General features: G+C 40.7%; 1 protein-coding gene across 1 annotated transcript; it reads right to left on the bottom strand.

The window, feature by feature from the left end:
• Positions 1–26,446: 26,446 nt before the first annotated feature.
• Positions 26,447–63,067, bottom strand: LOC124804995 (cytochrome P450 4C1-like). The gene is made up of 12 exons (XM_047265391.1): positions 62,857–63,067; positions 49,442–49,548; positions 48,442–48,532; positions 44,280–44,465; positions 42,221–42,290; positions 41,821–41,947; positions 40,495–40,567; positions 40,310–40,419; positions 38,782–38,850; positions 33,586–33,757; positions 30,743–30,922; positions 26,447–26,689 (listed from the first exon to the last, which is right to left on the bottom strand). Exons 1-12 carry the CDS (start codon positions 63,017–63,019, stop codon positions 26,532–26,534), a joined length of 1,506 nt encoding a protein of 501 aa, XP_047121347.1. The 5' UTR covers positions 63,020–63,067; the 3' UTR covers positions 26,447–26,531.
• Positions 63,068–72,089: the final 9,022 nt, after the last annotated feature.

The following is a 72,089-nucleotide window of genomic DNA, read 5'->3' as shown; positions in this document are numbered from 1 at the left end:
TTTAGTAACCGCGAAAGCGTTACCGAGATGATAGATAAACTCCAGTGGAAGACTCTGCAGGAGAGACGCTCAGTAGCTCGGTACGGGCTTTTGTTGAAGTTCCGAGAACATACCTTCACCGTGGAGTCAAGCTCCCTCTTACATATATCTCGCGAAGAGACTATGAGGATAAGATCAGAGAGATTGGAGCCCACACAGAGGCATACCGACAATCTTTCTTTCCACGATCAATACGAGACTGGAATAGAAGGCAGAATCGATAGAGGTACTCAAAGTACCCTCCGCTACACACCGTCAGATGGCTTGCGGAGTATGAATGTAGATGTAGATGTAGATGTTGAAAATTTATGAAATGGTCACGCTTAGCAACAATATATGAAATAGGTGTTAAGTAGAAGCCAACGTGCTTTTGTTTAAAACGAAAGTGGCTCTGGGGAGTGGAAAAATGTGGCAAGGGCGACTTGGCGCGCTACCTAGAGCAAGCGCTGGAAGTAAGACACACAGTCTGTAGGCAGCAGTGTTTGAGACAACACCATTGTGGAGCAGGAGAAGCTTTGCCTGCAAATTCGCAAAAATGCCTCGGATGGAGACTGCTAACGGCTTACGGCATAGCTGGGAGTTGTTTGGCTGCTGTATGTGGAACTGACCGACGGTAAGAAGAGAAATTGAGCCCTTACAGCAAGAGACTTGCAGGCCGTACTGTGGGTAGTGTAGCCGCCATAACTGTTCGCCACACCCAAGCCTACATCCACCAGATAAGACTTATATATAAATTTCCTTTTGTTCAGCGTAAACCATTAATTTCAACTGTGTTTTAATAATTATTCTTGAACTTTCTTTAAAGTGGTTCACCATGTTATTTCATCCTAATCATACACCTATATAGGGTTCCTTCCTGGTGTCTGTTGAATCCAAGTATCCTAGTTTACAGACTTATGAAGTGGCAGGTTAATATAAAGATGCGCCATTTAAATTTTTTTTGTGTTTTCTTAACAATTGCAAAGTATTATAGTAAAAGTTTGCTTACATAAAAGTCATTCAGAGTGTAACCAAGTAACTAGAATCTGGTAAATGACTGTACAGAGTTAGTTCAAAGAATAATAGCTTTTGAAAGTAAATTCCAGTAAAATAGATGTTTTCTTGAAGTGAAATGATCAGTATAAAAAGTGTGTGCTTTAGTATCTAAGTATTTTTGTATTTTAGTTTGTTTATTATAGAAAATGTTTTTCTGTATGTCCTCCCTGGCCAAACAGTTTTAGCTTCCCTGAAGTTATCTACTAGGCTTTCTCTTTTTAAAACTTAATGTATAAGGTATTGATTAGCTTTTCCTATTAACAGGACTATTTTTCCATAGTGTACTTTATTTGTAAACAAGATTAAATTTTAGTAAGAAGGTTATACGAGGCTTTTTCCGTAACAGGACTACTTGTTCTGTTGTGGTATAGTATACGTGACAACACAGAGAAGGGTTTTTCTGTTATTTAGGTAAAAGCACACAAAATTACAGTAGTAGATATAGGGTTATAAGTGTTGCGGGGAACTCGTTCCGCCTTGTGAGTAGACTAATGCGACCAGTATTGAAGAGCAATCTAAATGAGGACAAGTACTCGACTGTGCGATAATGTCTTTTTTTTTTCTTTCAAATTTCATGGTCTCACTGACCAGGGATCTGACAGCATCTTAGAGGTATGTTGAACAGTTCAGCCGACACGTCATAGCTCCCTTGTACATATATATTTAGCCAATTTCTGTGATTTCCCTTCTTGCGATGCCCATTTTCCTTCAACTGAACTGTCTACTGTCGTATTCATTTTTGGATTATCTACAGCCTTCTGAACGGTTTCTACTACACTAATATCTATTATTCATGTTTGTTAAATTGTGATCTCAGTCTGTACCTAATTCTAGGCACACAATGCAAACCAGTCTGTGATATTGTAATCTGTCTCCCATCAGGATGTAATCCACTTGGAATCTTCAGATGTCACCTGGTCTTTTCCAACTATACCTTCTCCTATTGCAGAACTCAGTTGGTCTTTTTTCTCCCTCATTCCTACCACCAAGCCCACTTTCTCCCCTAAATATTTCTTCCATTTCTTCCCCTATATTAGTTTTCTAGTTCCCCAAGTTTATTAAATTTTCAAATTCGTTTACATACTGAATTACCTGCTCAGTATCCTCACATTTTTAACTTACTCCTTCATCTGTTTGTAGTGTCGGCTTATGTACCTGAAACATTGTTGTTGTCGTTGAATTGTTGTCGATTCCGTCACTCACCTGTTGACACTCATTCACTCTCTGCCCTACCTTCCTATTCATAATGAATATTACACATTTTACTCTATTTTCTGCTGCTGTAGACACTACCCTATAGAAATCATTACCGTCTGTTCATTACACTTCACTGAACCCCAATGTATCTACACTCCTGGAAATTGAAATAAGAACACCGTGAATTCATTGTCCCAGGAAGGGGAAACTTTATTGACACATTCCTGGGGTCAGATACATCACATGATCACACTGACAGAACCACAGGCACATAGACACAGGCAACAGAGCATGCACAATGTCGGCACTAGTACAATGTATATCCACCTTTCGCAGCAATGCAGGCTGCTATTCTCCCATGGAGACGATCGTAGAGATGCTGGATGTAGTCCTGTGGAACGGCTTGCCATGCCATTTCCACCTGGCGCCTCAGTTGGACCAGCGTTCGTGCTGGACGTGCAGACCGAGTGAGACGACGCTTCATCCAGTCCCAAACATGCTCAATGGGGGACAGATCCGGAGATCTTGCTGGCCAGGGTAGTTGACTTACACCTTCTAGAGAACGTTGGGTGGCACGGGATACATGCGGACGTGCATTGTCCTGTTGGAACAGCAAGTTCCCTTGCCGGTCTAGGAATGGTAGAACGATGGGTTCGATGACGGTTTGGATGTACCGTGCACTATTCAGTGTCCCCTCGACGATCACCAGTGGTGTACGGCCAGTGTAGGAGATCGCTCCCCACACCATGATGCCGGGTGTTGGCCCTGTGTGCCTCGGTCGTATGCAGTCCTGATTGTGGCGCTCACCTGCACGGCGCCAAACACGCATACGACCATCATTGGCACCAAGGCAGAAGCGACTCTCATCGCTGAAGACGACACGTCTCCATTCGTCCCTCCATTCACGCCTGTCGCGACACCACTGGAGGCAGGCTGCACGATGTTGGGGCGTGAGCGGAAGACGGCCTAACGGTGTGCGGGACCGTAGCCCAGCTTCATGGAGACGGTTGCGAATGGTCCTCGCCGATACCCCAGGAGCAACAGTGTCCCTAATTTGCTGGGAAGTGGCGGTGCGGTCCCCTACGGCACTGCGTAGGATCCTACGGTCTTGGCGTGCATCCGTGCGTCGCTGCGGTCCGGTCCCAGGTCGACGGGCACGTGCACCTTCCGCCGACCACTGGCGACAACATCGATGTACTGTGGAGACCTCACGCCCCACGTGTTGAGCAATTCGGCGGTACGTCCACCCGGCCTACCACATGCCCACTATACGCCCTCGCTCAAAGTCCGTCAACTGCACATACGGTTCACGTCCACGCTGTCGCGGCATGCTACCAGTGTTAAAGACTGCGATGGAGCTCCGTATGCCACGGCAAACTGGCTGACACTGACGGCGGCGGTGCACAAATGCTGTGCAGCTAGCGCCATTCGACGGCCAACACCGCGGTTCCTGGTGTGTCCGCTGTGCCGTGCGTGTGATCATTGCTTGTACAGCCCTCTCGCAGTGTCCGGAGCAAGTATGGTGGGTCTGACACACCGGTGTCAATGTGTTCTTTTTTCCATTTCCAGGAGTGTATATTAAATTGCTTCCTTACCACGTTCAAACTTCTGACATTCCACGCTCGGACTCACAGAATGTTACTTTTTCGTTAGCTATTCCACCCTTTTCCCAACGTTACCACTCCCTTGACAACCACTTCCCTGAGATACAAGTGGGGGAATAACGCGGAATATTTTTGTCAATGTACTGATTACAATGAGAATTTGTCAATCACCGGCTACATGTTCTGTTGTTACCCGTTATGTGTCTTTAAGGCGGATCGGACGCGCAAGCGACGAAAATTGGGAAAAAATTATTGGATCTTCATTTACTACTTAGTATTGATTGTCTATTTCAATTCCTGAATACTACTTTCAATTTCCACTGCTAAGTCTGATAAAAATAATAATTTACAATAGCCAGCACGGGACCACGTCTCTTGATTGTTCTATGTTTCCTCATATTATTTATTCGTGTGGACCTTTCTTCCAGTTTAAAGCAGTCATAGTGTGGGGAATATTTCGGTATTTAGCAGATCCAGAACTTCTATAGATGTGTGTGCACGGAAAAACTCAAAATTGTAATGAAAGTTTTTGTTGTTGTTATGGTCTTCAGTCCTGAGACTGGTTTGATGCAGCTCTCCATGCTACTCTATCCTGTGCAAGCTTCTTCATCTCCCAGTACCTACTGCAACCTACATCCTTCTGAATCTGCTTAGTGTATTGATCTCTTGGTCTCCCTCTACGATTTTTAACCTCCACGCTGCCCTCCAATGCTAAATTTGTGATCCCTTGATGCCTCAAAACATGTCCTACCAACCGATCCCTTCTTCTAGTCAAGTTGTGCCACAAACTTCTCTTCTCCACAATCCTATTCAATACCTCTACCCACCTTATCTTCAGCATTCTTCTGTAGCACCACATTTCGAAAGCTTCTATTCTCTTCTTGTCCAAACTATTTATCGTCCATGTTTCACTTCCATACATGGCTACACCCCATACAAATACTTTCAGAAACGACTTCCTGACACTTAAATCTATACTCGATGTTAACAAATTTCTCTTCTTCAGAAACGATTTCCTTGCCATTGCCAGTCTACATTTTATATCCTCTCTACTTCGACCATCATCAGTTATTTTACTCCCTAAATAGCAAAACTCCTTTACTACTTTAAGTGTCTCATTTCCTAATCTAATCCCCTCAGCATCGCCCGATTTAATTTGACTACATTCCATTATCCTCGTTTTGCTTTTGTTGATGTTCATCTTCTATCCTCCTTTCAAGACACTGTCCATTCCGTTCAACTGCTCTTCCAAGTCCTTTGCTGTCTCTGACAGAATTACAATGTCATCGGCGAACCTCAAAGTTTTTACTTCTTCTCCATGAATTTTAAAACCACTCCGAATTTTTCTTTTGTTTCCTTTACTGCTTGCTCAATATACAGATTGAATAACATCGGGGAGAGGCTACAACCCTGTCTCACTCCTTTCCCAACCACTGCTTCCCTTTCATGGCCCTCGACTCTTATAACTGCCATCTGGTTTCTGTACAAATTGTAAATAGCCTTTCGCTCCTTGTATTTTACCCCTGCCACCTTCAGAATTTGAAAGAGAGTATTCCAGTTAACGTTGTCAAAAGCTTTCTCTAAGTCTACAAATGCTAGAAACGTAGGTTTGCCTTTTCTTAATCTTTCTTCTAAGATAAGTCGTAAGGTTAGTATTGCCTCACGTGTTCCAACATTTCTACAGAATCCAAACTGATCTTCCCCGAGGTCCGCTTCTACCAGTTTTTCCATTCGTCTGTAAAGAATTCGCGTTAGTATTTTGCAGCTGTGACTTATTATACTGATAGTTCGGTAATTTTCACATCTGTCAACACCTGCTTTCTTTGGGATTGGAATTATTATATTCTTCGTGAAGTCTGTGGGTATTTCGCCTGTCTCATACATCTTGCTCACCAGATGGTAGAGTTTTGTCATGACTGGCTCTCCCAAGGCCATCAGTAGTTCTAATGCAGGGCTTAACAACTGGCCTGTTTTGAGCGCGAGTACTCGCGTCTGCTCAGGGACGTGCTCGCGAGCAGGTGCATGGTCGCGGAGTAGGGAGGGAGGGGAAATGCGCGCGCACGTTTCAATGTGATCTCGCGTTCTTAGCAGATTTAACTAGCCATCTGAATGCTTTGAACATTTTACTACAAGGTAAAGATCTGCTAACTACTCATTTCATTGATCGAATACGAGCTTTTAAAATGAAATTGACACTTTGGGTGAGTCAGCTGGAAATAGGAAACCTAGCTCATTTTCCTAAATTATCATCCATGCAAGATGTTCACAAAGACTGTGAACGTTATTCACATAGTTTAGTTGATCAGCGCTTTCAAGATCTGACAGCACTAGACAGTGATTTTGATCTGTTCTCTCCATATTCAGCGAATATTTAAGAGATTCGTCCTGAGCTGCAGCAAGAAATTATTGACCTGCAGTGTGACAGAGAATACAGAGACAAATTTCAGAACAAGAAAAACTTTTCGGAATTCTACAGACACTTCCCTCAGGATAGATTTCCTCGTTTGCACAAACTGGCGGCTACAATAGTATCAGTGTTCGGTTCCACGTCTATTTGTGAACAACTGTTCTCTGCAATGAAATGTAACAAGATGCGCCTGAGATACGCATTGTCTGATCGAAATTTAAACTGCACGCTGCGCCTAAAACGCACAAGAACAATAACTCCGAACATAGACGCAATTTTAAAGGGCAAAAAGTACAAGATAACCGACAATCCCACACTTCAGTGACACCTTTTATTGTGTAACAGTTCATAAATTAATACGAATGTAGAGGCATACACTAAGCTAATAAAATTATATGGCATGTGTACATTCTCCTTTATTTGTTTCATTTGTCGCAGTAATAATTCGTGAGTGATATCCCTGCAGGTGGCCACGGATTTACATTGACTGGCGGCAGCTGTTGTGTGCCCCACGTGACTTTCCCCACTCTCCGCTCTGGTCTGGTAGTGGGGGTAGCGTGCTCGCGCTGCTCCGTGCTCGCGCCTTGCTGCTCACAGCTTGCTCCACGAGCACGTATGTTGTGAAGCCCTGTTCTAATGGAATGTTGTCTACTCCCAGGGCCTTGTTTGGATTCAGGTCTTTCAGTGCTCTGTCAAACTCTTCACGCAGCATCTTATCTCCCATTTCATCTTCATCTACATCCTCTTCCATTTCCATAATATTGTCCTCAAGTCCATCGCCCTTGTATAAACCCTCTATATACTCCTTCCACCTTTCTGCCTTCCCTTCTTTGCTTAGAACTGGGTTGCCATCTGAGCTCTTGATATTCATACAAGTGGTTCTCTTCTCTCCAAAGGTCTCTTTAATTTTCCTGTAGGCAGTATCTATCTTACCCCTAGTGAGACAAACCTCTACATCCTTACATTTGTCCTCTAGCCATCCCTGCTTAGCCATTTTGCACTTCCTGTCGATCTCATTTTTGAGACGTTTGTATTCCTTTTTGCCTGCTTCATTTACTGCATTTTTATATTTTCTCCTTTCATCAATTAAATTCAATATTTCTTCTGTTACCCAAGGATTTCTATTAGCCCTCGTCTTTTTACCTACTTGATCCTCTGCTGCCTTCACTACTTCATCCCTCAGAGCTACCCATTCTTCTTCTACTGTATTTCTTTCCACCATTCCTGTCAATTGTTCCATTATGCTCTCCCTGAAACTCTCTACAACCTCTGATTCTTTCAGTTTATCCAGGTCCCATCTCCTTAAATTCCCACCTTTTTGCAGTTTCTTCAGTTTCAATCCGCAGTTCATAACCAATAGATTGTGGTCAGAATCCACATCTGCCCCTGGAAATGTCTTACAATTTAAAACCTGGTTCCTAAATCTCTGTCTTACCATTATATAATCTATCTGATACCTTTTAGTATCTCCAGGATTCTTCCAGGTATACAACCTTCTTTTATGATTCTTGAACCAAGTGTTAGCTATGATTAAGTTATGCTCTGTGCAAAATTCTACAAGGCGGCTTCCTCTTTCATTTCTTCCCCCCAATCCATATTCACCTACTATGTTTCCTCCTCTCCCTTTTCCCATTGACGAATTTCAGTCACCCATGACTATTAAATTTTCGTCTCCCTTCACTACCTGAATAATTTCTTTTATCTCGTCATACATTTCATCAATTTCTTCATCATCTGCAGAGCTAGTTGGCATATAAACTTGTTAGTTAGAATGAAAGTTAGAACTCTCTAACTCTCTGATAGGAAAACCATGCCCCAAGTCAACATTTGTCTCCACAACTGCAGATGAAGTTGCAACGAATGATAGTTGTTTAGTTTTTAAGAGTGCTAATCCCCGCAGGCTACAGACTCTACAGAGGCTGGGTTTTGATACAGAAGCTTTCAGTTTGTCGATACAGAAGAAGATCAATAATGAAGGAGATCAATAACAGGAGAACTGATGCAGCTGACATTATTGTTACTCAGTCTGCCGCTCGTAATCAGCCGACCGGTCTTAGGCGCTGCAGTCATGGAGGTTCGAGTCCTCCCTCGGGCATGGGTGTGTGTGTTTGTCCTTAGGATAATTTAGGTTAAGTAGTGTGTAAGCTTAGGGACTGATGACTTTAGCAGTTAAGTCCCATAAGATATCACTCACATTTGAACATTTCTTTTTGTTACTGAGTCTGAAAATCAGGTTAACCTAAGAGGACAAGCTAAGACAGAGTGAGGATGAAGAGGAGAATGCATATGGTTTACGCTAATTCACCCAGATAAGGTAAGGCCTAATACAAACACTGTCATCTCTTTGGTTCAAGTTTCCCATAACTTACATATTGGCAACCTTATGTATCTTTTGCTCAGAAACCACTGACATTATAGTATTTCTATTCGGCATGCAATTAGTCAATACTATAGTGAAATATTCTATGGAAGGAATTTTCATTTACATTTTAAGGCAATTATGTAAGAGAAAAGACCTAAGATTTTTAAAGGAAATTTGGAGAGTTGTAAAAGTCTAGCAAATGAAAATACCAATATTGCGGTCTACAGATATCTGTAATAATCGTATATCAAACTTTGTACAAACGTACATTAATTTCGTTCTGAAAGAATTTTCAAAAAAGGAACACGTTGTGGAAAAAATTTCAATTATTCATAATTAAAAACCTAAAATTGCAACAAACATGAAAACGTATGTATGTATTCATGTAACATTCGTTAACAACTGGGCCACATTTAGTTACACTGTCTTGTAAACTTTGCACTCATAAGGTTTTTTTCAAGGTATTGCAGCTTCCCATAAGCTCCCCTCAATGCAGTGGTTTCCATTGCCCTCTGCATGCTCATGCTGTTGATCGTTCACCTAAGATATCTCTAAATTTCAGTATATTTGAGGTTGACGACCCTTAGCGTCGCCTGCTATTCTACTGTAATTCAGATGCCACACAAACCAAGAGGCAGCCGGTGTATCGCGGTGGGGCCTTTCCTCAGGTAAACGGACAGGAGCAGGCGCTGCCTGGTTGCCGTGTGACGGACACCGCCCTCTCACGGAACGGCTCGCTGGCCTGACCAGCCACCAGCCGCTGAGTGTTCCTCTGGCCCGCAGAGTTGTGGCGGGCGGTCACGCAGCGACCTATGTTGTCTGCTCGCGAGCTTTATTTGCCTGCCAACGAGAGAATCTCCACGCACTCGGGACACCGTTTCTGATGTGAGAGCTCGAATGCCGCCTAAGGCACGACTGTTGCAATATGTGTGCAGTGAAGTCTCAGGACGTAAAAACTTAGGTTTAATGAATGCTTGTGTAATGATGGAAAATTGGAACAATTGCATAAATATGTGGACATACACACAAGACTGATAAAAAGAGGACAGATATTCGACTGAATATACAGTATGTTTCAGGAGTGATGATCAACAATTCCCGTATGGAAATTACAGGCCAAAACTACCTAAGAAGATCCAAAATACATGGGTCCACAAATCAACCGTTGGCAAGGTATCGCATTAATTCGATTTGGGAACCCACTGTAAACACCCCTGGATACCGCGGTATTTACTTTGGTATCTGGAGGTTTTGGATCGACTACCTGTTCGTTTACGCACATTTATGAAACTTTGCGAGATATAAAGGCTCGGGAATGCTCTGTAGCAGCCAGGATACATGTCCATCAGACAATTATACGTCAACAAGGAGCATTAACGATAACATCATAAGAAGCAATGTTGTGCAACCTTAGTAGGGACAAGATCAGACTGTTTGGGAGTAGAATCTTACAATCTGAGAAAGAGTTCCGAGACAAACTTCCGTCACACCGTCCGCAAATGCGACGTCAGATCCGCCTGCCAATAGCGATCTGAACGCCCATTGGCTGAGAGTTTTGATATGTATTTGCGTAGGAGACGAGCGGAATGTCCCTATTGGCTGAGGGGAAAAGGTGGGGTGCGTCGAGAAGACGGTGCGAAGTTAGTAGCTATGCGCCACTCAAAACGCACGGTCGAGTAACCGGAGGCGGCTCCAAAAGGACGGTCGCCAGTAGGCAGTGGCAGTAACATAATGCACCACTGACCACAAATATAGAAGTGATAAACAAGATATAAAGTAAAAGTGAACGGTATTAATTATCAGTGAATGCTACGTGCCGTGGGCAGTATCACAAACGAGTATTGAAAGTGATAACCGTGTTGTAAGGTGTTGAGTGTAACGGCACAGCCAAGAGTTGCCAAATTGGAAAGTCTGTGACGCGTGTTTTACATTCCTCTTCATTAAAACGATTATATTACAAAACGTTGTCAACCTTTAACAACTGGCATCCCGACACACCCCATTTCAGCAGGAGCACAAACCTACATTGAACCTGGCGCCTGAGCGCTACTGCTGTGACGACGGACAACCGAAGCAGCAGCGCACCAGGTTAGTAATAAAGAAGCCAGACAAGGAAGGCAGAGTCGCTTCCTTCTGGCTACAATGCCACACATAAGAAGGAGGGCATTGTAGCGTGCGCCACTACTTCGCTTTCCCGCTCCCTGCACTGCTGCGTACCGGCGTCACACTCAGTTACGAAAGTGAAGACCCCATGGACAGAGGTATGAATGTAGCTGACACACTTCGACTGAATAGGAAGAATGTACCTGATACCTTGGGAACTCGTAGCATATCATTCACACGGCGTAATGGTACTGAAACGGATGGATAAAAAGCAGGTTGCCTTTATTTCTACGTTTCATAGAGATGCAATTGTTACGGCAACCAAAAGGGGCAACGAGTTAAGAAAGCCTCATTGCATGAAAGAGTACAATAGTTTTATGGGCGGTGTAGATTTGAAGGATCAGAAACTACAACCTTTTCTCATGGAAAGGAAGAAAGGAGTAAAGTGGTATATGAAAATGTTTAGAAGGCTGATGAATGTTGCAGTACACAACGCTTTTATTGTTTACAATGCTAGCGAAAAAAACAAAGGAAGAACTCTTATAAATTTCAGGCTTCTGCTCATAATACAATTCCAGGAAATTCATGGGAAGAATGTAACTTCACCTCAATGTGGGCGACCTTCAAAAACTCCTGTGCCTGAACGGCTCACAGCAAGGCATTTCATTGAGAAGATCCCACCCACAGAGAAGACGAGTAAGCCTACAAAGAGACGTGCAGTCTACTGCAAGAAGACGGGGAAACATAAGGAAACATCGTTCTGGTGCGAGGACTGTGGTGTAGGACTTCGTTTCGAATATTGTTTCAAAATGTACCACACTCAAAATTTATATTAAGAGACAGTGTATGTTTTAATCATAATAAATATGTATTGATACCAATTCCTGAAATATTCGTAAAATTTGAACAAGTAATTCCCATCCTAGAGCAATTTCGCTGAAACGCTGCATTCTGGAGCCAGACAGCCATATAAAGTACCACCAGTAGGCTAGGCACGCGCCCGGAAACTACCGGCTTGAAGGGTTCAGATTAAATATAAGAATGATGATTCTCTGGGCCAGTCACACGGAACTACACTTGGTCTTTGAGTTGACGTGAGTACGCTTAAGCCACTTGTACATAGAACGCACACAGTTTCCGATTCTGAGGGCTGGCCTAAGCTGCTAGCTGGTCTAAGAGGAGTCCTAGGGGTAAAATGGATACCCAACCCAGCAAATCAACATGGAGTTATCAGTCAAAAGCCAGCAATCGGACAAATAGGACTGTATGCCGAGAAAAAAACGCAGCTTTTCCTCCGTCTTTTGGCAACTTCTCACTCAAGACAAACTGGATCCTTTGGAAATTTAAAGTGAAGGTGGTTTTCCAGCATTTAAGATATCAGGTCTTCTTGGATCCATGAAGAATAACATAGTATTAGAAAAAGCTAGAGCACTCTAAATCTCTGGTCAATCTGATATTGCTTACAAAAGACAGAGAACGCGAACCATGGAAGAATGTTGAGTAGAACTTACATTGTTGCAAGCCATGACGTCTGCCATTGTCGAAAACTGTATATCCACGAGGCATAAAATGGAACACAATCAAATAACAGTTTTGGGTACAGCGAATCCATTGTCCCAGTCCGTCATCAAAGAGTTTGCGGAGATACACATCGCGGAAAGCATTACTCGAAGAGACAGCGGTTATCAAATAGCTAACACAAGATACCCTAATATTTCCACGATTCTCTCTCAGCGAAGACGATGGAGTCGTCCACAGCGAGCGGCAACCCACCAGAAAACTGTTTTGTATTTTCGTTATCGAGGGCCCTCCGTTCCGGCAGTGTGAACAGACTTGCAATTACAATCTCGACGCAAGAGTGAAATGCGTACAGCGCGCTAATAACTTGTGCCCTGTGCGTGACGGATGTTAGTCTTCTAAGGCCAGCCTGAGTATGTCTGGTTGTTGTGTAAACGAAGTACCGTGCGTGGAAATAAACTACGAGGCGTATTCAATACTTCAGGAAAACTTCAAAAAATTTATTTGTTGTGCGTATATAGCAAAGCAGGATGAATAAATGATTATATATGTAGATGGCGCTAAATTTAGTGTATGGAGCTTTCACTTGTGGCAGCGATAATGGCCCTAGCCCGACTCGACACTGAGTCGGGCTGAGCTTGGATGACAGATGCGGGTTCACCTTTCCAAACAACTTCGGCTCTACGCCAAGTTTCATAAATCGCAGTTACTTGTGACTGGTGAGGTACGAGGCTCAAGGAAACCACTGTCAGAAGTTTTCACCGAGGGAGAGTTTTTGGCAAACGTGCGGACTAGGCAACAGACTAACACCTCCTAGGTCACTGAAGCATGAGCAATTTCGAGATTTTCTAACTATAGCATCCTTGAGACGTCGAAGATAGGTCACAACCATTGGCCTTCATAAGTCGAAAATCTTACGGGTGCTGTCTCCAATTGCCGGCTATGGGAACCAGACGTGATCGAGTTGTGTATCCTATGGCAGTCTGTGCCATTATAAGAGATGATTAGCGTGTATGACGATGACGAATGCAGTCTGGCAACACCCGTTCCCTCGGAGCCTGTGCACATAGGTCAGTCCTCGTGGTGTTGTATTCAGAACGAGGACTCGTCTAGGAAGACTACGTGGCGCCACTTCTCCACTATTGTGTCCAGTGTTATCATTACGCGCATCAATGTGCACGAACCTCTTTCTGCTGCTCAGTTCCGTCAAGTGAAGCCCCAACAGCGGTCGCCTCAAGAAGTCCACAGTGCTCCATATGTCATTGTATTGTGCCTGTAGATACTAGCCTTGCTGCAGACAAGCTCACGTTTCTAACTGAAGGGAAATGATGTGAATGTAAAATCTTTCACAGCCAAGTGAACGAATGGTCTGTCCTCTCGGGCGCTAGCCGCGCTGTGCCATTGAGATCCTGCATGGAGTTGAGTGTTGCCCCCTCCCCCCTGAATCCATCGATTCCACGTGTCGCATGACAGTCGTGGGTTGCCGGCGGATTTGAGCCACGAGGCTGCTACTATAGATTTCCAGCACGTGCTGGTTGACTTTTCTCTTTGTTACGGTAGGCATAACACGATCTCCTCACAGTCTATATTCAGAAGCTATTTCTGGACGAGAAACCCGCTTTGTAATCTTTCCTTACACACAGTATGGTGGTGACATTAGTCCTGCCTACGTTCTGTGGTTATCCTGAAATGTGATCATTTGTATATCACAGTATGTAGGATATCTCATTCCATTTCCACAGCTGTTGCATGTTGGTTTCATGATGTTGCAAATCTGGTAGGTAGCGGTTTGTAAACTATTTTCAGTTATTGAATAATTGAAACAATCCACAATGCCCAATCGGATCATAAGATTTTGTTTATGTTACTATGGCAACGTCCCAGTGTTCCTGTAGGGCTGGGCAATCGCTGCTTTCAGTCAGTGGTGCTGTATGCTTCGTTCATGTCACTATGAGTACGTTTGCTTTGGCATTAATTCTATGAGATTCTTGCAGCGTGTGTGGAAAGTAGCTTCCTATAGTGCAGAGAAGAGGACTTTTGAAAAAGGAGCTACGCTGGTTGATTGGTTGGTACATTTGGGAGAGTGGACCGAACAGCGACGTCCTTGGTCCCATTGGATTATGAAAGGATGGGGATGGAAGTCGGCCATCCCCTTTCAAAAAAATATACTGGTATTTTCCTGAAGCGATTTAGGGAAACCACGGAAAACCTTAATGAGGGTGGCCAGACGCGGGTTTGAACTGTAATCCTCCCGAAGGTGAGACGAGTATGCCAATCACTGCATCACCTCGCTCGGTGGGATTTCAAGAGCGTGAATTTAAGTACAGACTGCGTGTTTACATTGAAAGGGAAACAGGCAATAGTAGGTCTTTGATACCAGTGAATAAAGTGACTTGCAGGGTGGCATAGGCACTGAACATCTCTCTACAGAGACAGAGAGTCCCGAATGGTCAAGAGGATGCCAGTTCAAGTGGGAGTCTGTTATTGTGTAGCCTGGAAAGTCAAGAAGAGATTGTGTTGTGTGACTGAAACAGACAACTTTGAAGGAAATGCAATCAGGGCAGGCATATACGCATACTACAGCAGGAAAGAGTGCCTGATATTTAAAAAGTTGATGACATCACCGTCGAGCAGTGTTTCGTTCACAGGCAGAACGACAAGTCTGCCTATTGTTTGAAAAAAATATGGCTTCCGGTGGAAAAAGTTCTCAGGTAGAAAGGTACTAATGGAACTCGGAGACGGTTGTGCCGTGGAGATGTCGTGAATTTGCATGGAGAGAAGCCGCATCAGGAGAGGTCGCAGCTGACCCTGGCCGTTCTAGTAGCGCCAGAGGAGATTTTGGTACTAATCGAAGTATTTTGGTAAGTTGTCTTTTTTGCTGCTCGTAGCTGTTACTTGCTTGCGCACTGCAAGGATTCTGTCAGATGTATGTACTCATAAATTGCAAGCAATATTCATATCTTTGTTGTGACCAAATACTTGATTATTGATTGTAGACATTGTGGAATAATAAACTTTTTGCTAATCAAACTGTCGAAGTCTGAGTAAAGTTTGTCAGTGTATGAATCTTCAGTTTTCAGTTTACAGGAAATTAAAAGTTTCTATTGATTCCTCTCATTGTTGTTTTACACTGCCTAAGGCTTGTTGACTAAATCCCTCCAAATAATTAAATTTCTATAAAAATAAAGCAAAGGAATAGTTGCGTTAGTAGTCATGGCCATGCATTGCACTCTGCATCGATCGCCGTAATCATTTTGCGTTATTTTAGCATGATCTTCGATACGGTATATTTATGCAATTGCAGCGACAAGACGAGGTAAGTTGTTGGATGCGAGCAAGAGCATTCCAGGGTAATTGTGAGGAGAAGTTAAAGAATATTTTTGAAATCACAGTCAGCTACTAGAGACTTTATTTTTCAGGATTTATGGGAAGTGAATTAATTTCTGTTTTTTTTTTCTTTATCAGAATACTGATATGTCCGATATTAGGCGGTTCCAGAAAATGTTTGAATACTTATACGTCTGAATAGGGGAGTTCTACACATCATATTTTATAATAACTATAATAAAGTTTCATTAGACTCCTTACTGTTTTTAGAGAAAAGTATAGATAACGATATCATCGTCAGAAATAGAGCTTCAAAAAATTTCCGTATGTCTTCCACTAGACTAATTATAATTTCAGTATTTGATAGAAAACTTTCAACTTTTACAATTATTGACAGTACAGCTTTCAGTGAACAACGCACTGTACCATTCTATACATTTAAATAAGGTACCACCGGCTGGTGCAAGGAGAGACGAAATGGTGACCTGGTTGAAAGATAATAACATAGTCTTTGAGCAGAATATGTGAAAGCAGAACTGGAATTAGTGAAACAATATAAGCCACAGAAGACCCAATAAGCAACTGATACGTTAGCAGAGAACCACGGCTACAAGGTTATACGTCTTCCACGCTACCACAACGATTACAACGCTATTGATCTTAACTGGGCTCGAATAAAAGCAGATGTCGTGGAGCGAAACATTATGTTGGCGCGTAAGTTCGTAGCAGTTTTGTTTTGTATGTTGGTATTTATTTATCGGTTGTCATTTTTTATTTGTAATTTACTGTTGCTATTTCAGCTTACATATTGTCAAATTGTCATTTGGCGGTAGTGAGTGGAACTGTGGATGCTAGAAAATTGAGTAACAAGTGGAGAAATCTCAACATTTTCAACATATTCTTCTGTTTGAGTTCTGTAGATGGATGACAACAGGGAAGACAGACAGAAACATCTGCGCCGTGCATGGGGATAATGCCACTCGACAGAGCATGGAAAGAAAATGATTTTCATTTTAAGGACGATCGTTTTGACATTAGTGACTCTCCACGTTCAGGAAGACCTTCAGGGTTTGATGAAATCATTTAAATACATAATTCGCAATGATTCACGTCAGTGTATTCGAGAACTGGAAAATGTAATGAACTGTTATCATAACACCATCGTGTGAGATTTGCCTGAAATGGGGAAGGTTCATAAATCTGGTGTATGGATATCGGATGCACTAAGCCAAATTCACAAAAATCAGCGGGTGTCCGTATGTGCATCTCTGCGAGCTCGTCATCAACTGGCTCGTGAACAACGCCTACCATTCCTGATCTGTAACATTGCTGGTGTCGAGAAATGGTGTCTTTAGACTAACATAAGAAAAAGAAATGAATGGTTTAGACTAAACAAAGCAGCAACTCTCCGTACGAAAGTTAATGTTACGCATCTCGTGGAACAGCGACTGTGCGGTGTACTATGAATGGCTCCCCTGAGGTACAACCACCACTGCTGGCGTTTATTGTCAACAACTGAGATGTCTAGGAGACGCAACCCCAGAAGAAAGACCATGAAGACTGCGTGAAGTGATGCTGCTTCATGATAAGGTCCGCCCGCATACTGATAGGCTGACAAAAAGAAAAATTTAGGAGTTGGGTTCAGAATTCATTTCACACCCCCTTACTCACCTGATATTCCACCCTCAGGATTTCACCTTTTCCGCTCGCTATCGGACAATCGTCAAGAAACTTCCTTTCAGGATGAAAACGCGCCCCAAAAATGGCGCGCGATGAATTATTCGCCTCAAAACCACGTGATTTCTACAGTTTCGGAATCGAAAAGTAAGCCCAGCGTTGGGATATTATTGTAAATAGTGATAGAGAACGTATTATTAATGACTGAAGTCTCTGTTATGTACATCCGTGCGTTATGGAGAAACGCCATGAATTTATGCACTAGGACTGTTGATATATGTAAAAATATCGGAATGTGATATAAAGATATTGAAAAAATGTCGTTATCGGTACTCGATATGTAGAAAAAAAGTATGGATATATCAACGGAAAAAATATCGACGCAACGGCCTATAAAAATATCGGCTGAACGTTGTAAATATATATTGCCAATTTTAGAGCTGTATGTTTAAGTGCTGCTTTATTCTTAGATATTCTGTATATCAACAAGGTAGCAGCCTGCTTATCCCCTTAGAGCAAGAACTGAAAGGAAAACGATGCGCGTTCACGCTTGCCGATAACCACTTTGCTAACAATGGTAACTGCATATAAGTGGAACAATGAATGCTGTCCGATGGGTCTGTCGTGTGGTTTCGCCACATGTCGGAATTGCCCGGAACACTTCATATCAATTTCCCTGCTTTTACATTTGTGCAAACGCCAGTGAACTTGCAGATGTAGTGTCAACGTACTTGCAGTTGTAGTGTCAAAACTGCGAGATGAAGTTAAACGTTGCAGTTTCTGTCGTTGGGCCGAGCGCCGATTACGTCAGCGCTTCCCCTCACACGTCTCCGCCCACCGCAAAGACCAATCTTGTCACTCAGCTTTTTGTTCATCGTTTTCAGCAACCGTTTTTGAAGAGTGCCAATTAGCAACTAGTTGCGTTAAAATTTTTTTAATGCAACTGGTGTGTTATTTCTCCACATCGGAAATATTTTTATTCCATTCACAACGCCACACCCCAGTGCAATCGGACCTATTTTTTGTGCTATCTATACTTGCTTCTCACAGCCAAAGAGAAAGACTGGACATGATGAAAGCTCAAAGAGTAGTAAGACTCTTTCACACAGTGAAAGGAAAATTATATTCTACCACAATTTCAAAGAACAATTTCAAGTGTTTATTGAAAGTTGCGAAAAAATATAATATAAAATAAAAATATCGGCATTCGATATTGCCAATTCGATATCGTTATACAACTGAAATAGTATCGCCGGTTTATATGGACGTTTTTTCGAAAGATCGATGTACTGAAATTTTATCATCCTCCCTATTATGCATCAGCCCAATAAAGCCCTTTCGTTGTGAGACACAGAAAGGCTGGAAAATGAGACTGTCATACGAATAACGCCAGAAATTTGAAGAATGTGGTGAATCATGTGTGGAAGAAATTACAATGTCGAACATAGATGAAGGCATAAGAGAAAAATAATAGAAAACATTGTAATTTCTTCATCAGCCAATGAGGACAGCTGCAGCAAAGATACGAAATTTGAGTGCTCGTGACGAGAGAGAGTCAGTCAGATGACGATGATCTGAGGATTTCCGTTTTCTCGCACTCAAAATAAAGGGTAAACTCTTTACTCACTGTTTTACATGTAACACTTGTGCATTTAGATGTACCCCGTTAATGTCGAAAATCTATTTGTGTTTGTGTAAGGAGGCAAACACTGATAGGGCATGAGAGAATACATTTGATCAAGGAACCAGTTGCTCAGTAGAATGCTACCAGCAAAAACGTTGCAATGAATCGTGCGACATTGTCAGTATCTGGAGTCCTTGCGGTCGCCTGGCAAAAGGGAGTGACCGGAAGTGTCGTTAACACGCTCGCTTGCCCATTGCACTTCCACGTCGAATACTGGCAACTGCACTGCCAGCTGTCAAAGACAATGGAGGCCATAGCACAGGCCCTCCCTCCTCTAGCTATCAAATGTTGACTATACATCCGAGTTAGAAGACGGCGCAGTCGTAAATGAAAGTGCACTAGAGCTCTGTCGGCCATGAACCACATGTTCAGGCGTTGGTTCAGTGGGACGTCATTGTGCACATCTGAAAGTACAGTCCGCAGAAACCGCAAGTACTGCTGTCTTCTTAGTCTCTTTGGTATGAAGTGTGGTCCAATTATGCGGTGTACGACCAGTTCTGCCCAGACGTTCAACGAATAACGCTAATGATGCCGTGGTACGTGTGTTGCATTAGGACTGACATCGGCCCAAGTGTGACTGTTATGGTAGTTAAAAATACCGTCACAGGCAAATCCAGCCTCGTCCATGAACAGAATACTGGTTAGAAACAGGGGATCCAGGGCACCATGTCATTGCACTCAGTGGTAGAAATTCTCTCTAGGGGGGGAAGTCTGCATTGCTGAAGGCTTGCACTCGCTGGAGATGATATGGATAGAATACTTAACGATATAAAATCCGCCACACACTGCTATGACTCAGGACACGCTCTTGGATAGCAATTCTCCTCGTTAAAGTACTTGGACGTTCGTGTACAATGCGTAACACCCTTTCATCAGCGCCGTGTATTATGGGTTTGGGTGAATCTTTGTGTTCATGGTGTGCGAAACTCTCGTTTTCTCCAAGGTGCTGATAGAACCGGCTGATGTAACCTGTCGGGCTGCCTGTGAAAAGGAAAAGCTGCTTCGTACAACCGTCTAGTCTCAAGGGAACTGTAGCTTCACTACAATATGACTGATTTTCAGGGTATCTGCAGAAAGAAATTTCGTTTCTATTTCTGTGGAACTTCCTGCATAAATAATAAATTGCCATAAATAACCTGTTGGAGTTTCGCAGATCTCATAGGACTTTATACCAAACTTTGCTGATTTTAGAGGTAGATAGGTTTTTGTTGCCAGCCTTCCTTTCCATAACGTAAGAGATTCATCAACAGAAATGTTTTCTCCCATGTTGTATGTATTTCTAAATGTATGATTCAAGTGCTGAATGACGGAACACAACTTGAACATCTCTTATTGACTTCAAATATAATCAGTTCTTCATGGTTCACAAAATGAAGGAATCTGCAAAGTAGCTCAAACCTGTCTTGTTGCACACTCTGGTAAAAAATCGGCGTGTTCAAAAGCAGATGCTTGCTGAACTACGACTTTATGGATGGCTTCTGAATAATTCCCATCAACATCTGCAGGGCAAAAGTCACACAAAGCTTATCTTTGTCATTATCTACCAAGTTACGTAGCCTAGAACGAGTTGTAGAACAGTCTGTTTTTGTATACAATCTGCAGCATAACGGATAGTTTCACACACGATTGTTTCTACGATGGTTTCACCGAAATAAAGCTTGAACGTTTTAGCTGCAAAATTTACCTGTATCAAAGGTCTACATTTACCAACGACTGGTGTTTTCAAAGAGACATAAGAGCTATCAGCTTCTTGCAATTTCCAGTCTTCTTCATTCCGTGCGCGTTTTACTTTCAATTTCATCGTCACTGTCCGCCGTTTCTTCCAAACAGTCAAAATCATTTTCATCGTCAACATCTAGATCACTCCCGCTGTCATTTATACTATCTAAACCATTCGTTGGTTCATTGAGAATTGCGAGAATTTGCTCTGAAGTAAGATCGCGCGAAGTGTTTGGCTGCATCGTTTTGCGTTTGAGAGTGTCGCTCGGACTGTAAGATAAAATATGTTATTTCTCCCGACTGCCTCACTTCGTGATAAAGATCTTACAAGGAGAGCAGTACAGATATGACTGTAATTAGCTGACGAAGTAGTATCGACTGTCGTCAACAGATGGCAGAGCAATACAGTTTTACCTTCGGGACTGCAACTGACGAGTACGTGGTTGGGATGCCCCCTGATCGGACATTCGCAGTGCGACAGTACGTACTCGGATCCCGGCTTGAGGGGTGAGTATACAAGAATGACAGACAGATATGTTTTTCTGATTCCATGGCAAAACTAGGTGTTTTTGCAAACGGATTTGAGATGGTGTAGAAACTGCGTTAATTTGTCCTTCTCACGTGACCATACTATGAAAGTGTCATCAGCATACCTACTAAAACAATTTAGGAGCTGCTGATTCAAGGGCTCTTTCCACAAAGTTTCCTGTAATAAATATAGACACCATTAAACAGTTTGAGAAAAGACATGCTGGAATAAGGCTGTGATGACTGGAATTTGTTGCTACTTCCTTACATGTTGTCTGTGGTATGAGCCTTCTAAATAGAGAGATTACATCATGATCAGCGAACTAATCTATATTATTTAGATTAAGGGTTCCTGGTCTAGCTGTGAATTCTGTCGAGATGCAAATGTGGAGCGAACATTTACCACAAATCGTCTCCATAATGTGGCAAGGTGTTCCGCCAAATCATATTTAGTAACACCAATATTGCTTACTATAGGTCGCAATAGTACACCTTCTCTACGAACATTGAGGAAGTCATAAAGTCTGGGTCAACACAAAATTTGGCTTTAGTCACTTGATTAATATTTCCCATAATGAAGAACAATCCAGGGATGCTCAACTTTTCCACTACTTTCATTGTGCGGGGTCGCGATCTTCAGAGTCCCGCGACAAAGCGTACATTTTAGCGGTACAGGGGCACGGGGTAACAGTAGCGTCGCATTGCCTCTGGCGGTCTTGGTATTATAACGTCTGGCTTTTCTCGGTGACTTCCTGTGGAGGTTATGTTGCTTCATACGGTAGGAGTTTTCATAACTGCATGGCGAATTCCCATCTAATTTCTTCTGTAGCAGTCAAAGAAAGATGTCGCACATCTTCTCCAATGCCATTTAACAGCATTTTATCGTCCAAAGTTTTCTCTCTGAAGCTAACCACCTAAAGCAGATCATCGCCTTCAAAGCCAAGGCTTCTCCTTCTAACGGCCATTGCCACTGGACTCTGAATACGAGATCGCTCCATTCTGCTGTACTCGCGAATTCGTCGTTTCACTGTTGTACTGCTGCCGGGACTTCGCATTCTGTCAGCAGTCTTTACTGCAGGTTACAGACTAGGAAAAAAATCCTCTGGATCTCTGTGCTACGAATGCCTATGACGTGTGGAACACTATGAACTGCCTCATGCTATTATCTGGTGTCACCAACAGCATGCTATAATAAACTCTGAATGCCTGGAACTTCAAGTGTCAATTTCTACTGATTCGGGACGTTAACTTTTCCCAGCTGTAAAAATTCCGCGGCTTATGTTGTATGATGGTGGTTTGATAAATCTGGAGAAAAAAGTGAGAAGAAATGTTAACTCCTCGAAATAGGTTTCTTTGGGGGATATACACTTTCTTAAGTAATTCTCCAGCTTTCTCATCGAAAAAATAGGTCCTATCAAATTTTGCGAAACACTCGTTGATACAATTGTCATTTCCTCACTTAATGACAGTTCCTTCCCAGCAAACCGAAGTTTGAAGTTTGAAAAAAGGAAGACGTCTTCTTGGGCTACATTTGGCGAATAGGATGAAAGGGGAACCAATTCAAAGCCCAGTTCATGCACTTTCGCCTCTGTAATTACTTATGTGTGGGCTTGTGCCTTACCCTAATGAAAGAGCACTTTTGTGTGTCAACCTTGGTTTTTTTCGGCCAACGGAAGTTTCAAACGATCCAACAATTAAGCATAATAGGGACCAATTATGGTTCTGCCTTTTCCCACGTGACCTATGAGGGTTATTTCTTGTGAACACCAAAAAAACAGTATCATCACCTTACCAGCTTGCTTTCTTTGGTGCGCTTTCATCAGACTTTCCATTGTTCTGACTGCTATTTGTCTCTGGTCAGTAATGATAGATCATCAAAAGTCACAGATCGACGCAGAAAGTCTTACAGACTACGATTCAACATTCTCAGACATATTGTTGAAATGTTACGCCGGATCGATCTGGTCGACTGAGCAATCCCGTCCCTCACCTCGGACACAGCTCCTTGATAGCCAATTTCCCATGCTGAATATTACGCACTCTCTCAACTGACATGCCTACAGCATCAGCAATGTCGCGAATTTTTATTCGGTGGTCTTGAATAAAACTATCATGGATTCCGTCAATGGTTTCCTTTGTGGTGACCTCAGTTGGATGGCTGGATCGTGATTCTTCTTCAGTGCTTGTGCAAACAGGTTTAAATTCATTAATACAAAAGCAAATGGTCTTAAGTGAGGTGCAGAGGTCGGGTGAACTTCATTCACTTCTGTTTTGATCTCTACGGCAGCCCGACACTTCGAATGAAAACATTTAACGTTGCCGGCCAATGTGGCCAAGCGGTTCTAGGCGCTTCAGTCTGGAACCGCGCGACCGCTATGGTCGTAGGTTCGAATCCTGCCTCGGGCATGGATGTGTGTGATGTCCTTAGGTTAGTTAGGGTTAAGTAGTTCTACGTTCTGGGGGACTGATGACCTTAGATGTTAAGTCCCATAGTGCTCAGAGCCATCGGAACCATTTAACGTAGTTGTTGTGCTCTTCAGTCCAAAGCCTGATTTGATGCAGCTCTCCATGTTACTCTATCCTCTGCAAGCCACTTCATCTCCGAGTAGGTACTGCAACCTACATCCCTCTGGATCTGCTTGCTGTATTCGTCTCTTGGTCTGACTCTACGATTTTACCCTTTCGACGCCCCCTCCCCTCCCCGCCGCCTTACTCCGACCATCATCAGTTATTTTGCTCCCCAAATAGCAAAACTCATTGACTACTTTAAGTGTCTCATTTCCTAATCTAATACCCTCAGTATCACCTGATTTAATTCAACTACATTCCATTATCTTCGTTTTGCTTTTATTGATGTTCGTCTCATATTCTCCTTTCAGGATACTTTTATTCTGTTCAACTTCTCTTCTAAGTTGTTTGCTGTCTTTGACAGATTTACAATGTCCTCGGCAAGCCTCCTCCAATTTTTTCTTTTCTTTCCTTTACTGCTTGCTCAATATACAGATTGAATAACTTCTGGCATAAGCTACAACGCTGCCCTACTCCCTTCACAACCACTGCTTCCCTTGGTGCCCTTCGACTGTTATAACTGCCGTCTGATTTCTGTACAACTTGTAAATTGCCTTTCGGTCCCTGTGTTTTACTTCTGCCACCTTTAGAATTTGAAAAATAGTGTTCTAGTCAACATTGTCAAAGGATTTCACTAAGTCTACAATTGCTATAGAGGTAGATTTACCTTTCGTTAACCTATCTTCTATGTGAAGTCGTAGACTCAGTAACGTATAGCGTGTTCCCACATGTCTTGGGAATCAAAACTGATCTTCCTCAACGTCGGCGTCTACTAGTTTTTCCATTCTCCTGTAAAGGACTGATATTAGTACATGGCAGCCGTGACTTATTAAACTGATGGTTCGGTAATTTTCACACTGGTCAGTATCTGTTGTCTTGGAATTATTAAATTCTTCTTGAATTCTAGGGGTATTCCGCCTGTCTCATTCATCTTGCCCCCCAGATGGAAGAGATTTTGTCATGGCTGGCTCTCCCAAGGCGATTAGTAGCTCTAACGATATGTGATCTACTCCCAGGGCCTTGTTTCGACTTAAGTTTTTGAGTACTTTGTCAAATTCTTCACGCAGTATCATGTCTCCCTCTGATCTTTCTCTACGTCCTCTTCCATTTGTATAATATTGCCCTCAAGTACATTTCCCTTGTATAGACCCTCTATATACTCCTTTCACCTTCCTGCTTTTCCTTCTTTGCTTAGGACTGGTTTTCTTGATATTTATACAGGTGGTTCTCCTTCCTCTAAAGGTCTGTTTAATTTTCCTGTAGGCAGTATATATGTTACCCTAGTGATATAAGATTCTGCATCCTTGCATTTGTCCTCTAACCGTTCCTGCTCATCCATTTCGCACTTCGTGTCGTTTCCACTTTTTTGACGTTTGTGTTCTCTTTCGCCTGATTCACTTACTGCGTATTTATATTTTATCCTTTCATCGATTAAAATCAATATCTCTTGTGTTACCCAGGGATTTCTACTAGGTTTCCTCTTTTTACCTACTTGATCCTTTTCTGTCTTCAATATTTCATTTCTCAACGCTACCCATTCTTCATCTGCTGTTTTCTTTTCCCTAATGCTCCCTCTGAAACACTCTACAACCTCTGTTTCTTTCAGATTATCCAGGTCCCATCTCCTTAAATTGCTACCTTCTTGCAGTTTCATCAGTTTTAATCTGCAGTTCATGACCAATAAATTATAGTCAGAGTCCACATCTGCATCTGGAAATATCTTAGTATTTAAATATGCTTCTTAAATCTCTGTCTAACCATGATGTAATCAACCTGAAATCGTCCTGTGTCTGCAGGTCTCTTCCACGTATACAACCTTCTCTCATCTGCGGAGCTGGTTGGCATATAAACTTGCACTACTGTGGTGGGTGTGGGCTTCATATCTGTCTTCGCTATAATAATGCGTCCACTATACTGTTCATAGTAGCTTATTCGCGTTCCTATTGTTTTTCTCATTATTAAACCTACCCCTGTATTACCCCTCTTTGATTTTGGATTTATAGCCCTGTATTCACCTGGGCAGGAGTCCTGTTTCTCCTGCAACCGACCTTCACTAATTCCCACTATATCTAACTTTATCCTATCCATTTTCCTTTTTAAATTTTGTAACCCACCTGCTCGATTAAGGAATCTGACATTTCACCATCCGATCCGTAGAAAGCCAGTTTTGTTTCCCCCTGTTGACGACGTCCGTCTGAGTAATCCCCACCCGGAGATCCGAATGGGGGACTGTTTTACCTTCGGAATATTTGACCCGAGAGGACGCCATCATCGTTTAACTATACAATAGAGCTGCAGGCACTCAAGAATAATTACGGCTGTAGTTTCCCCTTGCTTTCAGCCGTTCGCAGTACCAACAGAGCAAGGTCGTTTTGGTTGATGTTACAAGATCAGATCAGTCAACCAAACATTTAATAACAGTGTGAAACTCGGCGTTCTCCATTTTTGATGGCTGTCGACACACAGATCAATTCAGACGGCTGTCAAAAACGAACTGAGCGTTGTAAATTTTTGAAGTTTTTCATACGATTCTTGGAATAAGTAACCTTACCAACTACGAAGGTACAGCAAAAATGTTCCATTCTTTCACGGAAATTTACCAAACTCTTCAAGTCACTATTGTATTAATATTTGTTGGCCAGAAAATATTGTAAATATAAAAGAGTTTATTTATTGCTATAGCTTACAGCACTTTATTTACAGAACTTAAAGCTAAGGACTAGAAAATTGGTGCGTGTGATTTGTGGTCCAGTGTCTTCCGCTCTACCGCGGCGTCAGGCGGACGTAGACGCCGTTGATTGGCCTCAGCACCAGCTCGCCCACCACCCTCAGGTCCTCCAGTTTCTCCACCGTCTCTATACGGAAATTGCGTAAGATGTATGACAGCACTGTCTTCTCTTCCAGGATGGCGAACCTCTGACCTGCAAAAATTCCATAATAATTGGCCAAAATGGTACTAATCGATATTTTACTTTAACCTTACTTTTAAAAATTGAGCGTTTGGTATGTGTAATTTAGCAGTACCAGATAGCACAAGAGTCTGTTCACTACCATTGAAACTAACATGCTGTTTATGAACGTGAAACTCTAATATCTGTAGTGGAGAAGGACGTTGAAAGTTAGGGGAAACTGCGCGTGAAAAGGACCAACAGTTTGACAAAAATACGTCTGCTCTATACTGTCAATTACAAACAATGTATAGTTTATAAATATTTTCATTTCCCGTTTGTTCGTATAGTTAGTTTGAACGTAATGTTGCACAGGTTCCACGTCCCTCTGTCATTTTAAAATGCACCAGAATCCTTGATGCCTTCTTCTTTTCTTTACTTTTTCAGCTTTTAAATATAGATCGTAAACACAGACGTATTCTAGAAGACTCTGACTATCGGGACCTAAGTATTGGCGTATCTAGAAACCTGTGGCGTATTTGTAAGCAAAGATCTTATGATTTATTTGTTTTCTTCTTGCTTTAGGAATATGAAATACAGTGAATGGGTTTCCTGTTTTAGAAATGCCGAATAGAGAAATTTCACTCCGAGCGGCTGTTTCGAGCCAACCAGATCAAAGCAGCATCGAATAATTGCTTATCATTTGGTTCAACAGCCACCTACAGCAATTCGGTGTACAGCCATACAATACATTCACAATCATTTTTTGCTGTTATGGAGTCTATTAAGCCTACCTAAAGCCGCTGCATTGGGAAGCGGATACTGGAAACTCTGCTACAGATCAGCTGAGAGTAACCGAAGCCGAGAGAGCTGCAGAAGCTGTTACCAAGGAAGCTAGGATAAATGTAGGAAAGAAGAGACAGAGCGTGGAGGAAAAAGAAACAGGTGACTAACAGGAACATTCAACTTGAATGTTCTAAAACCAGCATAGTGCTAAGCTAAGAAGTTTGTAGATCCTCTTTTGCGATTTACCGGAAACCTGAATTTTTATCATTCAGGTACACTTTCCTCTTAAATGAATGAAGTTAAATTCACCAAACTTGTCACGTATAATTAGAAGGACCTTATACATCTCCCCTGCCTACTATTTTCTGAAATTTCTAAAATATGGTGATTAATGCGTGTGTTTATTAATCCTCATTTGTATATATACTTCTCTTAGTAAAATACATTTTGTTATTTTTCACAGACTAGTATCAGAAGGTTAAACTGGATGTATAACATGCTTCCCTGAATGTTGTATGTAGCCTGACTGTTTTCCTAAGCAGTCGAGTTAGTGGTAGCAAAGGAAATGGAACGCCAGTGAAATAGTGTTGTTTTTTAGCCTTTTGTAATTTTTTTGTCAACAACATAATAAAATACACATGTAAATGATGTTCTCAAAAATACTTTGCCTCATATCGGTAATTATTTTTACAAAATTTGAGCTAGTTGTGCGTTTGAGATCAGTGTTACTGTGAGGGGGAAGAGAAGCTTAAAAAAGTCGTCTGTTCGGGGACGAATCCCCTTAAGTACCGAAATGAAGAGAGAGTATGAAGAAATGTGAGAGAGACTGTCAATAAAGCATGTCGCCAGAAAATATTCTCCTGAGGAAGCCTCCTAGTGCAGCTTTGTAGTTACAGAAGGGACCTGTTACGCAGAATACGAGCCCAAGGATTGGAAGATTTGCGTTTCCACAAAATATGGAAACTTGCAGATTCAAGGAGAGGTACTTGCAAACAATGTAATAATCTGAAAAACTTCCAGACAGAACTTTTCTTTTTTTTCAGAAGCAACCGACCAACACGTAATTCAAACGCCTAAATGAAGGCTCTGAACAGGTCAATCAAACAAATCATATGCCTTTAGGATATATTGTCGACCAACAACGTAGGGGACACTTCGCTACCAAACCCAACTTGAAGCAGTTTACTGCGATTGCGTTGACTTTCCCAGTGTAATAATTCTTGATAGTCTCCTCGGGTTTGCTACCGGATGCTAGTAGCCAGTAGCTAAGCCGAGGAAACTACCACGAACCATTTCAATGTCTGCCTGAAGGTCGGTCAAGGCACTGGTTCTGAATGCAAGCTTCGATGGGCAACATAGCTATTACTATTCTAGCCTTGCCTAGTTAGACTGCAACACGTGCAGCGCAACCAGCTCCTGGAGCAGATGCCGTTCTATTTACATAGTATGAAAACCATAATTTGTTCAGAGCCGCACGTATCGCCAATTTGTTGAAATACATTAATGCTTTCATCATAACCATCATCTCCTTCCAAGAGTTAGGTATTGTAGTCTTCTGTTCCAGGCTCTATCATCCATCCATCTCTTAAGATGTTCGTCTTGTTATCGCTTTGTGATCGGCCGTTACTTTCTTTGGCAATCTAATTTCTGTCGTTCTATCAACATGATCCTTCCACTTATTTCTATTTTCTGCTACCTTGTCAATAGCTGAAACGAATTTTAAATCTAATCTTATTGTTTCATTCCTTATTTTAACCATTTTATTATAATTCCTTACATATCTCGTGAGCTATATGCGTGATTCTTCTGTTTTCGTTTCTGTTCATGATTTGTAACCATATCCAGGAGTATGTATAGCCTTAATTATATAGAGAAGACAGCTTGAAATTTATTAACCTTCTTCTAAAATGTCTTTGTCATTGTCGAAGTCAGTATCACATCCTAGATAACTGAAGTGTTCTAACATTTTCTCATTTTCGATCTGACTGGATTCTTCCCTGTGAAAGCCATTGTCATTGTCTTATTTACAGATATAGTGAAATTGTGTTTTGGTTAAATGTATATATTGTTCTTTGTAAGAACAATCACCCTTTAGGAAAATTTATTTATAATAAGGAAACCATTGGAAACTATTGAAAAACATAGGTAATTTGACCAGAAACACAATTAAAGTTTATTGATTACAGGAAAGCCTTCCATAGAGTAGAAAGACCCTAGTTGTGAAAAAAATTAGAATAAGTTAATTTACCAGAGTACAAGTCACCTTGCCAAAGTTCTGGTTGTCTGAAAGTAATAGTAACAACTAGTAAAGTCACACTCTGATAAGTTTTACTAGGGTGCACATATTATTGTTTTATCTCCAATTTCAGTGTATCATGGAAAGATGTTTTGGATGATGTACTAAAGTGTAAAGTGACCCTGTGATTAATTATTACTAGAATGGCAGTGTTATTAGTCTCAAATTAGTTATGGTGTATCATGGTAAGGTGTCTCTTATTTTGGATTTAAAATAAGTAAGTCATGTTTAGTGTGTACCTGCCATCAGTTTCGCCACGGTAAACGTAGATATATTTTATACGTATGAAATACTTGTATTTTACTTTAATTACATCCTTCCAATTGATGTACCTAATACTGTTATTGATCAAAAATGTCACATTTAGGTACTGTGTTAATGATCCATAAATATCATTAATGTAAGTTAGCCTTTTAAGGTGGAAAACATAATAAATCCATCACCAAATAAATAAGTTCCTAAAGTTTCGTAAAGGAGTGTACTACATACGTAGATGCCCAACATGGGACTAATTACTACAATGTATAACGTATCTCGTATTTGGGGAAGACGTCGGGGACTTGAGCTAAGATAGCCTACAAAGACCTCGTCACACAAAGATACAGCAGCAAATATGGAATGAAATCTGCAGAGATGAAGAGATTAGCGTAACACATTTAAGATTGTATATAACATGATGTAATGGAAATGTTTCAAAATGAGGTATCGTAGAGAAATTATTGTTATCTTCATCACCAATGTTACAAGTTTGTGGCAGATTACAAACTATAGCTCTTAAGATATGCATCAGACACTGTCTCAATAAACAAGCAAAGAAGAAATTTGGCACTACTGCGTCTACTGACTACTTTCTTGGTTTCTTGACGTAACGTAGAGGAATTAAAGTTTTATCATGTCAATTTTTTTCAGTACATGGAGTTGCTTTGTAACAGTATGTAATCAGAGACTACCATAATATTTTAATATAGAGCCCCTTTGTGGTGCAGAATGTAGCAACTGCTTACCTATGCAGTTACGAAGTCCGGCGCTGAAGGGTACGTAGGCGAAGGGGTGCCTGCCCTGCACCCTCTCCGGCAGGAAGTTGTCCGGGTCGAAGCACTCCGGGTTCGGCCAGTGTTCAGGATCGCGGTGGACTTTGCGGATGTGCAAAAGTATCATTGTTCCCTTCGGAATGTGGTAACCACCTGGCAGACGGACAAATCAAACATGAGGCTTATCATCACCATATAACACCATGTTGAAATTAAACCGCTGTATGATAAAAAAAATTGAGATGGTCAAAGAATTCAAATATCTTGGAGGCTGGATCAGCTGGAATGCCCTCGAGAAAAAGTTAATGGAATCCAGAATAAGCAAAAATGAATGACTTTCCATCTCACCCAAAACACATATAACAAAAAGTCCCCGTCATGGAATGTAAAACTACGCATTACAATAATGCCAAAAACTACACAGAAATTTTTTACACCGGAAGGATGAACAGAAAAAATTCTCTGTACGAATTTATGCTGCTAAGGCGCACTGCAGTATTCAATTTACTCATTTCTGCTGCACGAAGAACCGCTTATGATAGTGGTTTGTGGAGCGCTTCCTACCTAGTGCATGAATCGACGAATAAGCAGATCCAGCCGTGACAAGCGAACGCAGCGCCACGTAGAGCGAAGTCAGAAGTGCACACGAACGAATTTTAAGCACTTTATCAATGCCAAAAATGTCCCAAATCATCTATTTTTTTAATAACTAGCATTTCATATGGACAATTAAATTGTTGTAGATGTAATTGTTGCACAAGCGACTAGCAGAGGAAAAAAACAAGGCAATTTTTGATGTTACAGGCATCTCCCACCAATCGTAACTTGTAATTGTTGACATTAAATATTTTATAACAATTTCTGTAGCACAGTTATTACGATAATTTTTGAATAAATTTTCATTTTACTAACAATGAAACAGCTCCCTGATTATTATATGTAGTTGTTACAAGCATACGAGGTGTCTGTTAGATAAGGAAATAAACATTTTCCTTACATCGGGCACAATTGACAAAAGAAAAAATCGATGCCTACAGATACTTCACAGTCATTCCTAGGTTTAGTTAGGCAAGACTGGAATTGAGTAAGTAATGGTCATAGCGTTGTTCGGCGTATTGTGCTGCATGGCAGGTGTACTGGATGAAATTCGTAAAATATGGAGATGCAAACATACGATGAAGAAATGATTGAAGTTAACTGTCTGATAACTTTCTGAATAATGCTCCTCACAACTGAATTTTTTCATTTTTTCATTTTATTTATTTAAATAAATTATATATACTTCCAGATGGAATTAGAATTTCTTTTCGTCGTCTTCCTAAAAACAGGGTAGTCACTATGTCCAAGCCAACAAAAGCAATGAATTATTTTCTGTAAATGGTAAGGTAATGATAATAAAAAAAGGTTACTGAGTAATAATTTGGCAGCATGCAGGTAGTCATTCCACACAGATTTTGGCTTTCTGCACAATGCAACGCAGTATGGCTTACTAACTGTGAAATCATGAACACATGGGGTTGATGGCAAACCAAGGTTGGCAAAACATTCGCAACGAAATAATCATTCTAAGAGTTTCAAACCGTACGTAATTTTTTTCTTTTTTTCTTACGAGTGAACCAAACTAACTGGGAAACACAATGGATTACTGTCAACAAAAATGTCGAATATTCAGAAAAATAATCACCAATTAATAATGCGTATGGGATGCAGGCAGTCGTTCTACGTGGATTTTAATGTACAACACAATGTCACATGTTATGTTTTGGTAGCTGCAAAATGATGAGCGCTTGGGGATGATGACGAACAACGGTCTCCATACTGGATGCAAAGAAAAAAAGTCACTAAACTGGGATAAATTTCACCCAAATTTATACGTGAGCATCTATGGACAAACTACTAATGAACTATGAATCCTTATTGATCAACGCATGAAATATCAGTGGTTCAGTCTCACACGAAGTCAATAGCTCACACTACACTCCTGCCGGGAAGTTTACTAAAAGGAGCAAAATTAATGTACCTAAAAGCATTCCTACAGCGAAAATGACGCTGAAAGATAGCTGCAACCAGTACTTAGAAGAGACAGCCCTACAGAGAATTTCCCTTACCTTACCACGCCGAAGCCAAAATCCCTGGCATCACGGATGCAGAGAAACGGCTCCACTTTCTAAAGAGTGGAGGGGGAAAAGGACGCGTTCGGCCTGACCAATCATTTCACCGCAAATAAGTAACCTGACGTATATCTTAGACTCATATCACAGCATCCATTCCTTACTAACCTTGCTAAATTAAGGTTACCAATGGCTCTACTCTACTCACCCTCTGTGATTACCCACGCAAGCGTTCAGACTTACAATATACTCATTTTCATTCAGTCACAAACTCCGGAAAGGATGTGTATCAATAAATAAATGAACGAGTAAGCCCATCCCTTCTCCGGAAGCTATTGGTTTGCGGAATAATTAAATACGTCACAAGAAAGTCTCCGTTATAAATAAGCAACATGCCTCAGAGAATGTAATCGTAATGAAACGGTACTTATGAAACCCTTTCATGTAACAAGCTGGTACACCGTTTCAACTTCATGGTCGGCATTGTTTACTTCTGTTCAATAGCAGACAGTGGAGACTTGCAAACTGGAATACCAGTAGGCAAGTGGATTATTTGGCAAATAACATAGAACGTTAAAGCATATTCATAACTAATTATATTCTGTGAATGTTAACGACATTCTTCCTGAACGTACGTACTACAAGTGGTACGTTCATTGGTGAAAGAGTCGACAGATGAAAAATTAAACAAAGTGTTTTACATACCTACTTCTACGTCCTGGGTAACCTTCCGGCCTACGAAAGGCACGCTGGGATAGAGCCTGAGCGATTCCTTGATCACCATCTCCAGATACTTCAAGTTGTTGAGGTCCTGCATCGAAGGATTCCGCCGGGCATCCCCTCCGAAGACATCGTTTAGCTCTGCGTAGACCTTCTCCTGCAATCATTATTGTAGTTGTTCAGATCAGATAGTGAGAGGACTAAGTAATGATTACGCAAAAGCGAACAGTTGCTGTAATATGCAGTATTCATCCGTTATTATGTCGTAAGCTCCTCTGCAAGGTACTATATAGCCTGTAGTATAAATTATTAATGGTTTTTCCTACTATTAAGGAATATGTTTCCCTCAAACGTGTTACATTTTATTTATAAAGTTTCTGGTTTGATCACTTTGAAGGTATGGGTACATAATACTGGTGTAGCGACCAAAATGTTTAATGCAAGCCTGCAAGCGTGGATGCGTTTTGTTGTACAGGCGGCTGAGGTCAGTTTGTGGGATGGAGTTCCAAATCTTCAAATGTGTATGTAATCTTATGGGACTTAACTGCTAGGGTCATCAGTCCCTACGTTTACACACTATTTAACCTAAATTATCCTAAGAACAAAAACCCACACCCATGCCCGAGGGAGGACTCGGAGTTCCACCGGGACCAGCCGGATGGAGTTCCATGCTTGTGGCATTTCGTCCGTCAAGACAGGAATGGTTAATGCTGATTGTGTATGGCGCTGGATTTGTCGTCCAATTATGTCCCACACATGCTGGATTGGAGACAGATCTGGTGATTGAGTGGACCAGTGCAACACGACAACAATCTGCAGAGCATGTTGGGATACAATAGCGGTATGTGAGTGAGCGTTATCCTGTTGGGAAACACTCCCTGGAATTCTGTTCATGAAGGCAGCACAGCAGATTGAATCAGCAGGCTGACGTCCAAATTTGCGGTCAGGGTTTGTAGGATAACCACGAGAGGGCTTCTGCTGTTATACGACATCGCACCCCAGTTCGTAACTTCAAGTGCACGTCCAGTGTGACTAGGACGCCGACTGCTTGCACATGCTCACCTGGCCTCTTACTAACAAACACATGGCCATCACTGCCAGCGCGGGAGAACCAGATTTCATTTTACCTATCATAGCGTGAACACCCTAGTGTCACATGGTTGAGGTCTGTAATCTCAGTTGTGTGGACTTTGCAATTTACAGTCTGGAACCGCGCGGCCGCTACGGTCGCAGGTTCGAATCCTGCCTCGGGCGTGGACAACAGTTTTAGGTTCGATTGTAGAAGGTCGGAAGGTGATTATGGGAAAGAAACTACGAGGAGATAGTAGAGGTGAGTGGGAGGAGAGGGGTAGCGTTGGTGATGGTGGGTGGATGATACTTGTAGACGTTTGCACGTATGGCTAAATTTAATGTTATATTAATTGGTCTATTAGTATAAAAAGTGTATTGCTAGCCAGGTTGGTCTCATCGTTTATGAGTTGTTTCTGTTCTGTTAGGATTGTGTGAATATTTTGGTATTATTTTGTTGGGCGACTAGCTTTTTGTTTGTTGTTTATCCGTGTGTTTCTGGTTGTAATTTTATATTGGTAATGCTGAATGTGTGATTTGTTTTGTACTTCCATCGTCTTACATGTTCTTTGTAACTTATGTCAAATTTTCTCCTAAGTTGACCTATACATTTTCCATCACAAAAAATACATTACATTTCAGTTGGTGTAGTCGTAATTTATGGTACAGACCGGATTTTCTGTTGATTTTGGAAAGAATTTTAGAAATGAATCCCACTTTTTATGAGCTACATTCACGCTTTTGGTATCTGAAAATATTTCATATTATGTTGTTGCATTTGTATACTACCTTCTGTTTTCTTTTTCATTCTCACTGAAGTATAATATAAAATATAGGTATATGATTACATCTCTACATATGTCACCCACTGACTATCGCCCCAACCCTCCCACTCAGTTCCCTTTCACCACTACCATCTTCTTCCAGTTGCCCTCCCTATAATCATTTTACCATTCGCAAATTCGAACTACTACCCTCGCTTTCCACTTCACTCACATCTCTGATGAACTTATAAGACATAGTCACTAATTTACGCTCACAAACACAATTCCCCTCGCCCCAGTACACACACACACACACACACACACACACACACACACACACACACACACACACGCACACACACACCTCCATACACACACACACACACACACACACACACACACACACACACACACACACGATTATGACAAAAATCATGACACCCACTTCTCTGCTGAATATCTCAGACATACTTACTTTTTTGCACTTATCACACCGCCACTCCCCCGCCGCCCACACAAACAAGTCTTTTCTCTCTACTGCCCCACCACGCAGTTTAATCTTTGCCTATCTTTCTCTTCTCTCTCCACGCGCGCATATGCACAAACACACACATGGAAGACTATGATGAAAAAATAGCGTCATTCACGGGTTAGTAGCACTCACAACATACACGGAAAACAAATGAATAAACACAAACACTGAGCTGAGTGTGGAACACGTGGAAGGTTTACAAAACTGAGATGAAATGGAAATAACACCAAAGCATCGTCAACAAACATGGTTTCAAAAAATGCGTAAAACTGCCAGGGGTTAATGTGTAACTGAGTTTCTTTCGACTTCACCCTCCGCTAACAAAGAAGGAATAAAGCAGTAGTTTGCAGAATATGTGAACAAGAGGCATGAGCTTTGTAAGCATGCTAAACACAAATTTTATGCGTAAATTAAGTTTTTAATACAAAAATTACAAAAATGTACCAACATATTATCTGTCCGTATTTGAAGAATGACTGCAGAAGATGCTTTATAAGTAAAAACGAAACGCATCTGGTGTAAAATACCCTTTTACTGAAGTAAGCTTAAGATGGTAAAACAATTAATAGTTGATTATATCAACTGTTGTGGAATATGGACATGGAAGCGAACATGTAATCTATCACATTTTGGGAAGCGTGTTAATGTCCACAGATACAACACCTGGCATAAAAATGGAATTCAGTATCCATAACTAACTTCTCAGTGACTAAGGATGGAGTTTAATACTAATCTTCAATCATTTGCCAAATAAAATAAACTTTACGAGGGACAGCAAACAAAATTTTGAGTTGTAAGATGGCAAGAACTATGCCCCTTACATGAAGTCATTAAAGATCACCTAACTCACGTTGAGCAAACAGCAGCGCTGAACAAAATCACTGACAAGGCACAATGCATCTTATAGGGGATATAGTATGGACGTATTGGAATAATTAATGTCAGGTGATGGTTTTAAAATAATTCACATGACATGAAAACTTTGTGGAAACGAGTCGATTTACTGGACGGTAATTTACCCCAGGGAAGTATTTAGAGTTGACTGTGGCCGGCTAGGGAACGGCGAAAGGAAGTGACAATAGGCAGCTTAGGGCGGCTCAAGCTCTGAGAAAGCACCTTAAGATGAGTGATAGCATGGGTGGTTGACCCCGACCCCATGCTGGTGTACCGGGAAGCAGACGGAAAACTTGTACACCTGTTGATAAATGTCCGTCATCCCGTTTTAGGGAAACATGCGAGAAAGCCGCCTAAAGCTACGGTGGAGCTGTCAAAAGAGGTCAAAATATGCGTTTTCGTGACTATCGCAATTTCACACTGAATTCATGGTCCGTAGAGTCTGAAGTAAATCAGGTGAAGAGCGACAGAATGAAATACGCTGGCCTCTGATGAGAACGTATGACCGAGGAATTTGAAGTACTCTCCTGGGAGTCAGAATTCAGGAAAAATTGGTGTTTGTGCAGACGTTAACCTTCATGGGTGGCCTGGGAGGAGCTAAATAACAGAAGTTGAGAGGAAGGGAAATTTTATGGGAATTTGTTCACTTCCCAGAGCAGGCATTGGTCGGCGTTGGGAAGCGACGCATAATTAACGCGACTGGCGCTGCAATTGGCATAAGTGATTTTGTTGGAGGGGAAACCAAGGCGAAGAGTGGACTGGGAGAAGTCCCCGTAGAGGTTTTCCGTTCCCAGATTCCCTAGAGTGCGGTCGTGGCGTTCTTGACTCAGCTTGCCTGAGAAAGAGTGAGCATCTCTGCAGTTTAAGACTTAGCAAGGAACGATTGAGCTTGGAGATAGGAAGTTTTGGTTCAGCTATGTACTGAGCAAGGTAGCTAGGAGTGAATAGACGAGCGCAGCCTTGCAGCACCACGAGGTCGGCCGACGTCCACACAAAGACGCCGCTCCGCCACGCTGTATTCGGTGATATTGCGCCCACTCCGGCCACTGATTAATTTGTTGGATCACGTCGGCAAAGTTTCCACGAGGGTTTCATGGGCCGTGTATTGTAGAATTCTTCTCGCACTTCGCATTACGCCTGGGTCAGTCGATGGGAATTACTTTTGAGTTAGCGCGCTTTACTCCACACAAACGCAATTTATTACCACTGTCCGATGGGAGAGTCTTGTAATGTGATGATAGAAGGTCCGGAGTTAAAATAAATTTGTGCTGATCGACTGCATCTGTTTTCAACCAAGTAGTTGAAATCCCAAGTCACTTTCTAAATTAATTTTAGGTTCAACATTTGCATCTGGTGTTCAATAGCTGAACATAACATCAATGTGCACCCCTTTTTATTTAAAAGTGATCAATTCTGAATAAATTAATGTGAACACTGCCACCGCAGTTCAATCAGGAGTCACAGGGCCATATTACTTTTTTTGCGTTATCCGATACTGCAGCAGTTTTGCACTCTCTGTTGATCTGTTAGTCAATTAGTTGCGGTGAACACACGCCAAAACCAACTAAGTGATGGGTGGGGTGTTACAAAGTCATATCTTAATTCATTTTTTCTGAATAGTTCCTTTGGTTCAACAGATAAATATTTTGTTAGGCTATGGAAGCATCTTTAGTGCAACAGAAAAAAGTTTTACATTTTTAACGTGAGTAAAGACGAGGACTTATAATTTGGTTGGTATTAAATATTTAAGAATCGTGCTACTCAGTAACACAAAAAAATCATATATTAGTGGTCTGTAAGAAGTCACATTTCTAATAATTTCGACAGAAATTATTCACGTATCTATGACACCTACGAAAAAGGGAAGTAAATTGCTAAAGAAATGTACTCATATATTTTCCATTTCATCACTAATTTGCTCACCTGAACATCTGGATGATGGCCCAGCAGAAAAAGCGTCCAAGCCATTCCGACCGACGTAGTGTCATGGCCCTGGAAAACAAAAACACTGTGTTACAGTCGGCGACTCCACCTCCTTCATGAGGTAAAACTGTAATAATTGTCTATGTAATGATAAATCAGACGCGAAAATGCTTTCTACTGCATACGAATGAAAACCACAAGATCATTTAAAACAGATACATCATCCTCTCGGAAACGACTAAGCTAACTCCTGGAGGAACTACAATCGATATTCATTGACGCCCATCATTGTCGCTGCATCATTTAAGACATGGACTTACGGCATGAACAGTGTTGCTGTTCTCGCATAAAGAACAGACAGATGGAATCCTATTGTATGACATCGTGGGTACATCGGCCTGAAACCTATTGAATTATTTCGATGAGTTCGAGTGAAAGACGCTGTCTGTCGTTACGACCCGCTTCACAAAATGTAAACGATCGCTTGGCGTAATGATGTAGCACTTCTTACCACAAAGTTAAAAAGAGCCAAATTGGTTTTAGTTACGGATATGTTTCTTTTTGCGTGTTTTTAGAACTTTACTCATTTATATCCTGCAGGAGAGCCCACTCCTTTTTTTTTTGCGAGGATAAAGTGAAAGTCCAAAGCATTCTAACCGCAGATTTTAGACGCTCTATTTTAGTACCAGCCTTCCCGTTCTTAGGGCAAAGATTAAATGCCAGTTTGACATTTGTAAATAATAGCCTTTTCATCGAGGAAAGGTAAATGCGGAAAAATAAAGATTAAGTTTTACCTGCAGATGAAGCATGGCTGTTATTTGTATTTCTTGTGTACCGCCGAATAGTGCGAGAAGATAACGGCATCTCAGTCTTCTGGGCAATAAAGTTGTGCTTGTAACTCGACACGTATGAACTGTTTCTCGTTAAACAACGGGAGAAATTATGTAATAGCTTACCATGGCTAAATACGTAACATAATAATCGACATTTTCTTGATTTCATGTCCGTATCGCTTAAATATACGGCTGGCAACTCTTACGAGTCCTCACTTAAACGATACCATTAAATACGCACCGCAGACCAAAGGAAAAGTATGAACTTAGTTTAGTTTGAGCTGTTGTATCTTTACAGATCCAGCGAGTGAACATTGTGCCTGAACTCTGGTGGGCGACCTGCTTAACTAAGGGTCTACGAGTAACTGAGAGATTAACGATAGTGATATGAGAATCTAATTAATATCTCATTGAGTTCAATAGTGTTCAAGATATTTAAACAATGCTTCTTAAATAACTCAGTCGTATCAGACAGAATGAAACAAGAACGCCGAGCCAGGGTCAACGTGAATTTCGAATTAAGTTCCATTTCATATAATCCCGTCTACATCTGTTGAGCGTTTTAGGCAGTCCTGTACGTTAACAGACAAAGAAAAGGATAATATTCCTCTCAGTGATGGCCACCGTTAGATTTCAGAAAAAATTATTCTCATAAGTTCATTTAGTGTTGGTAGAACCAGGTATTCTTGGCTGACCTCAAACATGAACGTGTCGACTTCCTCTTGTATTGCCTCATCAGTGAGTTTCTGTGATCCCTCAGAAGCTTCCAGCAGCATGTCCAGAAACGCCACTCGCCGCTTCCTGCCTGTAAAACGTGATATCATTCGTCGGAGAACTTCACGTAATTTCGCTTATAAGACACCAACGGAAGTCGACTTACCAAATTCGTCAACACTGTCTGATGTTGTCTTCTGCTTATTTGATTGCCTTGACAACCTCCTTTCATTAATTACCTAAAAATGAGAGAAAAAAGTTATTTAGCAATTTATTGTGAAACAATGGACGTTTATGGGCGCAGGAAATTGAAAAATAACCTATGACTCTAAAACTCCATGTAACTCATTGGAAAAATAAATCTTTCTTAAGTAATTCTCTTTGAGCCTGTACGAGATGTATGATGGACGAAGCAAAAGTGAAGCACAATCTACCTCGGGTACCGGTGCTCTAACTTTACTCGTCAGTGTTTCGTGCAAAGAATGCAGCCCCTCAACCGTTTAAGTTCATTGAACATTTCCTTTGGGCTTCCTTCCGGCCTATACTGACGGTCGTGTTACGATCCTGTTAGAGCGCTCTGAATTCATCCGATGTCCTCTGTGATTCCTGGCCGAATTAAATTCCAAAGACTTTACTGACACTCCATAATTTCTCGCAGTAGTGTCTTGCATGCTGTTAACTTTACAGATGCACCGCAACATTCTCGAATACAAGTGCTCTATTCGCTTTCCCTACGGCTAATATAATTCTTCGTTCCAAATTATGTAGCTTACAATTATGACTCCTACTGTTCTAGAAACGACGAAGCTTTCTTTCGTTATTTTACATGCATCAGAAAGGAAAACTAGGTCCAAACACTGGAAGACACCACGACACCAAAGGTTCTGAAATTCAGAGACTAGGATGAGAATTTTTGTGCTCCGGTCAGTTTGCTTCTCTCAGTTTATGTGGTGAACACTTGAGGAAATGAGATGTGGAAGGTTTTAACTTCAGAGAACAAATTCCATGTACGACGTACTAAATGAAAGAAATATTTAGTTAGAATGATACCGGTGTAAAAGAGAAACGTTGCTCTTTCTGCGGTGCTGTGACCATAACTTAGTGACAGCGCGGCTTATAATTTTGTAAGTAGAGCATTATTTTACTCTATAATGTATCACTGAAAATATTTGATCGTAGGGTGCCTAGAGATTGGTGCGTCACCACTCGCCAGTCACACAGCGAATGAAATTTCGTACTGAGCTGCAACACGATTGAGTGACATACTAAAATCTATATTTCAAGCTCAGTTCGACGTGTTGCTCTGCAGGGTTTGAGAAATTTTTGCTACCCACACATGACTTTTGTTATCATTATAAACACAGTCCACGGTTTCTTGCGTTCTTGAAACACGTCGCATTCATTCAGCTTGCTGTATGCATTCTGAGTATTTACATTAAGCTGTACATTCGGACAGGCTCTTCTTACTTGTGGCGTTTTAGTATGAAAGTACCTTTTTAGTGAACCCTTGTAGGATTTCCACATTCTTAAAGAACTGTTTTCCCGTAGCAGTCTTCTTGTAGACAAAATCGCTGTGTAGCCACGGCGACAGACCTCGCTTAATAGTCATCTCACTGGCACTGAAAAGAAGCAAAATTTCCCTCTTTTAAAACTATGATCAGTTTATGGTTGCTCCGGTAAATCTTTCTGATACTACTGGCATATCTAGAATCAGATCATTAAAGGACTTGCTTATTCTCATAAATGAAGTTTCTGGGTACTGAATCTTGACGTATGATTAGATGCAAGTTACGTACAAGTTCCATCTCTTACCGACTTACAAGGTGCGTGGGGTGCTAAGACGAAAGTATAAATTAATTCATAGACGCAAGCAAAAAGCTGCGAAGGCTTACCTGTAGACGGCAGACACGTACGCAGACTGAGAGCCTCTCTGGGCGTCTACAGAAGTTCCCATCGCCGTTTCTAGAAAAAACAGACGAGTCAGCTGTATAGTTAACTTTACCACTCCAAGAACTTAAAAAAAATGGGAACAGTTGAATGGGTAGCTTATAGTGGCAGTCATTATACAGAGTGTCCGGGCTAGAGGTATAGAAAAACATCTGATAATTTTTGTTTTGGCTGGAGCCATAGTAATCGTAAATTTTTTGAATGATGCTTCCGCCATTTGGCTATAATAATTTTTATTTTATTGTTATACCATCGATAGAAATTGTCTGGTATTACTCGATCATTTAGCTTGTCTCATACGTTGCCAGTTGAATGAATAACCTACCGATTTAACCACTGAATTTTTAGATACTATTATCAGAGTGACCTAACAACTATTGTTTTATACTTGAGAAAATACTTTATATTTTGCATTTATTTTCTTATGGAATTTTACCATTTTATTAACCGCATGCAAATTGCAGTGCAGATGTTGACGAAGAACTTACTCAAGCTATTTCACAATGCATGTTATGGATGAGAGTACACTAATTTTATTAGTACTTCAATAAGTTTTATAACATGGACTCTACAGAAGTTTTATTTATTCGTCAGATAGTATGGATTTGAGTCCAACAATCTCGTGAATATTGGTTCCCATCCTTTGGGGACCCACTTCTTCAGACTACCCCTTCCCCCTCTGTTCCCTGTCCCTCCCTTCCAGTGTCACGTTTATCGGGTTTGAATTACTTCTCACTTTCTGTTGACTCCACAGCTGGATCCATGTTCCTTCCCCCTTCCCACCATTCCGTCACCACTGTATTGTGGTTTTCTTGGTGGACTGTGCTGCTAAGAGGGACATTTGGGAGTGTCTGCGTACTGCTGTTGCTGTTTGCAACGATACATATTACTACTCGCTTATACAGCGCATCATGATTTACACAATTAACTGTATTAGTTAACTGTATTATAAGGTAGAAATTCCATGTTTGTTACAAATATATCATGACACGACTCTTGACGATATTTACATGTGAACTCTAATAATAGACCTCCATGTAAACACTGTTAAGTACCGATAAATACAGAGATAACGTAACCATCACACGAAATAAAAAGTTCAGCTGCCTTGCTCCCTAGCACACCACATATCACATAGGGCACACTGCGATGTCTCTCTGACGATCTTTGGATGATCACTTCATCTATGCCCATGTCACTTATTTTCCACAAAGAATACTGTGGCGCATATAAATTAGTACATGGATCTTGTGAGCTCTGCAAGATCCATGTACTAATTTATATTTACATGACAAACCCTAATTCTAGGGCTATATTTTAATTTTGACAAATGGATCTATGCCGACACTTGTAAAAATGGCGATGGTACATTAGTCCATACTAATGTAAAATTGTAAGTACGAGTCGTCGATTTCATATTTCTGTAATGCAAGAGCTCTCTAATTTGTGTTAAAATCTATTCTTGACTTAAGTTTCATACTTTTCTAATGTAAGCTATGATGTTCATTGTCCTTAGGCCACCTTCTGAAGAAGACAAATTTACATTTGTCGAAACCTAGGTAAAGAATTCTTTATCCATTGCAACTGGTCGGCTGTTTATAATTTTATTAAAATAATTGTGATCCTACAGTCTGACCAAGATTTTCGGGAAGTTCCCCTTGGTCACCAGGCGAATATTGGAACTGCAAATAGCCTCCCACATATTCCCAATTGGGATTTTCTCTGTTCTCTTCCAACCTTATATTTCGCTGAAAAGAACGAAGTTCTAAAACAGCCCTCCCTGCTCTCACGACTTGCGATTGAAAGAAGTAAAAAATATTTTTGAGTTGCAGGTTGACAATTATTATTATTATTATTATCAGTATTATATATCTGAGTTTAAAAAATTATTTCGTGTAGTTAAGGGTACATGATTTAGTCATCTCTTATGTGTATTACTAATGGCATATTTTTGCTATCGGTTTATTGTGGAACGTGCAAGTCTTTCAGCGGATCATAACTTACCACAGATAATATCCAGAGCACAACGGGTGATATATGGATAGATATCGAATGGCTTTCCATCGGCTTTGGTCTTCAGTATGTCTAGCAGTATTTCCGACTTCTCTGCAAAGACATCAATGAAGTTGTCGAGAATTTTGAAATGGAAAGCAGGCGTGATCATCTTCCGCCGTGAGTGCCATTTTGCTCCTGTCACACAAAAGTAAATTCGTTAGTTTTGGTACAGTCACAACTGATGTATACAAGTAAAACCAAAAAACAGAAACATTGGTAAAATTCATGAATAACATTCAATATTGGTCATCAACGAGTCTGTTTTAACAGTAGTAATTATGTTAATTAAAATTGTGGTGACCAGCTTTATCAAACTGAAAATAATTTTGGAAAAACAAACTGATTATTTTGACATAATTTTTGTTTGACAATGCTTTACCTGATGTATTATGATATAGCACGAAATAGTTTGATAGTAAAATTGTGTGACTACTAAAACGTATTTGCGTCCGCACAACCTCCAGTCACTTCTACTTCTCAGCCAACTGCTGCTGCTAAATTAGACATTATTAAACACTCACGAACCTATAGAGTATCCTTTCGCCTCAATTATTGAAGAGAACTATCCAGAATCAAAGTTGTATAAACGATTTAAAATATGAAAAACAACGAAGAAGGGGTGAGAACGGATTGTTACGGAGGCGCATAAATTCATTGATGAAAATCTGTTCCGTACGTTATGGCGAATGGTCCAAGATTCTAAGTACACATTAACCCATTGTCTACATTAGGGAGGTGATGAAAGTGAGGCTGAATACTACAAAGAGGTCTCGGCTTTATTATTTATATACAAGACACTTTCTAAAGGACTACTTAGTAAACTATAGAAACGCGTAGATGGCGGGCATAGGGAGTATTAAGGGGAATTTTGGAACTAAAAGTCTTGACAGGAGCCTAAGTGTTAAGCTCACAATCCAAGACGTAATACTAATGTTTTTATTCCACGCTTAAGTGTCTGTCGGCTTGAAAAAGACGTGGACTGTGTTGACATTACTTCTGAATTTTTAAAGCTGGTATAGTTTGCTGCGAGTAATCACGCAATTACTGATAGACATAAATTTAAGTTTTAGAGAAGTACTGAGGTGCGAACGGGTGTCAATCAAGCACATGATAATTCCCCATCTTATTTGATTATGCCCTTGAGAAAGTAATCCAAGAGGTTGCAGAAGAGCTAAGAAATAGTGAACTGAATAACGAAATGGAACTGGGCCGAAAACAGTAGATTACTAGTATTCGGTATTCGGTTTAGTTGACATCCTTGCCACATAGTCTGGAGATAAGGCAGTGGAACATCAGGGTTTCAAAAATAACTGCAGAAAAAAAATATTCAGGTGTCTTACACAAAGGCTGAACATATGACACCAATATCAAAGACTGCAAGAAATGGATAATATAAATATGAATACACAAAAATCTTGCCTCTGAAGCAGATAGTATGCAGTACAGTTAATTTTCTTCTTATTCCTATTCTCCTTCCCTTCAGGTATTAAGCGAATTTGCCTCTTGCTGTACCCTCATAGTGCTCAGAGCCATCTTACTGTACCTATCTTTGCTAGACTCTTCCTCTACCTCTTCTTCCTTCGTGCATGTAATTTCCAGCCTTTAAGGGGAGTCTTTCAATCTCCCTTCTTTGTATGTGTCCGATTTTCTTCTACAACCTAAATTTTTTTCTAAATTAGACCATTTTCTCTATTATCTTTACTTCTTAGTCAATCTTCTATTGTGCAGCCTTTATCGCTTCTCAGAAATTTCATTTATTGTGCTTTTTTGCTTTTTGCTAATCACCCAGAAAAATTTAATTACAACATCTGGTAACTGAGTGTAATAAGCTTAATTGTCAAAACTTTGCTGTAGCTCTTTGTCTCCTCACATCCAAGCTAACAGGAATGGTTTACTCATCCTAAGACTTTCTGATTCATCACTACATCTGTTCTAATGTGTCCTTTGCCAATCGAAGTTATTATCGTTTTCTGTTGAGCTCTACATGTCACATTCAGCAGTTATCTGTTTCAGTAAGTAAATTCTGTTCTGGACGTAATCTTCTTGATCTGCTAGGATCACTGCATCGTCGATATATAGGAAGTTATTTAAAAGAGTTCTTCTGTTTAGGTGTATACCTTTTCGAAATTCTGTTTTCTGAGATACATGTACGTAAATGTTGAACAAAGTTGGAGAGATACAGCAGCCTTGTTGTACTCCTATGTTCGCTGGTATCTCAATACTCATTTTTCTGTCGAGATCTAGAATGATAGTCGTGCTCTGATATAAACTTATATCAAGTTTATTAAATGTTTCAGATATTCGCGATTCGTCATTATGTTCCAAAGTTTCTGTGTACTGACGTTTTCAAAAGCTTTTTTTAAAATCGATAAGAGCAGTGTGTTTCTTTAGCCCATTTTAGACTTTATGCGTTTGTACAGCTGTAAAATAAAAGCTGCGTCAATCATTGAGCGTCCTTAACTAAAGCCCATTTGTTCCTCATGCAGTGCTACTTCCGTTCTGTTTTTAAGACTTGTGTTTAAAATCTTGGCACATATCGTGTGTGCTGAGTCCAGCAAACTTTTATTCCTCTGTAGTTACTGCATAGGCTTTTATCAGCTTTTTTTAAAACAGCTGATAGCACTTTAGCAGTCTTCTAGTATTGGGATACTATCGTTTTTCCAACATCCGTTGAAGAGATGCGGCAGTATTATACGTAGCATTCCTTTGTGTTTTAACAATTCACCGCAATATAAACTCTTATTGTTGCTTTTCTGTTCATAAATGACGTCAAGGTAGATGATATTATGCCAGCCTGTACTTCATCTACTCCCTTCTGAACTAACGGTTCAGTTTCAGTTTCTTGTGCTGTTCCATCATATCATACTCCTATGTAATAATTTACCCATTGTTTTTCTTCAATATTGTTTATTTGTACCTTCTCAGTTTCTATTGTGTTTCAAGTTTTTAAAAACTTATGGGCGATTTGCTGTCTCCCGTGAACATAACTGTCGATATTAGAAATAAATCTGTTCCATTGTTCCTGGTGTGTGTGTGTGTGTGTGTGTGTGTTATTTATACTGCATTTTGCGATATTTCTTCTACCCTTATCGTACTGCTTCTTCTCAGCTGTGGAGTTGTTTAAGTGTTTGGGCATGCATCCTGTTTTTCCTTAACAGCTTTCATTTTATCATGATTCCCAATTTATAAGCCCTTTCTCTGACTTATTGTTTTCTTTTTGCTGAGAGCTTCTCCTGACACTCTACATACCACATTACTTAGATTTTGCCATTCTTCTTCTATATTTTCTTTAGTTTGCAAGTTTCCTAGCTCTTTATTTCATCTGGTTTCAAGAAGATGTTTCTTGCTCGCATCTTCAAACAAATCCACTTCATAAATACTTCGATCTTGTCTTTTACAAGCTCACAATTTACCAAAATGTAGCGATTTATTGATCTACGTTCTCTATTCGCCCAGCTATACATATACTATACTTATCTTTCCGTAGCATTGTAAATATTCATAGTCTTCTGTAGTTCTTCATAAAATATCCTAGACTCAATCTTTTTGCTTCTTCTGGTGGATATGTGCTTTTAGCGGCGACGTTGCCTCATTTCAGTCTGACTGTATTCATTCGTTTATGTATGTGTCATCTTTGATCTGTGTTGCCCATCTCTTCTGCAGGAGTAATGCTACACCTTTGCTTGCTCTTTCATTTGGTTCAACATAACGTAATTTTCTATCTGTTTATTACCTCTCATTTTCATTTTCATTTCTGTGATTGCCACATCATCGATTTTTAAGTCTTTTAGTACATCTGAAGTTCTACCTCTAACATTCTAGACTACTACTTTGATGTACCCGCTGATCCATTTTCGTTTGCCTCTTTTCATAGTTTTGTCATTACCTTTGAAACCGTCCTTTTTTCGAAGCTCTTTGGGGTATTAGGAGTAGTGCGTGTTTACCGAAAGTTTGTTACCAGCCATGCGCTCAGTACCCTTTCTAGCACGCCAAGGATCTTCTTTTGGAGTTATCTCCCCTACGAGATGTGTTAGTTAATAGTAACTAATATTAATAACAAAATCTAACAAACTGGTAGGTAGTCGTTCATTTAACTGACAACGCTACTTACCAGTGCTCATGAGTAGCCCGTCGCCAAGCCAAGGCTGCAGAAACGTGTAAATAGGGGCCTTCGTGATCAGTTCGCTGCTCGTCATTATTTTCTGAAACGGGAATACAATAAATGTAAATCTCAGCACAATGCTAGCCAAGCCCGACGGTGCATCCCTCTCTAAATTTTGACAAGTCTTTGACATGCACGTCGTATAGATACATTATCTGAAGTGAGCGGGATACTCGTCATACATATAATATAACACTCAGGATTTGTCTAATCCATTCAGCATTTGGCCTTCTCAGATATGAATCCAGTGTATTAAGCCCGTTTGGTCAATATAAGTAGGAGCGAAGTGCCTTGAAGAACAGCTGAACGGAATGGACAGCGTCTTGAAAGGAGGATATAAGGTGAACATCAAAAGCAAAACGAGGATAATTAAATCAAGTGATGCTGAGTGTATTAGATTAGGAAATGAAATTCTTAAAGTAGTAAATTAGTTTTGCTATTTGGGGAGCACAATAACTGATGATGGTCGAAGTAGAGAGGATATAAAATGAAGACGGGCTATAGCAAGGAAAGCCTCTCTGAAGAAGACAAATTTGTTAACATCGAGTACAGACTGAAGAGTCAGGAAGTCTGTCCTGAAAGTATTTGTATGGAGTGTAGCCGTGTATGAAAGTGAAACATGGGCGGTAAACAAGTTTAGACAAGAAGAGGATATTTTCTGAGGCATCAAGAGATCACCAATTTAGTACTGGAGGGAAGCGTGGGTGGTAAAATTGTAGAGGGAGAGCAAGAGATGAATATGCTAAGCACATTCTGAAGGATATTGGTTGCAGTAGTTATTTGGAGATGAAGAGGCTTGCACAGGATAGAGTACCATGGAGATCTGCATTAAACCCGTATCTGAGCTGAAGTCCACAAAAACAACAACAACATGTAGGAATTCAGTGCTCACAATAATGGCGGGATTGATAAAGTACAAGAGACGGACAAAATTATTTCAGCTACCTACCTCAACGTATTCTGCCTTCATAAGGTGAACTTCGGGGGTGTGGCCAAGCCAAGTACGAAACATCGGCCAGTACTGTTTACTCATGCGGTCGAACACGTTCGCCAATTCTGCAACAGACAAGACAGTTACGTTACACACCATCATTTAAGATAATGCAGGAGCTGAGTCAGTGGTTCTCAAAATCAGTGAATCCCAGGTTAAATGATAATGCACTCTCATTTCTTCGTCCTATAATGTCAGTTATTATTTGGAAATGGTCAGCTGTCAATAAGCTGGTCCTAGAAGTCGTCGTGTTACAATTGTGCTTTACTAATTTATTTGTTGTACTTGAGGAATTCCACTCTTTGACTATTTTCGCACATTTTGCTGTTTGCATAAGTTCCTTTGTTAACCAATTACTAATCTCATCGATAGCTGAAACGTTTTTATTTTCTAAGGCCATAAACGTATTGCTTTGTTTGATCTGTTATTCCCTCCTGTTCACAAATGTATTGTAGTAATCAGCATACCTTACCGTACTATGAGTCTTTCCAAACGTGTGTCTGTTTTCATGTTTATCTTATGAGTCTATGGTCGCCAGCAATTCAAAAGTTGCTCAACACCGTTAACCTTAGTACAGTCTCCCTATTTTTGATAAAAATTATGTAATCAAATTTCGTTCTCTTTACTCCTTGCCAAGTCCATTCAATGCTTGGTTTCTTCTGATATAATGACGAGTGAAGGGCAGACCTACTGACACTTACGCCCAATTCTATTAATTTAAGTTGTTGGTAATTTTATTATCACTCCCAAAGATGCAAACTAGAGTACTGCTCCTTACTTTAAGTCTTAATTTTGTGTTAAAATTTGCTATTTGTCACCTGATAATGAAATATTAATATCAGTACAGGATATAACTTTTTACGGAAAAGCACAAGAAAAAAATTCGTCTAAGTCCATTGCATAAAGTCATGAAAAAATTTGCTTATGTCATTAAATATGGCTGTATTGCAGTACTATTGCGGCAGTGCAGATATAATTAATTAACATACGATTATTGAAATGAGGTCACCCTAGCTTTCAGCTCTTACTGTTTTTATTTTACAACTGTAAAAGCATCTAGAAAACATTATACTACGTATTCAGAACCATTCACTACGGCAGAGGTTGAAAATAACGTTACAGACGTAAGGTTCTTTTATTTACGACACTTCACTGATCCCCATACAACTAGATTGAGCCTTAGTATTTGCTTTTTTATAATTTCTTGCTTCCATATCGCATTCAGACTCCTGGCACTCCATGCCCCGAATCGTAGAACGTTATCCTTTCCTTGGCTATTCATTCTTTTTGGCTTAGTCACCTCCCCCTTCGCAGTCTTCTCCTGTAGACCCGAAACGGGGACTAGTTCGAAATCTTTCGCCAATGGAGAGATCATCATTTCACTTTTTTCAAATACTGTCTCCATGTCCTGTTTACACACATTATGTGTCTGTAATGTAGTGGCTTCCATTGCCTTCTGCATCCTCATGCCGTTTATGATTGCTGATTCGTCCGCCTCCAGGGCTGGTTTGCCATCGAATGCGGTACCGAGGACGTTTGGTTACTAATCAAAGACACTACCCCTAGAGCATGTGTCTGCCACTGCACTGGCAACAAAGTCATGTCTGGCAAAGAGACGTCTATTGGTATAAAATATGGGCCTCAACCTGAGGAAATGTCTGAGAATGTATGTTTGGGGCACAGCATTGCATGGTAGTAAAACGAGGACCTCGGAAACCTGGAAAAGAAGCAAATCGAAGCATTAGAGATGTGGTCCAGCAGTAGATTGTTGAAAATTAGGTGGACTGGTAAGGTAAGGAATGAAGAGTCTGTATGTGAAACACTGTCAGAAGGGACAGTAAGGTAGGAGATCTATTAAGGCATCAGCGAATAACTTACACGGCATTAGAGGGATCTGTAGAGGGTAAAAACTGTAGAAGACAACTGAGGTTTGAAATAGCAAATAACGGCGGACGTAGGTCGCAAGTGCTACTCTGAGATGCAAATGTTGGGACAGGGAGGAATTTGTGGTAGGCCGCATCAAACTAGTCAGAAGAGTGATGACTTAAGAAAACGCCTTTCAGTAAGGCCCACTGGTTTTTCCCCAAACCTACACACAGCCGAAATTAGGTCGAATCCCGGCTGGTGTTACTTCACCTTCCTGCACAGTTATACAAGATTTGATAGCTAGTCTATGTCGTCGACCATCCTTAATCGTGGTGTGTTAGTGGTGACACAGAGCTGAGTGATTAGAAGTCCAATGACGGGAGGAATTAAATTAGCTTAATATTTGGCTGAGACAGGCAGGAATAGTTGTGGCATAAAATTCGTGAATACTTGTCACCAGCGGCACCAGCTTGGGGTAAGTCGATAACTTCCTAGTAAATAGCTTCCCAGTAATACCTCATAGTGCTGATGGTTATCAGTAGATCTGATAAGGATGTTACCCTCGGTCGTCCTCGGTGATTGTAGGGAAGCAGTCTGTTTACTTATACGAATTTCTTTCTGTTCATTTCACTGAATGCTCTCAAAAGCACTGTATAAAACACTATGGTCTACAAGCACTCATGTAAGTCCACGATGTGATGTCAATCCATTTCTAGAGCTTTAAAGGAAGTTTGAAAAAGGCACCACCTTGACCAGTGGGTCTAACAATTTAACTAACGGTCACCAACCTCTTTCTAATTACAGATGTTTTCAGGTTTTCATGATCACTATTTGACGTTTCTCCTCTTTGTTCTTGTATCGGAATCTTCGTCCAACCTATTCTACTTGATCTTCTCGATGTTTCGCCAACATGAACGGCGGCTGTGTCAAGGATTCACCATCCATTTCCTTTAGTCTACCACCAGCAAAAGAGTGTTCATCTTGAAGAATATCAATCTCTCGCGCTGTCGAAATGTGAGAAACTCACTAAATAAACGTCAGCCCAAGACCCAACGGGTAATACCGCTTTCTTATTTATTCGTTAAATCAATTTCTTCTATCAATGGGAGACTTGCAGAGGCTAAAGTACCGTTCTTCAGCCATCCCTTTGCCAGTTAAACGAACGAAAAGAAAGGCAAGGTTCTTGTTTGGGTCCTAGACGAGCCAAACTGGCCCGATCGACCGCCGAGTCACCCTTAACCAGTAACCTCGTTGGGTGCGGTATGGCCGGGCATGTGGTCAGCACATCTCTCTCCCAGTCCTTGACATTTGAATCGCTACAAAATGGCCGAGTCGCTCCTCCGCTGGCCTCACAAGACTGAGCGCACTCTGTCCCAGTCCTCCAACGAAAACAAAAGCAGGCCTACGTGGCAGTACCGGGAATCGAATCCGGGTGCCCCCCCCCCCCCCCAGTCACTCAGTGGCACTGACCTTTCGACTACGGAGGCGGACACTAAAATGAATACAAATCTAAATCTTGTGATAATAATACATTGACAAAATGCAAAAGGTGATGGGGGAGCTGTGGTTTCTTTCTGCGCAATGTTGGTGTTATGGTATTCAGTCCAAAGGCTGGTTTGATGCAGCTCTCAGTGCTACTCTATCCTGTGCAAGCTTCTGCAAGCCTCTTCATCTCCGAAGAACCTACATCTTTCTGCATCTGCTTATTGTATGCGTCTCTTGGTCTCTCTCTACAATTTTAACCCCCACCCTTTCCTCCAATACTAAATTTGTGATCCCTTGACGTCTCAGAATGTGTCCTGTCAACCCATCTCTCCTTTTAGTTAAGCTCTACCACAAAATTTCTTGTCTCCATTGTTCTATTCAGTACTACCGCAATAATTACGTGATGTACCCATATACAGGGTCATTCAAGAAGATATGCAAATATTTTGATGTGTTGTTGTTGTTGTTGTTGTGGTCTTCACTCCTGAGACTGGTTTGATGCAGCTCTCCATGCTACTCTGTCCTGTGCAAGCTTCTTCATCTCCCAGTACCTACTGCAGCCTACATCCTTCTGAATCTGTTTAGTGTATTCATCTCTTGGTCTCGCTCTACGATTTTTACCCTCCACACTGCCCTCCAATACTAAATTGGTGATCCCTTGATGCCTCAGAACATGTCCTACCAACCGATCCCTTCTTCTAGTCAAGTTGTGCCACAAGCTCCTCTTCTCCCCGATTCTATTCAATACCTCCTCATTAGTTATGTGATCAACCCATCTAATCTTCAGCATTCTTCTGCAGCACCACATTTCGAAAGCTTCTATTCTCTTTTTGTCTAAACTATTTACCGTCCATGTTTCACTTCCATACATGGCTACACTCCACACAAATACTTTCAGAAACGCCTTCCTGACACGTAAATCTACACTCATGTTAACAAATTTTTCTTCTTCAGAAACGCTTTCCTTGCCATTGCCAGTCTACATTTTATATCTTCTCTACTTCGACCATCATCAGTTATTTTGCTCCCCAAATAGCGAAACTCCTTTACTACTTTAAGTGTCTCATTTCCTAATCTAATTCCCTCATCATCACCCGACTTAATTCGACTACATTCCATTATCCTTGTTTTGCTTTTGTTGATGTTCATCTTATAGCCTTCTTTCAAGACACTGTCCATTCCGTTCAACTGCTCTTTCAAGTCCTTTGCTATCTCTGACAGAATTACAATGTCATCGGCGAACCTCAAAGTTTTTATTTCTTTTCCATAGATTTTAATACCTACTCCGAACTTTTCTTTTGTTTCCTTTATTGCTTGCTCAGTATACAGATTGAATAACATCGGGGATAGGCTACAACCCTGTCTCACTCCCTTCCCAACCACTGCTTCCCTTTCATACCCCTCGACTCTCATAACTGCCATCTGCTTTATGTACAAATTGTAAATAGCCTTTCGCTCTCTGTATTTTACTCCTGCCACTTTCAGAATTAGAAAGAGAGTATTCCAATCTACATTGTCAAAAGCTTTCTCTAAGTCTACAAATGCTAGAAACGTAGGTTTGCGTGTCCTTAATCTTTCTTCTAAGATAAGTCGTGGGGTCAGTATTGCCTCACGTATTCCAACATTTCTACGGAATCCAAACTGATCTTCCCCGAGGTCGGCTTCTATCAGTTTTTCCATTCGTCTGTAAAGAATTCGCGTTAGTATTTTGCAGCTGTGACTTATTAAACTGATAGTTCGGTAATTTTCACATCTGTCAACACCTGCTTTCTTTGGGTTTGGGATTATTACTTTATTCTTGAAGTCTGAGGGTATTTCGCCTGTGTCATACATCTTGCTCACCAGATGGTAGAGTTTTGTCAGGACTAGCTCTCCCAAGGTTGTCAGTAGTTCTAATGGAATTTTGTCTACTCCGGGGGCCTTGTTTCGACTCAGGTCTTTCAGTGCTCTGTCAAACTCTTCACGCAATATCGTATCTCCCATTTCATCTTCAACTACATCCTCTTCCATTTCAATAATATTGTCCTCAAGTACATCGCCCTTGTATAGGCCCTCTACATACTCCTTCCACCTTTCTGCTTTCCCTTCTTTGCTTAGAACTGGGTTTCCATCAAAGCTCTTGATATTCATGCAAGTGGTTCTCCTTGCTCCAAGGGTCTCTTTAATTTTCCTGTAGGCAGTATCTATCTTACCCCTAGTGAGATAAGCCTCTACATCCTTACATTTGTCCTCTAGCCATACCTGCTTAGCCATTTTGCACTTCCTGTCGTTATCATTTTTGAGACGTTTGTATTCCTTTCTGCCTGCTTCATTTACTGCATTTTTATATTTTCTCCTTTCATCAATTAAATTCAATATTTCTTCTGTTACCCAATGGTTTCTACTAGCCCCCGTCTTTTTACATATTTGATCCTCTGCTGCCTTCACTATTTCATCCCTCAAAGCTACCCATTCTTCTTCTACTGTATTTCTTTCCCCCATTCCTGTCAGTTGTTCCCTGATGCTCTCCCTGACACTCTGTACAATCTCTGGTTCTTTCAGTTTATCCAGGTCCCATCTCCTTAAATTCCCACCTTTTTGCAGTTTCTTCAGTTTTAATCTATAGTTCATAACCAATAGATTGTGGTCAGAGTCCACATTTTCCCTGGAAATGTCTTACAATTTAAAACCTGTTTCCTAAATATCTGCCTTACCATTATATAATCTATCTGATACCTTTTAGTATCTCCACGTTCTTCCATGTATACAACCTTCTTTCATGATTCTTAAACCAAGTATTAGGTATGATTAAATTATGCTCTGCACAAAATTCTACCAGGCGGCTTCCTCTTTCATTTCTTAGATCCAATCCATATTCACCTACTATGTTTCCTTCTCTCCCTTTTCCTACTGACGAATTCCAGTCACCCATGACTATTAGATTTTCGTCTCCCTTCACTACCTGAATAATTTCTTTTATCTCATCATACATTTCATCAATTTCTTCGTCATTTGCAGAGCTAGTTGGCATATAAACTTGTACTACTGTAGTAGGCGTGGGCTTCGTATCTATCTTGGCCACAATAATGCGTTCACTATGCTGTTTGTAGTAGCTTATCAGTACGCCTATTTTTTATTCATTATTAAACCTACTCCTGCATTACACCTATTTGATTTTGTATTTATAACCCTGTATTTACCTGACCAGAAGTCTTGTTCCTCCTGCTACCGAACTTCACTAATTCCCACTATATCTAACTTTAACCTATCCATTTCCCTTTTTAAATTTTCTAACCTACCTGCCCGATTAAGGGATCTGACATTCCACGCTCCTATCCGTAGAACGCCAGTTCTCTTTCTCCTGATAACAACATCCTCTTGAGTAGTCCCCGCCCGGAGATCCGAATGGGGACTATTTTACCTCCGGAGTATTTTACCCAAGAGGACGCCATCATCATTTAATCATACAGTAAAGCTGCATGCCCTCGGGAAAAATTACAGCTGCAGTTTCCCTTTGCTTTCAGCCGTTCGCAGTACCAGAACTGCAAGGCCATTTTGGTTAGTGTTACAACGCCAGATCAGTCAATCATCCAGACTGTTGCCCCTGCAACTACTGAAAAGGCTGCTGCCCCTCTTCAGGAACCACACGTTTGTCTGGCCTCTCAACAGATACCCCTCCGTTGTGGTTGGGCCTACGGTACGGCTACCTACCTGTATCGTTGAGGCACGCAAGCCTCCCCACCAGCGGCAAGGTCTGTGGTTCATCGGGGGGTTTGATGTGTTATTATATCAATAAAACTAAAGATAAAAGTTCATATAAACATAGGTCCGCATATGTTTAGTTACGGAGTTACGGCTAATGAAAGATTTTGCCTGAAATTTAGCAACTTTGCTAATATGAAGTCATAACAAAACTGCAAGAAGTTAAAGTAAAGCACGATTTCCATTTATTTCGTTGTTATTGGTCTGGTGAATCTAGTAAAACAAGTCCCAGACGTGTATCTGCAGTAGTTTTCCAGAAAGTCGAGAGAACCAAAGATGTAATTTCGTAAAAATTTTAATCTATTAATTACCTGGCCCAATTTGTTTTTTAAATTCCAGACAATTGTACAAAGCTTTCAACAGAAATTGTAGAGAAATTCGTTTTGGAAAAATGTTGGTAATAACGTTCAGTAAAAAAAAAAAAAAATTTAGTGTGACTAGGGTCTCCCGTCGGGTAGACCATTCGTCGGCTGCAAGTTTTTCGATTTGACGCCACTTCGGCGACTTGCGCATCGATGGGGATAAAATGAAGATGATTAGGGAAACACAACACCCAGTCCCTGAGCGGAGAAAATCTCCGACCCAGCCGGGAATCGAACCAGAGCCCTTCCGATCGACATACTGTCGTGCTGACCACTCAGCTACCGGGGGCGGACCTAAAATTAATTTAAACTGTATGACTGTACCTGATAATCTGCTTTTATTGATACCATATCACAGCACATGTGAATCCATATTAAACCGGAAAAAAGCCATGCTCAGTGTTAAGGAAGATGTAATTTAATATATTTCACTTTCAGACTTTCTCAAGGTTGTGAGATAACATCCCAGGCAGAAAGGCCTGATCACAGGATTCTAGTTCTAGTATGAGATTTCATCTGCAAAAGATTATGCTTGTTATCTTACATTGGTATTCGAGACGAAACCACGACCTGGAGTTACGAGTTTTATTACTTCACATCGAACGGATCTGCGAAGTATTATCTGATGCTATGAATACATGAGTCTTAACTAAACTTTTGATATATGTATATATATATATATATATATATTGTGCAATATCTGTGATAATTCAAGAGAGAGACGATTAATTGTATAATCCTGTAACCACCCTGAGTACTGAGTTAGTTTCCTGATTGCTGATCAGCGTCTGGTTTAATTAAATTACATTACAATGTTCATAGAGTTATTAGAGTTATTTCTCTTTTGTTTTGACCTCACTTTATCAAAATCTATCAAGCGTATATAAATTAAATTCACGTGTTGCGACATAGTCGTGTATACGAACAGTGAACCAATACTGTCAAATCTTTTTATTCCAGTCTGATGTTGTACTGATTACATTTATATGTTTTGACGATGCGATTATGGCCTTATCACCTTAGGACATGGTGTAAAAAAGATCTGAGGATGATCATTACGGACTGAAACCGGTCATCGTCAAAAGAATTAATACTGTGATCAAAGACTGGAATAAAAGCATTTTTAAATTAAATTAAATTACATTATAGGAGTCCCACCGGATGGTGTGAGAGTCACTTTAACTGTGGCAGCGTGCCGGCCGCGCTGGCCGTGCGGTTCTAGGCGCTCCAGCCCGGAACCACGCTCCTGCTACGGTCGCAGGTTCGAATCCTGCCTCGGGCATGGATGTATGTGATGTCCTTAGGTTAGTTAGGTTTAAGTAGGTCTGAGTTCTAGGGGACTGATGGCCTCAGATGTTAAGTCTCATAGTGCTCAGAGCCAATTGATTTTGTGGCAGCGTAGCAGCATGCGTCAGGAAGGCATAGTGTTATTAATAGCGGCACCTTACCTTCCCGTGGTCGCAAGGTAAAAACATTGGTGATGCTACGAATGAATGGAAGAGGGAAGGGTCTAAGCAACTTTTCGATGGCCCTTATTAGGTACCGAGCCCTCAGGGTGCTGGCCACATAAACGGCGACCATGTACGCCACCACCACCACCAGCATCACCAATGTTTGGTGATTCCTCTGTCTCGCTCAGTTCGGCCCTCGAAAGTGGGGCTCCGGTCAGTGTCTGGCAGCAAATCGTGTGCTGGTCACTTTATCTACAGTTCGGGTCGCTGACCTTCGCCGTCCTCTTACGCACAGGGAGATAAAAAATAAGCTCCATTATGTCATTTTCACTGACGAGTTATCTGAAGAACGTCTCAACTCGTCAAATTGGGAAGCGCTTTAGTAATGTCATAAGGGCGTCGTGTGTAACCTTCCGCGTAGTTAACCGGTTGCTTGACAAAAACGAAGGTTCAGTTCCAGTGAATAGTTCGAAGATGGCTGGCGGAGAAAATCCTATGAATTACTTTGTGAGACTTAAGCCTAAGCGATGCTCGGATTGATGAGTTAACCATGCTTTCCTCTTCTATAAGTTTACTTCTGTTTTCTTTTCAGACCTACGATAAACACATTTCTCGGTGTCTAAATGTGCATTATGCTCAATATGTAATGTAGGTTGGTTATATCACTTGGTACACGTATAATAATGTTGCCAACAAATAAGGTTATGGTGTAATAAACGGGCGATGGAGAATATTGTAGTGCCCCTCGTAATGAAATTTCATTGATAAATTGCCTGGTGTGCTGCTTACTGTTCGTACAGCTGGCATTAATCTTACCAGAGTGTTATGTAAACCCACATAGTACCACATCATTCTTCTCACAGTCTTTATCTACTTTATTGCAACGAAAAGGGGGAAATTCAGTCTTCTTTATCCAAGATTCGCCAGACGTATTTAATTTCATGGTTGTGAACTGAAAAGAGTAAGAGTCTAATACACGACTAAGGTGTGTTCCTAAGTTGGCATTACTTTGTATCGGGTCATTGTTACAGGCTTTTCCTTTGGGAAAATAATCATCATAATTCTGCGTCATCCTTTAGAAAATCGTCACGACCCATCTTCTCTTTACTGTAGAAATCAAGGAACCCAGAGAGTAAAAACCTTCGTATAATTTGCTTCAGTAGACAATCACAATGAAACCAGTATTCCTTATCTTCCTTTACCCTTCAACATTTTTCAAGTCTTCAGCAGCTGATGTTTTACACTTTGATTCATCATATTTATTGCTTATGAAACAGCTGTAAGTCCTCTTAAAAGGGAATTAGAACCGCAAATCCCTCTGTAAAATACTGAATTTGAGAAGCATTTCTATAGTAACAGGTTCTTCAAACTCTTAGCTGACATGTTCTGTTATCTTCAAGCCAGCAGGAGAAGAGCTTTCTGTGAGACCTCTTTACTACACGATTCCGATTACTAAGTCAGCACTAGAATTGATTGGGCGGCTAGATGCCCATCGATACACAATAAAGAAGCGTTCTTACGTTCTCTTATTACATTAAAATGTTCAAGAAAGTTAAGGCTCTTTTGAACATTTGGGATTACGTAGCCCGATCTCACGTTAACGAAACAGACAATTTGGGAAGATCTCACAATTTAATATATGGGTAATGCGTGGTCATGAGTTTCTAGTATTTGTTTCTAGTATAGACAAATTTCAACGACGAACAGAGAAAATTAATACAACAAGTTTTAAAATGGTTACGAAACACAGTTAAAATAAACCTAAATGAAGTCATAGATCCAGTTAACGAACATCTGGATATATGTTAGTTGCACGAAGTGGCTGAATTCAGAGAACTATATTGAACAGAAGAGTGGAGCAATATTGGTGAGCTAAGAGAAACTTTCAAGAGTGAGCTTCAGAAGTGCGTGAAAAGGAAGGCGTATATCTGTGTGTATCACCAGCATTAATTTATGGCAATGGATACGGGTATTAAAACAGAAAACAATTGAAAAACTGAGGATTATTTGACACGTAATGGAGAGATATGTATTCGAAATTACTACCAGGATTCCAATGAAAGTGCAATTGGAGATGAGAGGGACGTGTAGCGAGGCTTACAGATAGAAGGTGATGAATTAAGTTACATGCCGAATTCCAAGAGACAAGAAAATACTGCCGCAAGGATGTACGGGAAGATGAATGAATGAAATTAGATAACATGTATCTAGTGTGAGAACTGGCCTAGAAATGCTAGAAATGAATAAAGACGATGTGTGATTTTCAAAGAAAATCACAGAAAGCTTACAAGTTGAAATTAAACCTACTTTCAGAAACAAATATTCTGTGATAAACAGTATAAAAAAAAACATAATAATGTTAAAAAGCGAGAGAGAAAGTGTCAAAATACATGAGAACTTGAAACACTGAAAAATTAAGAATGGGCTCACTTCTCATAAAGTGTAATTATGATTTATTATCTGAAATAAGTAGTAATGTGTCTCCGATCTTTCTTTGCTTTGCAAGTTATTATATGGTTCTTTTCATTCGACCCCAAATTTCTTAAAAAATATGACACTGTAGCCTCTAGTTCTCATGTTTGAGACAGAGGATGTTATAAACAAATGCACAAAATCGAAAATAGGGATCTAGCTACTCGAATCTCAAAATATGTTAATAATATACAGAAGCGAATGTATAGATTTTAATTATTGCGTTTTTGCTTGTTAGCTTCCATCACAGTTATGCGGTTCCACAATAATAATATATGTTGTGGTATTTGTATCATTGTTGTGTCATCAGCGTATGGGTTGTACTAAATGTCTGTTATTCAACGTTTAGCTGGCTAAACAGCCGTTAGCTGCCGGAGGCAAAAGAAATAAGCAAATAGCTTGTTCACAAATTTACGTTTCTTTGGTTAATGAGGTGGGGCATGACCGCTTATATTTTTACAGAGTCAATATTTTGAAACAGATTGTACCTGCAGTCTCCTTCTGCAGAGGTGTCATGATACGTGAGTCAACCAATACAGCGCCTTCACTGACGAGTGTAATAATATCTGAACCGTTACCACCTTTGCAGAAAATGGGTAAACAAAGCTGTTATCGTGTATACTACAACAATTCCCTGACTGAACTGTGCCAAAGCAGTAAACAAAGACTCACAGTTTTCAGTACTTGCTCTCACCAAATTTTTATTGTAACTTCTCACTTCCATTAGAAGACAATTCTAAACAGTTTCATTTTATTCACCAAAGTCTATCATTACCTACTTACACTTCGATTTAATAGCTATTTTGTACATTTGAATGGTTGTTTTCTTTCCTTGTCTTTCTACATTACGTTGTTCATTTACAGCAAGTATTTTTGTTAAGAAATTGCTCTTTCGTAGCCATGACTTTGCAGAATGCTTAACATATTGCTGAATTTAATCGGAATCGCTTCCTTTTCACTGGTATACCTGTATAGTCGGCATCTGTGGTGTCCTATTCGACAGTTCTCATTCATTTCAGTTTTGTATACGTTTTCACACCATGTGTCATGAGTCTATAATAACCTGCCATTCAAAAGTGATTTAGGACAATTAAAATATCTTTAGTTTTAGATAAAAAATTCTAATTCAATTTTGGTTCCATTTGGTTTTTGCGAAGTCCATTACATGTATATTAGTCCTCTGTGGGTATATAGTGCTCTAAAAATTGTGTCAATGAAAAATTTGTTGTTGTTCTCGGCAGACTCTTCCAACGTAAACAGCTACCACTTCTGTTAATACTTCTAATATTCCCTATTATAGTGCAGTTCTTTATTTTATGTTCCCATTTTTGTATTAAAGCAGATTCTCTTTTTTTTTTTTTTTTTTGGTGTTTCCACAAATGCTTGAAATCACTGCAGTGCTATCGTGGCAGTGCACGTACCACTATCTGTTTATATGACTAAACTTGTTTCATAGATGATTAAATTTTACATATAATTAAATGAGAAAGTGAAATACAGGTGCAAATTACATGTGAAACCTAAGAAAGCGAGAAAGAAATCTCCTACTTTGTTTCCAGTTACGTATGTACCTTAGTGATTGGCTTTAATTGTTGCTTTCATTTCAGTTATAACTTCGTCAATTATTTCAGCTGTGCTTAAGAGTTACGAATTGTGTTAGTTCTGAGTTTTTGTTGGTACGACAGGCAGCGTGCCAGACTGGTTGATTTGCCAAAACGAAAAATTAGGGCACAAAATAAAGAATGCTTCTGTAGTTTGAAAGTTGTAGACTAATAATAAAAATAACAGTGGTATACAGTAGTACAATTTGCCGAAAGCAGAGAAGAAAGTATTGGAGAATATGTGATATTAAAAGGAGATGGGGTGTATACGGGAGAAATAAATGATAGTGGCGATAAAGGACTCAAGAAGATTCACTCCAACCTTGTCAGCTGTGCGAAATGTACCACAGAGATAATGTAAATACAGTACTTACGTTGCTGTAGCGACATCTTACCTTCTCGCGGTCTAAAGGCGAATACGTAGGCTGTTCCCACGAATGGAAGAAACAACGGCCCCGGCAGCTTCTCTATGGAGCGTACCAGGCGCCAGTTCTTGAGGACGAAGGCCACAGAAACGGCGACCACGAAGGCCACCAGCACGAACACAGCCAAAGCCATCTTGTAATGTGTCCGGAGCGACGAGTTTGGTGCTCACAACTACGAGATCCGGCGACTGTCTCCCAGTAAAACGTTTGCTTGTCAGTTTATCAATAGTTTGCGCCGCCGACCTTTGCCTCCCTCTTACGCACAGAGAGATAAAAAACAGAGGGGCATCATTTAATCTTTTACCTTATAGTTATCTCGAGATATATAAATATGAGCGTTGATTATGATCTACTGCGTAGTTAATAGCTTGCATGACAACGTCGACAGTTCATCCAGAGTGAGTAATTCGAAACTTGAAGATGGGAAAAACCTTGTTGGATACATCCTGATACTCCTGCCTCTCTTTGAATAGAAGTCAACTTCGTCTGAAGAACAATCCGCGTTCCCTCTTCATTAAATTTACTAATACCTTTAGTTTTAGTTTTGCAATAAATGTACTTCCACTCCTTATACAGAAAATAAATTGCTTCACTCACACTTCACACAACAAATAATGTAAAGAAACAGTACAATATACCGAAGATGGAGGCAATCGTTGTTACCGTTGTAGTACAGTTTTATTTATTAGGAGTTTGGTGGTTGGCTGTTTACCTTCGTTACAACTGATATTAATCCCTTCAGATAGTTATGCAAGGTGTAACGGAAATAAGTATAGTTATTTTGATATGTGATCCCTTAATAAGTAAATACATCGGTGTGTGGTGTTTTTTCCACGTTTAACAGCCTTTCCGCAAACACATAGCGTAATATACTGCCTGATGTTTTCTGCACTGGATTACGCCTGCAATATAAACTAATCATTATGCGTCCATGTGTTCACACTTTAACACCTGACCTGCTGCCCAGGAAAAAATAAGCAGTAATGGCTTGCTCTTTGCAATGTACTCAGAAGTACTAAATAAGCTAAAACATACTTCTCCTAAAACCTATAGTTATTAGTCTGCAAATGAGATAGCTACTGATGTAATATTGCTCAATAAACTGTCCTCAGTCACTTATAGAAATATGTGCACTTACATCCATTACACCCAGTATAAACCGAGAACAGTGTTACATCGTTTTTTCCACAGTCTGTATCCACTCTCATGCAGAAAATGGAGACAATTTCAGTCTACTTTTTCCAAGAGTCATCACACTGTCCAATATCACCATGATCGTGAACTCAAAAACCTGGAAAATTTAGAGTATAACTCACATCGACGGCCTGCTCATTAGCTGGACATAACGCTATATCTGCACATTTACTCTGATATGCCTTTCCATTAATAATCACTAGCATCCTACGTTATTGTTCATAAATTCGTCATGAAGCAGATTTATCTTCTACAGAGTAAATCAAGAAATTCATGCCATAAACACTTGGTTAATTAGTACACTTAGATCCTCACAGCTATCAAAAATGTTATTCTTTTTCTTTCTTATTTTGTCATCGATTACTTTGATTTATACTTTCATTCACAGTAGTAATGTACAGTAGTAAGTCTTCTGTAAAAGGAATTTTAATATTGAACTCTCCTTAAAAAGTCGAGTTTTAAACGCGTTTTTCATGGTTATTAATAGTAACAGGTTCACACGATGTTTCGGGACATAACTTGTTATCTCTGCTACATCGATGGAACAGCTTACTTTAAGAACTCTACTCAATTTCAGTTACTTCTGTGACTTGAGAATGACTTTGATCATACAGTCACTACAGGACTTCATGTCCAACCGTCATCATGCGCTATGCGCTCTTCGAAAATCCGTATAGTACGATAATTAGATTCTCCTACTACATGACAAAATCGTGAAAGTGAAGGATATTTAGAAGCTTACGCCATTATCTAGCAGCAATGGTTTGACCATGGAAAACGACCCTAACCAATTCTACATCTACATTGATACTCCGCAAGCCACCCAACGGTGTGTGGCGGAGGGCACTTTACGTGCCACTGTCATTACCTCCCTTTCCTGTTCCAGTCGCGTATGGTTCGCGGGAAGAACGACTGTCTGAAAGCCTCCGTGCGCGCTCTAATCTCTCTAATTTTACATTCGTGATCTCCTCGGGAGGTATAAGTAGGGGGAAGCAATATATTCGATACCTCATCCAGAAACGCACCCTCTCGAAACCTGGCGAGCAAACTACACCGCGATGCAGAGCGCCTCTCTTGCAGAGTCTGCCACTTGAGTTTATTAAACATCTCCGTAATGCTATCACGGTTACCAAATAACCCTGTGACGAAACGCGCCGCTCTTCTTTGGATCTTCTCTATCTCCTCCGTCAGACCGATCTGGTACGGATCCCACACTGATGAGCAATACTCAAGTATAGATCGAACGAGTGTTTTGTAAGCCACCTCCTTTGTTGATGGACTACATTTTCTAAGCACTCTCCCAATGAATCTCAACCTGGTACCCGCCTTACCAACAATTAATTTTATATGATCATTCCACTTCAAATCGTTCCGCACGCATACTCCCAGATATTTTACAGAAGTAACTGCTACCAGTGTTTGTTCCGCTATCATATAATCATACAATAAAGGAACCTTCTTTCTATCAAAAATGTTCTGGTACATCTTAGTATTAATCAGTCTTAGAAAGCAGGTTTGTAACTCAATTACAATAGGATTATAATATTTTACAGTTGACACCCTGAAACGAAACTAAAAATTAAAAATAAAGTCATAGAACCAGTCGATGATTACTTTTGGTGACTTCTAACTAGTATTTCGATATTTCTGAAAAAAAAGGCATAGAATCAGTTTCAGTTTACGGTAGTCAGACATAAAATGTGAAGCGAATACTGTTCATAAAGGACGGATATTCAGTGGAACAATGAGAGATATTTGTTAAGTGAGACTAAGAGAAACGGGAAAACTAGCAAATGAAGTGGAAGTCGTTGGTAGGAATGTAGCGGACATGAGATGGGCGAGACATGTGGCTAGTAAAATACACTGTGAAAAAAAATTTAAACGTCTCGTTCTTGAACCCATGTCACTTCCCTCACTGCGAAGCACAAGTGCGAATTTGGCGCAAACGTAACTACAACCTTCTTCTGTAGCGGTGCAAAAGCTTGGCGCCCTGAAACGTCACCCTTAGGCTCGGCGAGACGTCAGACAGCAAGGTGTCAAAACATGCGAAGAAAAGATCGGATCTCATTACTTCATGTGACGTATAAGATAGGTTAATGATGGAACGCTGGCACCAATTTTCACCAGATTTCTTCCCAAATCTACGGTGGACGTGTCACACGATGGGAACGTTTTCACAACCCCGCTTAACATCATCTCTTTGGGCTGTGTGTCGGAACCACGATATCCAGCATGGTAATCACACGGTTGTCTTAAGTATGGCTAATGGAAACACTTTCAGACACACTGACGCTCAGAATCTACATAAAAAAGTGTCAGGAAGTGGCATGAAGGGCATAAATGAAACTACTCCTTTCCTTGGGGAATTCATTTACACATGTTTCAAGGTCGAAAACGACAGTTCGCTCTGCTGTATGCATCAGAACGATGTTGTGGAGCCGGCCGGTGTGGCCGAGCGGTTCTAGGCGCTTCAGTCTGAAACCGCGCGACCGCTACGTCGCAGGTTCGAATCCTGCCTCGAGCATGGATGTGTGTGATGTCCTTAGGTTAGTTAGGTTTAAGTAGTTCTAAGTTCTAGCGGACTGATGACCTCAGATATTAAGTCCCATATTGCTCAGAAACATTTGAACCATTTTTTTTTTTTTTTTTTTTTTGATGTTGTGGTGAACCTTGGCATTTCCTACGCCCAACGGAGTATTCGCAACTTCACTAAGGATGCAGTGTGGCTGTAACACCGCTAAACGTCATCTCATCGCTTCGAAGTGCAGTACGACAGCAATAGTTGCTCTGGAATAAATCGTGAAACTACCGGGGACCGTGCAAAAAGGTGAACGTGAACCGAAGCAGCAAACGGTGTTTATGCTTTTTCCGCTTTCCGTTTTTGCACCCTCCTGCGGCGTGATGATGGTGGTACTTGACATCCAAGAGAACAACCAAAAATGTTACTCCCGGAACTGATGAAACAAGAGAACGTGATAACTTACACTGCAATGGGGTGACAGAAACCATGTTTGCACTCGGGAATCGAAATTACAATACCGATTCCGTTGCAGACATTTTAGCAGCGCGTTTTGCTGTCAGCATAGAAACCGGACGACGGTATACACAAGTCATCAGCTGAAAACGTGAAGCAAGCACCACACTCAGGAAGTTTAGTTGCTTCCATATAAACCTTCCTGCTTGTACAAGAGTTGTCGAAGGAAACGTTAATCCACGCAAGACATGGTTCCCCATACTTCTCAGAACATGAGTAAACAAAATTTTTAGCATGGAGTTAATGTGGTGGATCGAAGTAGAAGGCAGTAACAATTCATACACTCGTGGAGCACGCCCAGTGGAACACTGGCACCTGATTGACCCGCTTTCGCCGCTCTCCGGTACATCAAGACAACCGCCCAATATCGACTGCCGAGGCGCGGCCGCGTCCATTGAACGTGATTCCGTCAAAGCTTCCTTACAGGGACCCCGCTCCCGTCGGGCCCGCAGATCACAGTTCAAGCGCTAGGACAGAGGGCTTTTCTACTCTCGGAACGAGTACGTCCTCCTCACTTTAGCTGCATCGATCAACTACACGGCCGATTGATAGGTCCAATCGATAGTCGATTATCAGGTAAAATAGGGCAAACTGTTGTGTCGCTCACACATCTTGATCACTAAGAAAGAAACATTATGACAAAAAATTCCATACGACGCAAAGCTACAAGTTTAGCGAAAAGGTCCTACTTCGAATGCACCCAAAACCTTCGTTGATGAAAATGAAAAATTGGAAATGGCAGATACTATTTACAGGATCCTACAAGATTATAAGAATCCCTTATGAATGTAGGTATTTACATGGATATCCTGAGTCGAACCGCATTAAAGATTTATATCCTCATCAGGATATTAAAAAAATATATTCGGTGACAAATATGTTTGTTATTCTCAAAAGCATTTTTGTTTGTATGTTTAGTACATGTTTATTTTTATGTCTATATTTGTGGTATGAATAATGCGGTATGAAAGGAAATGTGTTACATCTTTTATCCAAAGACTAATGTTGAAAGAAATTAATTTCCTTTAGTACTTAGTAAAGCAACCGTGCTTTAGCACGTCAATATTTCAAACAGTTTTTTCTGAATACAGTACTCCCATAATGTAATTTAAAGTAACTGGAAGTAATTATGTAAGGTAATACTTCACAAAGAATATTTAAATATTGATGTTCGTTTAGAGCATACACAGATGAGAGATGTAATGAACTATGCTCTTTTATAAATATTGTGTACTTGGTAGTAATAAATCAGTTTCCGTACTGGTGATTTTATAAGCCCTTACATAGATTAAGATGTGATAAAGTGGGTCATGTTCATTCATTAAGATTACTGGCTCACGGGCTCGCCCCCTACTCCTTCCGTGACAGTAATTCGGGGCACAATGTGGTGGCAGTTAAGTTTGTCGCACCTGCGGGCCGGTGTCTGTTATCCTTCGATCACTATGGTGGACACGTGTTGTCACCAGTTCTGCTCCCCTGTATCATTGGATCCAGGCGCGTTTTGCTGCGCGTTCTCGTTGTCAGCTGACGTGAGTGTATTCCATACACAAGTTACTTACACTGACTTTTCTGTATTGGTTTTGATGATTATTTCCGTACTGGAAATAGCAAGGATTGTATCTAATATCTTGTTACCTGTGTTTACTAAAAGGTGACGAATTTGCGCCATCTCCTAGTCTGTTCCCTGCACCATTATGATGCTGTGGCGATGCATTATTGTTCCTCCCATTGCCATTACGATTGTAATTATAACAGTGGTTGTTGTCCGCCCCGATAGCAGAGTGGTCAGCGTGACGGATTGCAGTCCTACGGGGCCGGGTTAGCTTCCCGGCTGGGTCGGAAATTTTCTCCACTCGGGGACTGGGTGTTGTGTTGTCTTCATCATCATTTCATCCACATCTGGCGCGCAGGTGGGCCACTGTGGCGTCGAATGTAATAAGGCCTGCACCAACGCGGCCGAACCTGCCCCGCAAGGGGCCTCCCTGCCAGTGACGCCAAACACTCATTTCCATTTTCCACAGTGGTTGTTACTGTTTGTAAAATGCTCACCACTGCTATTACTAGTATAAAATTTCGTTTCTTCGTGTAGAATATGTGATCAAAAGTATCCGAACACCCCCAAAAATATACGTTTCCCATATTAGGTGAACTCTTACTGCCATCTACTGCCAGGTACTCCACATCAGCGACCCCAGCAGTCATTTGACATCGTGAGAGAGCAGAATGGGATGATCCGCGGAACTCACAGACTTCGAACGTGGGCAGGTGATTGGATGTCACTTGTGTGTGTTTACTTTTTCTTGCACTTTCCCAACAAGCTATTGAAGAGTGTCTTCTATTGTTCCCTACGCAGCTTTGGTTTTTTTCGACCTGCAGAGACAAATTGTGCACAGTCGCCGAAAAATCTTTGTATAATTTAGTAAGATAAAGTCCATCCCAATACTCTGAAAGAATTAATTCTTGTTTCAAGTTCAAAATTCCTGTTCATATCTGAACTTAACTGTGCAATTGCTTTAATGTCTAATTCAGATGCCACACGTTCAAAGTTCGTATTCATATCTGAACTTAGCTGTGCAGTTACTTTAGTATATAATTCACATGCCATATCTTTAAAGTTTGCGTTCAGTTGCTTTCTTTGGATTATAGCTATCTCTTCAAAAAGCTTACGAAAGTCAGTGAACGATCCGGATTCCGACTGAGCGGTTTGCTGAGATCCTGCCGGCTTCTCTTTTTCCGCTACGACAGAATCTGCATTTTCGATTGACGTGCCTATTATTTCTCCATCATCAGTTTCCGATTCCACCTCGTATTGTGGGCGGTAGCTGTTTCTTTTCGTTCTCCTATTTTTCCGATTCTTAGTTAAACAAACAGCTTCTACTGAAATCGAATATTTAGTGTTGATTTATCAGTCCTGCTAAAGTACTATTTATGATCTATCTTGATTTGATATTCGTTAGCGTGGGATGTATTATAAAACTTCTAGCAGCGCTACATTATTTGTGCTACAGTGCGGCCATATTACCGGCTTTGATTCTGGCAAAACATTCCTATTTTTTACGTGCTCAAAACATTCAGAAAAATTAATCGACGCTAATAAGGGACACGATTCATCGCTTCCTATCCGAACAACACACGTAAAGATAAGTGAAAACTGTGATATCCTTACCTTTCGTTACTTACGGCAGCACAACAGCGAGTCATTCATTCTCTTCAAATCTTATGAAAATGTTACTTTCTTTTTAGTTGGTTTCTCCGTTTTTGCCTCCATTTTCATTCTTTATCTGTACTAACATTCTCTCTCATGTGATTGTTGTACATGGAAAAGAAAACACAAATTATAGGTGCACAATACTAAAAAGCAGTAAATTACGTTTTGTATAAGACGTAATACCGGGTGATCAAAACGTCAGTATAAATTTGAAAACTGAATAAATCACGAAATAATGTAGATAGAGAGGTACAAATTGACACACATGCTTGGAATGACATCGGGTTTTATTAAAACCAAAAAAGTACAAAATTTCAAAAAAGTCCGACAGATGGCGCTTCATCTGATCAGAATAGCAATAATTCGCATAAGAAAGTAAGACAAAGGAAAGATGATGTTCTTTACAGGAAATGCTCAATATGTCCACCATCATTCCTCAACAATAGCTGTAGTCGAGGAATAATGTTGTGAACATCACTGTAAAGCATGTCCGGAGTTATGGGAGGCATTGGTGTCGGATGTTGTCTTTTAGCATCCCTAGAGATGCGACCTCAGGTAACCCCAAAGCCAATAATCGCACGGACTGAGGTCTGGGGACCTGGAAGGCCAAGCTTGACGAAAGTGGCAGCTGAGCACACGATCATCACCAAACGACGCGCGCAAGAGATAAAAAAAATGGCTCTGAGCACTATGGGACTTAACTTCTGAGGTCAATGTGTGTCAATTTTTACCTCTCTATCTACATTATTCCGTGGTTTATTACGTTTTCAAATTTATACTGACTTTTTGATAGCCCGATATGTCCTGACATGGTTACCACTCTACTGTTGGGTTCGTTTACTATAAAATCTGTAGAATAGTTCCCACCCTTCTCTAATCGAAATTCAATTTGAGGTGGTTAGCCAACAATGGATTAAAAAATAGTGTTTCTCTCTGCTTTTGCTACAAGCCGATGTGCAATGGCTTCAACATGCTTTTCATTATTTTCATAAAGGCTCTAGTTACAGTAAATTCTCTTTAATGAACATTCATATTCATAGCCAGGCTCATCATTTGTTTGGTATCGATTCGTTTTGAAACTGCAGGCACAGTGATTCCAAAATAATAATCTATGAAATTTAATTTAGTTTGAAAGGCAATCGGACCTCTTTTACAAAATATGTCAGGTTCTATTTCGGCAAAACTAAGAAAATAAAAATGGAGCAAAAAGCCTCTCGACAATAGCTTCTTTAAAATTACTGTTCGATACCGTTTATGAAAGACGGCCACATTTACATTTATTTAGGAAATCATTGTACAGTTGAGGAGGGTAAATTTAAACCAGTAAAATGACAGATATTTAAAAAACAGATTATTATTTCAACAATATTAATCACTTATACAAAAGATGACACTCATGAAAATCTTTCTTTCTTTCTTTTGCTTGTGCCTTTTTCCCACAATGACGCAGGATCGCCATGGTTAATCGGATTTGGCAAGGTTAATGAAAGGGGTGGCCGGATGCCCTTCCTGCCGCCACCCTCGGGACGGAATTAGTGTACCCCAACTGTCTGTGGCTAGTGTAATCCATGGAATAGTGCTAATGTGTTCAGATGTCTGCGAGCCGTGTAACTGAGGCGGGACGTGGGGGCCATGCCGGTATTCACCTAGTGCGATGTGGAAAACCCCCTAAAAACCACATCCAGGCTGGCTGGCACACCGGCCTACGTTGTTAAGCCAGCGGGCAGATACGATCTGGGGCTGGCGCGCCTACCAGAGTCCAGGAAG

Source organism: Schistocerca piceifrons, chromosome 7 (assembly GCF_021461385.2).
Source record: "Schistocerca piceifrons isolate TAMUIC-IGC-003096 chromosome 7, iqSchPice1.1, whole genome shotgun sequence".
NCBI classification, from domain to species: Eukaryota; Metazoa; Arthropoda; class Insecta; order Orthoptera; family Acrididae; genus Schistocerca; species Schistocerca piceifrons.
This window is presented reverse-complemented; position numbering and strand designations above follow the sequence as displayed.

Coding starts and splice junctions, on each gene's coding strand:
- LOC124804995 (XM_047265391.1), bottom strand. CDS start 63,019: ATGGCTTTGGCTGTGTTCGTGCTGGTGGCCTTCGTGGTCGCCGTTTCT. Junction 42,291..44,279: donor TGCTCTGGATATTATCTGTG/GTAAGTTATGAT, acceptor TGTTTTTTCTAG/AAACGGCGATGGGAACTTCT. Junction 33,758..38,781: donor GCCATCATCCAGATGTTCAG/GTGAGCAAATTA, acceptor TAATGATTGCAG/GAGAAGGTCTACGCAGAGCT.